The following is a 72089-nucleotide window of genomic DNA, read 5'->3' on the forward strand; positions in this document are numbered from 1 at the left end:
CTATGAAAATTTCTGAGTTCATCCAACCAGAAGGATTTGCAAATCCCACACATCCAGGAGGTCCTTCCTTAATTATGTAATCATGAAACTTTACCCTAGGAAAATAAATAATGAAGGAATGGAATTTCCAATAGCATTAGAGGCACAACATGCAGTTACCAATGTTCCTCGTTCTGCAGATGTGATTCTTCCTACTTGTTTGCTTCCTCTACCAGCTAAAACCTTTACCGGCTTTTGAACGGTTGTTAAACCAGTTTCATCAACATTATATATATTTCTTACCGTTTTAAGATTTTGAAAAAACTCTCTTACAGTGTGTTTGTTAAAAGCTGTTGATCGAGCGAAGCTCGTTACTTCAGGTGTTCGTAGAGACAACTCTGGTTGTCTTTTCATAAAACCTTGCAACCAATCAATGCCTGCAATTTTATTTTTGATCCATGATGATGGGCATATCTTATTGTTTTTTAAAGCAAATTCACATGCCAATAATTGCGTTGACCTAGTTGAAAGGCCATAGTTCATTTTTGATGCAATTAGTAAATAACTTGATAAACTTTTTTCATCTTCTGCTGTAAAAACTTGTCTATTGTTGTAGTTAGGCTTGAAAGCTTCATTTGGATTAAGCCTCTTTTTACGACAATATCTTTTTAAAGTCATTCTATCTATGTTAAACTGACGTGCTACAACATTCAGTTGTGTTCATTCTAAAACTTTATTAACAGCTACTTTCATTGTTTCACTTGGTATAGCAACTTTATTTGTTTTTTTAATTCTATTTCTAACCATTTTAAGATCTGTAAAAAAATATATCAATAAAAACATATGTTTTTAATAAATGCTAATATTTAACATAATAATATTATGTTAAATATTTTTTAATTATTATGTTAAATATTATTCTTTTGATATTATAAAATAATAGTATTACTATTACTAGCTTATAACATAAGTAGATTTAAAAAATGAAATGCTAAAAGCTATTGTTTGTTTATATATAGTTTTTTTTTAAATTATAAATACAATTCCATTCGTTTAACTGTATTGCTTATAAACAAAAACATGGGGCACTTCGTCTTCTATGGGGCACTTTGATCCTCCGATCAATGGGCCCCGCATAGTCAAAGATCAATGTACCCCAATAGGTATAGGTAACATATTGATAGCAATATCTACTGTATAAATTGCAGCCAAATAAAAATTATATATTATATTATACACCTAACACTTACAAATTTAAAATAAAATTGTTGTTAACCCATACAGACATCTAAATAAAAATATATTTGAATTATAGTACGATTTAAAAAAATCACTTTTCATGACGAAAAACAATATTTTCTTTATTTTTTTTGACGCTGATAACCTTAAGAAAAAATATTACGAATAATCAATTAGGGAAGCATAATGGTTAATTAAATTGCAACCTCACTTCTAGTAAGGCAAAAATGAATGAGTAAAAGCCAAAAGATCATACTGCCCCGGCGATCAATGCGCCCCCATCTCCCCTATTACTTGTATTGTATTATCTTTTGTTTTTGTGTATATTAAAAAATAAAAAAAATATTAAAAAAAGTTGTGCATAACTGCCTACAAAATAAAAAAATAACAATCCAGAAATGGAGGGCTATCCAAAGGCAACAAGACTAATACTTAACATAAACTGCCTATCAAGAAAAAGAACGATTTCAAAAATAGACGGGTAACCTATGGCAACAGTACTAATACTTTACATCAACTGCTTATCAAGAAAAGGAAAGAATCCAGAAATGGAGGGCTAAATTAAGGCAACATGATAGTTACAGATGAAGTGCTTAGTCCTATGGCTTACCTGCTCGTTGGTGCAATTCGTTAAGTGAGTTAGACAAGTATTAAATGTCCACTTTATGAACAGAAAAGCCATTTGCAATAAGTTTGCAATAACAAACATTTGCATTAAGTTTATTTTAAAAATTGAAAATAATAAGTACTCTTGCGTGATTAATACACAGGAGGAGACGTTTATTAATTAAAGAAAATTTTTATCACCCCTCTTCCCCTAAGTTTAATAAGACTTATAACAAGTAAAAATTTATAAACGGGGGTGTTTATTAATTTAAATTTATTATCAACAAAAAACCTCAATACTAAAAAAAAATTAGTGTTAACCAGCCTTAAAAATTATAAAAATTTTTATTTTTAGTTGCCGATACGAATAAAAAAAACCGAGTGTAATCAGGCTTTAAAAATTGTCGATCTATAAAAATTCTCGTAAATCTCGATTTGTTAAAAATTATATTTTAGTTTATTCCTAACCGTAGTATAAACTAGAAGCATATTGAATCTTATTAATATTGTGATAAAACAGCTGTTAAATAATGAGCATTTGATCAAAAGTCACACTAGAATCAAATTGTTTTGTTCGTGTTTTGTAAAAAATCACCAGGTGCCCCACCCCCCACCCTACGTTGGATAGGGTTACATTAAAAAATAGCCATTACCCATAAAAAGTCCTGCATCCGCCCCTTAAATAAATTACAAATAATCAAAAAATAAATAAATGTTGGCTAGGATTCTAATTAAAAAATTTTGCTTAGAATTAAATTTTCAAAATGTATAACTACAAAATATTATCATAAATATAGACATGGACGAATTTAACCATGAGCGAGACTAGGTTTTTTCAAACCGAGACGAGACCGAGATGAGAAGTTAGTACTTCTCGTGAGACTGAAAACGAGACGAGACGAGAAATTTAACAATTTTTGAAAACAAATATATTAAAATCCAAGTAAAAAAAATGTAAACATGGTTTTGACAAATAGACACAAATGACATTTGTCAAATGTAAACAACTTTTCCAAATATTAATTCAGAATTTTTTTGCCAAAATTTTCCAACAAGACAATGTTTTCTCTGATTAAGATGATTTGTTCTACTTTTTCTGGGTGTAAGTTGTGTTTGGATGATCGGACGACATTTCCACCTGAGCTAAAAACTCTCTCTGATTTAGTTGAACTTGCTGGAATAGCTAAAATTTGTCTAGCTAATGAAGAGAGTTCTGGCAATGTATTTGAATGCAATTTCCACCAATCAAGAATCGGAAAGTCTTTTATGAAATCAGGGAGATATTCATACTGGCACATTTTGCTCATAATAGGATTCAGCTCAGATGTTGGCTCTTGTGTTTCAAGTCTGACGTTTAACTTGCGCTTCAGTTTTGAATTAGGTGACAAATCTGCTAAAAGGACTCTGGCAACAGGTTGGCACTCAACATTATCCTTAACCTGTGAGGCTAACCATTCTTTTGTTGTTTGAAATTTTTTGAAGAGCTTCAAGTGAAGTCCCTTTAAAGCAGGATTTAAGTAGTTTGCTGCAGCACTCAATAAGTTTCCAGTGTGACAAAGAGGAAATCTTTTCTACTTCTTGCGAGAATTTTCTATTTCTCGTTTCTCACGAGAAGTCCCATTTCTCACGAGAAACGAGAACGAGATCTCGCTCATGGTTAGACTAATTTAAATATATAATCCTAAACTTTAAATAGAAATAATTTTTGTCAATTTACTTTCTCATCAGTCTGTAAAAACTCTAATAAACAAGAAATAATAATAAAAAATCTTTCTACTTTGTTACAGATGTTACAGTGTACTTTGTTACAGATGTTACAGTGAAATTAACTAAGATGACTTATCACTCCGATAAGCTTAACGGAGCGTAAGTCAAATATTACTTTTTAATTACATTATATTACACAAATATTACTTTTTAATTACATTAACAAAAAAATTATTTAAAAATATAATTTTTCAAACATAAATTTTTTACTATAGTATTTGTTTTATTCAAACGAATTTAAATAAAAGTTTTGTCATTTCTTTACTAAGAAATAATGTATTGAAATTTAAGAAAAAAGCTCTGTTAAGCTTAACGGAGAGAAGTAAACACGAATTGTAACATTCATAATGACTCAGCATTTTAACACTTCATAAGCTTATATTATATTTTTATTATCAGTTTATGTTTTAGATATTTCGATCATTTTTAGATCATTTTTACACTATATACATTAATACATATATTGTGAAATATATCTGTATATATAAAATATAAAATATTACTATTAGTTTGTACATTCTATTATTTGAGAATAGCTGAACAGTGATTTGTTCTCAACTTGAAGAAAAGCAAGATTAGACTTCGTATTTTGCAGGACGAAGAAATATTTCAAGACATTCTTCTGAGTACGAAACTTTATCCACTCAATTAAAATGCGATTTCCACTTCTTTTCCGAGCTCCGGGCAAACTGTTCTATTTCACTTTAATATTGGATCCTTTTTCTGAAAACTTGAAATCAATCAAAACGTTAACTTTATGTGTATGTTCTATAACTTCGCACAGTTTCATCAAATTGCTTATCAAGATGGTAAAGTTTCAGAATTACATCTTTAGTGCTTTTGTCTGTACCGAAAAAGTTTTTTTATATTTACTTTTTTTCATACGCTCATTAACTTTTTAATACGATTTACTATAATAGGTAATGTCATAGCCAAATCAAAATGCCACCAATTATGTGGGCCTGAGTCATAATTGGTAGGAAAAAAAGTTTTACTAGTCTATGAGCTGTCCTTGTAACTTTGTAGACATCCAAAAACATTTTAGTTTTCTTTCCCTATACCCCGTTTAACGGTTCTCTTAATGTCTATATATAGCTTGCCGCTGAAGATAGTCCGTGGATTACGCAACGCAATGCAACCAAGGCAAAAAAAATAAAAATAAATAAAATAAATAGAAATAGGAGATTTTTCTATTTTACGCGGTGATTAAACCCCATTTGCATCAAACCTGCACTTGAAGAAACTGCATCTTAGTTGTGTTTTATTAAAACATATATACAAGCGTTCCTTTCCGCTATTGTAACATCAACGTAAACGTTACTAGATCGACCCAGACTCGACAGATCTATAGAAATATATTTTTAAACCTGACTAAAAAAAAGAAAAAACAAAAAGTTTAAATGAAAATGGTTTTCGAAATAAATTATAGTGTTGCAAATATGGCGCTATAAAAATGGTTTACTAGACAATCTTCTTCTTTGCATTTTAAATTGATTAAATCGATTAAATCAATCAATTTAAAAAAACTTTTGTAAAAATATTTATAAATAAATAAATTTCAAACAAACAAAAATGAAAAAGGGACCAAACAGGTATAATGGAACCAACCCTGTCGTTTTCTTTTAAAAATTTTATTTTAAATTAAAGCAGTTTATACTAGTTTTAGAAAACATTTGTGATGAATTTTTTTTTACCGTTGCGCAAAAAGACTGAAACTATTTTTATATAGGTTACGTGTTTTCTTCTATTTTATAACTCACTCTAAATGGTATATATTTGATCAGTGTTAGCAACCGCAGATACTGAAAAAAGTAATTACTGATAAACAACGGTAAAACATAAGTATTTACTGAAAAAAGTAATTACTGATAAACAACGGTAAAACATAAGTAATTACTGAAAAAGTAGTTACTAATAAACAACGGTAAAACATAAGTAATTACTGAAAAAAGAAATTACTGATAAACAACGGTAAAACATAAGGTCTATAAAGTTGTTTCCGCATTAACTTTAATTTTTTTTGACTTTTTTTTTTCTTTAACTTTTTAGTAGTTAATCTAAAATTTTTTTTTTTAAATAATTTAAACAATATATTGTGACAAAACATGGATACTTTGTAATGCCACTTTGGTGTCTAAGCAAGAAGTTTACCATTTTTAATTTAAACACATAACTCAATTGTATTTGTCAGATTTGTACTTCTCTTTAAAAGTTATGAAATGGATAAAGGACACCACCGAGAAAAAGTTATTGTTGTTTAGCAGAACACATTGCAAGCTCTATTTATAGTTATCAATTGGCTTTATTTTGGTATGTTTTAATGGTTTCTATTTTTTAGATGAAATGAGCTTAGCTGATTTTTTGGCTCATATTGGTTATAGGTACTTTTTACTTGGAAGCACACAAACAAAGGTTTTGAACATTAGAACAGGTAGGTTATCACTTTGATAAGTAGAACTGCTGATAGGAGATTTAGGTAGTTCAAAACTTCTGTTTTTTAAATTCATTCCAGGTACATTTATTGAACCAAAGTAATAATTGTCAATGGGGTTTTTTAGTTTCCTTCAAACTATTGGTGTTAAAAATTTTATTGCATTTCTTTAAATGTGAAGTTTGATTTCAAAAAAAAGCCAAAAGGTTTTCTTTTTGTATGTGCAACATGTAAAAAAAGGAGACAAAGCAATTCTTGCAAAATCTTGCAGATGTCATTGTTTTTACTAAAAATAGAAACATGCGTATAACTTATTATTTAAATTTAATAAGTTTTTGAATAAACTTTTATGTACCACATTGTGTAAGACTAATTGTTTAATTGTATATCCAAATAAAAAATTAAAATGAAAAATAAAAGCAAACTTGAAGTTATTTAATATTCAACTTACTTATTATTTCTGTTATTAGACTTTATCTCCATCTCTTTTCACACTTTATCTCCAACACTTTTACATTAGTTTGCGCGTTCACATGGAGTGCATATCTAATAAAGATCATGTATAAAGTCCTTAAACATTTACTGCATGCAAACTTGTATTATACTTAAAGAGACTGATGGGCTTAACCAATAATTATGAAGAAAAAAAAACTTGCAAAACTAAGGTATACTAGCATAAAAGGTATACTAGCATAGCAAAGAAGTTAGTACTAACCAAAAAAAAAACTAAATGATTTTTTATTAATTTTGTCAAAATTACCCAGAGAGAGATCTAACAAATCCGAATCCAAAATATCAGTTGACAAGTGTAAAAATTGCACCTGAAATATACAATTAAGTATGAGGAAATAATTCATACATTTTTATATTTTAAAGTAGTCACCTCCTAAAAATAATGTTCTTTATAACTAGTCATATATTAGGACGTTTGTAACAAATTTACTTGTTTAGTTCAGTTTTAAGGATAAAATCTACAATATCAAAAAATTATTGACGTAAAAATTTGTCAGAGCAATGACGTACCATAAACAAAGCCCTTGAAATAACCAAGTTTAAGAAACCTGTCTGAATCTTAGCATCTTGTTCCATAAAATTAGTAAAGTTTTATAGCACGCTATGCGGTTTTAATGCAAACAGTTTATATATTAAAGTTGTTTTTTAGAGATTTATGCCTCCGCCAACTTTAGCCAGGTAATGGAATGCGCAAAAGCTCCAGAAAAAGGCAAAGACGTATTCGGGTCCTTCAATTTTTGCACGTATATAAACTAATATAGCGTTAATAACCTAACAATACTTTTATTCTAAACTGCTGTCATCATTGATTCAACAACTAAAATCTCCTCAGCGTCATCTACTTTAACGAGAGCTTTATCGTGATCATAATAATTATGAATAATCGAAGTTCTATTTTTTATATGGTCATTTCCATCATTGAAATCTGTGCTTATGCTATTTTTACTCGACGAGCACGAGATTTTTATTTGAGGAATGTTTTTTTTAAATGTTTGTTCTGAGAACATAGTTTTTTTATAATCTTTTTTTGAAGTAAGTTTATTAGAGTAGGTTGATATTGAAGTCTCATTTACTCTCTTTAACAAATGTCGCTTATAGTTTGTTTGATTTGTTATTATACTATTTTTGCTGCTATCACATAAATTTAAATAATATTTAACATCATCTAAATTATTGGTGTTATGCTCTTTTGTTTGATTTGTTGATAGTTCGCTGAAATTATTTGTGTTTAGATCTTTATAAAATACTGATCGCTTAGGTTCAAAATATTGCTGGTTTACAAAAGGCTCTGCACTACTCGACTCCGGGTGTTTGTATTGTTTCCTTTGCTTCTTTAGCCAACTCTTTGTGACTTTGTTAAGAATTTCTTCGTTACTTCTCTCTTCTCCAAAGTAATCAATCAAAAACATGATTAAAACTCCAACGACGTTCATACATCCAGCCACAAAAAACGCGTAAGAATAATCATCAAAATAGTCGTAGATCCAACCTTTAAAAATAAATCGAGTTAAATCAAAAATCTAGGTAACTAGTTAAACTAGTTACAGGGTTATTCCATAATTAAAAGCACTTTATTCCATAATCAGAACCACTTTATTTCATAATCTAAACCACTTTATTCCATAACCTAAACCACTTTATTCCATAATTAAAACCACTTTATTCCATAACTAAGACCACTTTATTCCATATTTTAAACCACTTTATTCCATAATTAAAACCACTTTATTCCATAATCTAACCACTTTATTCCATAATTAAAACCACTTTATTCCATAATTAAAACCACTTTATTCCATAACTAAGACCACTTTATTCCATATTCTAAACCACTTTATTCCATAATTAAAACCACTTTATTCCATAATCTAACCACTTTATTCCATAATTAAAACCACTTTATTCCATAATTAAAACCACTTTATTTCATAATCTAAACCACTTTATTCTATAATTAAAACCACTTTATTCCATAATTAAAACTATTTTGTTCCATACTTCATACTTTATTCCATACAATACATACTTTATTTCATAATAGATTGTGGAATAAAGTGATTTTAATTATGGAATAAAGTGGTTTAGATTGTGGAATAAAGTGGTTTTAATTATGGAATAAAGTGGTTTAGATTGTGGAATAAAGTGGTTTTAATTATGGAATAAAGTGGTTTTAATTATGGAATAAAGTGCTTTTATTTATGGAATAAAGATGTTGTACCCTGTAAACTAGTTATACTAGTTAAACCGGGAAAACTTGCTAATAAAAATAAAAATGATTAAAATTAAATAATAATGTTCAAAAATAGTACCAGCTATTGGAGCACCCACTGTTGTTGGAACTCCCATAATCATAAACACACAGCCTAGAGCTAGAGGTAGCTTTTTGACACCAACAATATCTTTAGTAATAAGAGGAATCATAACAATGAATACAGATTCACCAAATCCATATACAACGCAGTAAGCCATAAGACCATAAAATGAATGTGAAATTGGAATTAATGTTGTTCCAATTCCCATTGTAAGAAGACCGAATTGATAAATCTGCATTTTGCTCACACATTTTAAACCAGCCAACTTCCCAGTAATCAATTTGAAAATTGTAGATGAAATTGACAACGTGCTAATTAAAAATGCAGATTTTACTTCAGGAATTCCAATTAAAACTGCATATCTTACCTAAAAAAAAGTATACATACACACATACATTCAAGTAACTTTTGAGCAAAACTATAGCGGGCCGTTTAAAATGCCTATATAGGACCAATAAAAATCCGCTATAGAATGTTTGCTGGGTAATAACTTTGAAGTGCTAAAAGATAAAAGATAAAATTAAAAAAATTGAAACTTGTTGATGAACTTTTATTTGATTTAAGTTCAAATATCCTTTTAAAAACCCGTTTCTGCGCATTTGGATTTAAGGGTGGGAGAAAGTTTTATACCACATTTATTCACTTGGGGATCGTCCATAAGTTACGAAACGCTAAATTTGTTTAAAAAACAGAAGTAGGAGATCTTATGCTCTTTTACGCGGCAATTTTCATTAAACTTAATGAGCTATTTTGATTTTTTATTTAACTTAAGGCTCCGAGAGGGAAAACCTTTAATCTTTCTTGTTTTGTTTATAAGTGCAATTTAGCGTTACGTAATTTATGGACGATCCCTTGTCTAAAAGAACTCCAACACCAAACCCAGCTCCATCTCCTGTTTCTATTTGTAACTAACTAAAAGTTTAATCTGAAATCACTATCTAAAACATTTTTTATATATTAAAATACATTATTTATTAAAAATTTTTGTTGATAATATTAGTATATCGAATTTTTTTTTCAATAAAATCTTATTGCTTACTTTAAATTTACTTACCAAATGCACAAACGGAACAAAGTAGCCTAGTATAAATATTGATAAACCGAAGCACCATGCAAGATAAGATTTGTTTTTGAACAATGAGAAAACATCAGAGTTCAAGAATTTCCTCTTTATGCTTATTTTAACTTTATTTTTTATTGGTATCAAACATCTTTTTTTATCAGCTTGAAAACTATTGTCATGCAAAGTAGAAACTTTGTTATCGTCTTCAGTATCAATATAAATATTTTTATTCTTTTGTCGAAACTTATACTTTTTAGCCACTGGTTTATACACAAATCCTGCAAAAAAAACTAAGCCATGAAGTCCAGCTAACATTAAAAATGCATTTTTAACTCCGTATTGATGTGAAAACCATTGTATAAAAGGACTAAGAACTAACGTTCCAAACCCGCTACCTGAAGATACAATTCCAGTCACTAACGGTAGACGCTTATCAAAATAAGGTACCAACACTATCATTGCGGGAAAATAACAAAAACTTGTACCCAGCCCCCATACTACACCAAATGAAATATACATTAGCTCTAATGTGTTAGCATATGCCGAAGCTATCATTCCCAAAATACATAAAAAACCTCCTAAAACTGAAACTCTGCGGCAAGTAAGTTTCTCGCATAACGAAGTTGTAAATGGTCCCAGTAAAAACATCATTCCTACAGATATTGAGCTCACAAATCCTAGAATAAAAGAAAAAAAAGCACTTTATTTTTCATTGACAGTTTGATAAATCCATGCTAATAAGAGTTAATCCACTTAATCTTAAACTTATTAATATTCCATTTGTAACTTTGTAAGATTTATCCAAATCATAAGGCCGGGTGATTAAAAAAGTAACTGCTTTTTATCAGCGTTTTCGGAATAATTTTTCAGCTTTATATGAATAAAAATTCGAGCAGTTTTGCTAAAATTTTTATTTACGTAAACCTGAGCGATTTCTCCAACGCTGAGTAAAAGCTTTTTTTTACTCACCCGGCCTATACTATTACAATAATCTTATTATTAATAATGTAATCAAGTAACGCTATTTTGTATTACAAATAATTAGATTAAGTCTACTCTTAGTAAATATTATCTTATCAATATTATCCCGGTAATATTATCCCATTATAACTTTGAATAATATTATCCCGTTATATTATCCTAGTCTAATATTATCCCATTATATTATTAGTGTTATACACATTCAATTGGAATCATCTATTATTAAATATTTAAGTGTATCACAAATTTTTTTGTTAAATTTAATAATTCAATAAGGTTTTTAACTTGATAAATAAATCTTCATTTAAGATTGTAACCTCTTCAAACACTTTAAAAAAATAAATTTGTTTAATAAAAAAATATACTTTTAAATTAATATAATATAACATAATATAACCTTAAATTAATATAATTTTCTTCACCAATAAAATTTAAAGAAATTGATATCGATCTAAATCTTTTACCTGTCTCACCCCTAGGTTTATTAAACTTTTGTACCAGCTCGTTAAATATGACACCTGATGAATTTTGAAGACCAACAACTATAAATTGCGTAATAAAAGCTGCAACAACAACACACCAACCCCATCCGCCATCTGGATGGGTTTTAAATTTTTTTTTCTTTGCGGAACACATCTTTCATTGAGAAAATAAAAAAATAAAACATAATTATTGATAAGGATTATTAATTAATCAATTAATCTAACAAATAAAGTATAAATATATTTAAGATTATAACAAACAAGATGATTTATTCTAGTGATTGCCAACCAAATAATTACATTAAACCGAACATCAATATAAATATAACCAATCAATTTCTATTATGATAAAGCCTTATGGTTTTTACAAGCAACCTAAGAAATAACATTTAAATTATTAACTTATTAATAAAATAATACAAAATGTTACAAATTTTGGTTGTGATACAATAATCACTTTAAACTATTTCCACTGTATTTTTTAAAGACGAAGATATATTGTATTTATTTTTGATGCAGTAGATTAAACATACTTAAGAGGGCACGAAACAATGTCAAATCGCACGAGAAAATGTCAAATCGTTTATAAAATCGTAAAAAAAAAGATTAGCTAAGTTGAATTGATTTTCTAAATATATTTTTTAATTCATCTCAAGATAACAACAGTGTCTTAAAAACTGTTTTTATTTTCTTTACTTGTTTGGCAAGACTAATGTCGATGTTTTTAATGTCCGGCGTTGATGTTTTTTTTTTTTTTTCAAAATTGTTTCCTTTAAAGTGTGATTTTCACTTTATTTATTAAAATTATAATAATAAAAAAAGTATATGCGACAAACAATATTTAAAAATATGGCAAATATTTATTGAGTTGTAAGCACTTGGGTGATGCTTAATTGACTTTTCAGCTTAACGCTGCTAAAATCTATATAATGTTGCAGCATAGAAACAGCGAAGTTTAATGCTTTAAGTTTTAAATTTCTTATTGCAAATTAAATAAAGGCATATTAAAAACTATCAAACAAATAAAAATTTATTTTTGTTTTTAAATTTTTTTTTTAAATATACTGTAAATATGTAAATATATGTAAATATGTTAATATTTTCTGTTTTATTTGAAATATGGTGTAAAATAAAAAATATTGATAAATATTTCTAAGTTTAAACTTTCCTTGTGTTATTTTTTAATTTGTTTAAGTCACTGACGTTTTGTCAATTGGTTTCTATTTGAGTCTAAAACTATTTCTAAGTATATTACCGAAAGTGTATCTACCCTAAGCATTTTTTTTCTCGCGTCAAGATTACTTACCTAAGCAATGTTGCAATATAACTATGAATAAACTTTTATAAACTTTTTAAAGAAATATTATTAAAAAATATGTTATTAAAAAGATGTTACTTCTTGTAAATAAACCCCAGATGAGTTAACTCGATAATCAGCCACTCATGCGCCATCGCTGCACCAACCGTTAGCTTACGTTAAGCCAACATTACATCTACTGTTTAAGAGAAATAATAGTATTTCCAACTTAGCGAAACGCAACGCTGACTATAATACTTTGTTGACTCAACGAGTAACGAATTTACTCTCAACAAGGTTGCAAGCAAATGCGTTCCATAAAATTTCTCTGCAGAGGGTAGTTAGATAACGACAATTGAAGTTTTTTTAAAATTCACAACAAATGATAATGTCTAGTTTAGGTGTTTTTTTTTAGGGTGAAATTGTTGTAGTAAATGCAAAAAATGATATTTTCATGTGTTTTACCAAATAATATAAAATCTGTGAATTCATTAAATAGTTAATAGGTCATTCGTCATGCTTTTTTACTATAAATATATTTTATGCCGTCGTTGCAAAGATCTTGCAGGTTTATTAATTTTTTTATATAAATTAAATTGTTTCATAATTTAAGTTACACTATAAGATGATGAAGAAAAACTCTTAAGTTACACTATAAGATTGATGAAGAAAAACTCTGATGAAAAAAAAAATCTGATGAACTAAAACTTTAATGAAGAAAAAGAGTTTTGATGAAAAAAAACTCAGCTATAAACTAACTTCAGCACAAACATTTCATCTATATTTATCTATAAGATTATCTAAAAACTAATCGAATTTTAGCACGCATAAACTTTGATTAAAATATTTGCATCATATCATATTTGTTTTTAGTTATATCATCGTGAGGATAAAAATTTTCAGGGAGCTTTATAACAAAATACTGGTTGTTTTAACGACATAAATGATGTTTGAAAAACCATATAAAAACATCGAAATAAAGTTTTGCGCTGTTTAACTAGGCCAACTTCTCGTATAAACAAAGTAACAACGATAAAAAAATTCTTTGCATAACATAAAAGAAAACCAAGTAAAGAAATATGAATAAGAGCTGTTGTTTTTCTTGCTTTTGCTTTAGTGCTACGGTTAGGGATCGTCCATAATGTACGTACGCTTTTTTTTACGTCGACCCCCCCCCCCCCCTGTATTTTGCAATACGCTTTTTTGAATACCCTCCACCTCCCTAAAAGTACCTACGCTTTTGACCTATTTATCTAACATCTTATGATCTTTTTTTCAATTTAGAGTCTCCTTTCATATATAATCAACCCACTGCCCTCCCATCTCATTTACGCCATCTGCAGAGCCCCTCTTCCCCTCCGAGCATACATCCTTTATGGACGATCCCTTAAATGGAGTTTTTATATCAAGGGAATTGTATTGTTTTTTTAAAGCAAAGTATTGTTGTATTTTATTTTTAATTTTTTTTTTTTTACTTTTATTTTTAAATTACTTTTTTAAATGTAAATATTTGTTTAATATTACTTATAGAAGTATCATCGGTCAAATAAATAAAAATAAATCATATTTGTATTCCTATTTATTTGATCAACAAACATTTATGGTATTTGGAGTTATTATAAATTTATGTTTGTTGCTATGCAGCGGGCAAAACATTACCAGATTACTTTTGAATATTCTGAAAGGAAGAAGATTTATGTCTGTATTAAAAATTTCATTGAAGGTTTCATTGAACAATCGAACTTTCATCGGTAAAAATTTTATTTTTCAATGAAGTTTTGTTTTTATACTACATTAGACATCCGCAAGCTATTTTGTTTAACTGCGAGAGAAAAAAAAAAAAAGTACAAATATAAATTTTAGTTTCGCAAACGTAGACGTTATACTTGACGTTATCCGCAACTAGACGTTATCCTTGCCCCTAACTTATCCAAAAATGTTCCTTTTAATTGCAAAGAAAGTTTTTAATAAGTTAAGCTTAGAATTGGTTATTGCCATATTGTTACTACTTGTAGTGAGTTAAAGCGTTTTAAATTTAGTTATAAATTACTAAAAATTTCGGAAAGAAATTGAATCTTATATACCATCACCTCCTCAGATCAAGAGACCATTATTATGATGAAAATTACTACTTATCTTTATTAAATTTACAATCAACCTGTGACCACTATGTACAATCAGTATTGACCAGTATTTATAGAAAACTCACTACTAGCGTTGAGTGAAATGACTGGTTTTAACAGCTGCAATTGATGCAACTTCAGCCTAATGAGATCATACATTACTTATATAATAACATTACATAAATTAACTTAACATATTTAAAAAAACCATAGACCTTTAAAAATCTGAAATTAGAACTCTTTTGCAGCTTTTTATCTAGACAACATTTATGTCACAGTCCTTTAGTATTCTCTAAACGTTACTTCTATTGAATTTGTTTAAGTCTTTATTTTTTAACTTTTCTTTACTGCTATATGGAAAGCTGCGCCAATTTATTCCTTTTTTTTTTCTACTATTATTAGCAAATTTTAGTTCTTTAAATTTTTTTAATAACTCAATATAAATTAATAACTTTTTGATAATTAGTATGAATTGTGATAAAAAGTATGCATTTTTATTTCTGCTTATTTTTTAAAGATAATAACCAAGAGGTTTTACAACCATTTGATATGTTGAAAGCAGTTGATACGTTGAAAGCTCATTTGATACGATTTTTTGATAAGGTGCGGCTTTTAATATGTTCAGATGAATTGCTCTTAACATATCAAAAACTTTTGATATGTTCATAGTAGGGTGTATGTTTTGATATGTTCATAGTAGGGTGTATGTTTTGATATGTTCATAGTAGGGTGTATGTTTTGATATGTTCATAGTAGGGTGTATGCTTTGATATGTTCATAGTAGGGTGTATGCTTTGATATGTTCATAGTAGGGTGTATGTTTTGATATGTTCATAGTAGGGTGTATGTTTTGATATGTTCATAGTAGGGTGTATGTTTTGATATGTTCATAGTAGGGTGTATGTTTTGATATGTTCATAGTAGGGTGTATGTTTTGATATGTTCATAGTAGGGTGTATGTTTTGATATGTTCATAGTAGAGTGTATGTTTTGATATGTTCATAGTAGGGTGTATGTTTTGATATGTTCATAGTAGGGTGTATGTTTTGATATGTTCCTAGTAGGGTGTATGTTTTGATATGTTCATAGTAGGGTGTATGTTTTGATATGTTCATAGTAGGGTGTATGTTTTGATATGTTCATAGTAGGGTGTATATTTTGATATGTTCATAGTAGGGTGTTTCAAATAAATTTTTTTTTTGAAAAATAGCAATGTAAGCAATCTAGAAATTGGTTACTATTGGTTACTGGGTCTATTATGACCATATATAAAATAATTTTTTTATTTAAAAAGTTATTAATGCATGGTATAAAATCTAGTTTTTTCGAAAATTTTCATTTTTTTTTTAAATAAACTTAAAAAAAAACTTGTAAATAATAAAATAATTTTCTTCTGTTGAACATTTATTATAATAAAAATTATGTGCAGTGAAACATATGTTACATATGTTAAAGAATTGTGGACAGAAAGGTTGAAAATGTATAACGAGCTTTTTAAATCTGATTTAGCTGGGTTTTAGTCAAATTTCTATTAAATTTTGTTGTTGTTGTTTCAGGCAACCAATAAATAAGTCATAGTAAAACGTCCATTCTGCACAACTATTGGTGACTTTCATATTTTTTGTTGACCAAAAGAAAAAAGTCCTCATTTGCAACTAACTCCACCTGGGGATGGTTAACTTGTGCTAGACAAAACAAGATCCAGCTCCGATTACCAACTAAATCTGATAGTATTGAAAACGGTATCATTACAGGTATTTTAGGTTTGCCCTTCACGAACTCCTTAGGAATCGGAAGCTCTAAAAGTTTTTGAAGTATCTTTGTCTTCTTGCCTTTCTCAACATCATCATCAGCTAAAGACATTACAACCAGCTGTTGACTTAAATACCAGGTATGATTCTGCAATCTTTCCAGTCGTGGTTGAGTAAGCTCGAGATATTCTTTACTTAAATCAAACACGTTCTTGAAAGTATATAGTTCTTTTACTGGTGCTTTAAACTCAATAAGCTTTTAAAGAACCGAGGAAATTATGTCAAAGATATAAATAAAGAAGCTGTCTGAACCATCTTCTTCTCCGTTTCATTCATGCTGCTTGATATGTCCTTTGTCATTTCTAATGTAAGGTAATAAATAAAGTTAGTAAATATAAAGTTGACAAAGATGTTTGAAGCCTCCTCTCTTAAAAATTTTTTTATCTAGTGCTGTCTCCCCAAACTGTCAATCTTATCAATAATCTTTGACTAGGTCTTCTGTAAGCGCACATAAAACTTAGTCTCGGCGTCAATCAGTTCAGTCATCTAATATTTAGTATCTAACTCAATAATATGGTGACGATACATGCACAAGATAAGACTTGTATTAAGGATAGTTGATAGAATTGTAACTGCTCCAGCATATTTTCTACTATTTCATGCAGTTGCGTCACAGCATGCAACCACAATATTGTCGACAATATCATAGTATTTCAAAAAATTTCGGACTTTATGAGTCCGCTGTGACTCAGTTAAATTTTTTGCCTGTACAATGCCAAGCATGAAATCATCTCTACATGAAAAGCATGAAATCATCTCTACATTCCATATCTGGACTTGTTACACTTACTGCAATTCTTTCACAGGTAACTATAAGAACATTATTGTCTTTCAATTGTCTAACAAGTTTCCCATCAAAATGAAGTTTTTTCCTTTTGAAACATCAACGAGGTTCTGTCGTAGTATTTTCAAACATCATTTCATTTTTCAAACATCAGTTTAAACATCAAATCAGGTTCTGTCACAGTGTTTCACTTAAAGCAATTATATTATATATTCAAAATAATAAAGATATAAAACAAATATACTTATTCACTTTAGTGAATAATAATTACCAAGATTTTTGATAATTCTATATCTTTTTGTGTATAGATAAATCTTGATAAATTATTTTCATGCAAATCAATACCAGCATTATTGCGGATAGCAGAAGTCATAGCAGCCTGGGATCTAACACTGATTCTATACAGAACACTGACAATAAAAGTAGCTTTAAGTAATTCATCAATTCTAAAATTAATGTTAATTTTTTTTATTTGGACACATCATATTCAGAAAACTTTCTTCGCATGAATTGGAACTTTCAAACAATTTACATCATCTTCAACTCCATTTTTGCTTTTCTTGTCTGTTGACTTCTTTGATACGTCAAACGTTAGAACAGTCGTCTACTCGTTTTGAGGGACACTCTCAGCTGCCCCTGTTTTTCTAATCAATTAACTGCTTAAGTCTTTTATACCTTTCCTTTTTTTTGCAAATTTTTGAGTTTGTTTTCATCTTGCTGTGCAGTCATAGTCATGTTCCTTTCAGATCTTTGATCTTCATAAAACATCTTCAATCTTTTATCCCTTCCGATCTTTCGATTTGAAGTGAATTAATTAAGGAACAAATATGTCAAACAAGTTGTTCATCACAATCTGAAGCTCTGCTTGCTTATGAGTCCATTTTGCTTTGCTGGAATTCCAGTTTAATTTATTCAATCCTTCTATATTATATTTCTTCGTGAGTTTATGGATCATTTCACTGAAAAATATTACATAGGTTCCGAGTTCGATCCCCACCACGTCCCTGGTAGTACCGCGCTCAACTTGTTTCTCCGCGCAGCAGCCTTGTTTGTCAAGGTTCGTATTTTGGAGTTCTAGAGTTGAGAGAGAGAGAGTTATAACCACTATTAAGTAGCCTCCTCATTTGTAGTGGTCTTCTCGGCCTTGAGGAGGTAAATAACAAAAAAAAAAAAAAAAAAAAAAAAAAAAAAGTTAAAAAAAAATTCATTTTGCAAAGCGTAAAAATATATTTGTAAAATTTACAGATTCCATTTGACAATGTTGTACTTAAAACCAGCTTTTATCTAGATTTCAGTAACAGTTAAAGTTACACATCTATTGGCTAATCTCTCACATGCTCTATTCTCGCAAACTAGAGTTCTAGCTCCTGTTTTTATTGAAAAGTTGATAATTTCTTCGCTAGATTAAAACAAGGCTGAATTGTTTGTTAAGAACTTCTCATCAATATCATCTCTTGATTTCACCAAACGCGTTCTATCTGATATAGCCTACAAACAGTTCAGTCCATTGCCTGACCTTTGTATTACTCCAGCTTCTGTATCCAAAGTAATTTCCGGCTTAGACTCTTCTACAGCTTGTGGTCCGGACAACATTCGTGTTATAGTATTGCAGAAGTATTCTCCGGAGCTGTTGTCTATACTTTCAAAACTATTTAACAAGAGCTTATCTAAGTCTTGCTTTCCACCCTGCTGGAAAGTGGCACCTGTTATCCCTATTTTCAAAAAATATGGAGAGCAATCTGATTCGTCTAACTCCATCCCATTAGTCTTCTTCCTATCATAAGCAATATTTTTGAACCTTTAATTAACAAACACTTAATCTCTCAACTTGAATCTAATAATTACTTTCTGATCATCAATATGGATTTCAATCTTCTCAATCTACTGCTGTTTTGTTAACGATAATAACTGATAGGTTTTATCGTGCACTAGATAGACGTGGAGAGGCTAAGGTTATTTTTCTCGACATTTCTAAAACCTTTGATAAAATTTGGCATGCTGGTCTTCTCCATAAGCTTTCTTCTACGGAGTATCAGGTAACTTCTTTTAGATTATTGAATCCTTTCTTAATAGTTGTCCTCAATGGACAGCACTCTTCTTTATATCCTGTAACTTCAGGGGCTCCAAAGGTTTATTTAGAGACTGGCAAGACTTTTGAAAAAAATTAAAAGGACACGAAAGAAGTCAGAATCATATGCAATTATGTTGTACATATGATAAATGGAAGCAAAATGAAACAACTGATAAAAGCTTCGAAGGTAAAATTCAATATAAATTTAAATTTTGGGTAGAAATGTTATAGCGTTAATATAACATTAGTACTTTTCTAAAAATTGTTTAGCTTTCCGTGATCATCTATTTGAGGATGAATATAGTGGTAATTTTTTAACCAAAGTACATTTTTTATCAAAATATATAGATATGTAGAAATAATAAAAAACGAAAAATAGGAACCAAAATTAGAGAAGTTTTTTTGGGTTTTACGGAAGCACACAGCCAACCAGCACTTGGAATATATAAATAAACATTAAATCTGCTTAAAAAGAATAATATAACATTAAATAAATGTAGAGGACAAGTTTACGATGGAGCTACTATTATGCGTGGGGCTTATAATGGTGTTTAGTCTCTTCTTAAACAAGATGAACATAAAGCTATATACTACATTGTGCAGCTCATAACTTAAATCTAGCAATAAATGACGCTGTGAAAAGCTACCATGACGTTTAGAAAAGTTTTGCAACTCTAAAAAATATTTATGCATTTTTTGACAATAGTGTAAAAAGATGTGACCTGTTATCACAGTTTACTGGTGAGTTTCAGATCACACTTAAAAGTTTGAATTCAACTCGCTGGTCTGAAAGGTTTCAGTTTTGGTAGTTAAGACTCGCTTTGTGGATATGATGGTAGCGCTTGCTGAATTATTCTTAAGAAGTCTGAAAATAGAAGAAAACGAAAAAAAGAAGTGTCTGGGCTTCAGAAAACAATGAATTTGTTGAATATGTATTTCTATGCGTATTTTATTCAATTTTTGAATATATTAGTTTGATTTTAAATTTTCGAATATATTATTTAGATTTTGATTGAAGTAAATATTTACTAAAATGGTACATACCGACAAAATTGTTACAGACAAAAAATTTAGATATCATGACTGCGACTAAATTATTGCAAACTGCAAGCAAACATTCAGAAATATGAATTATTCAGCAAAAGACGAAGCAATTCAAATTGCGGCCAAATCGGATATTAATCCAACTTTTTCTTAGAAAAGACCAAAAGTTGTTAAAAAACATTTTGATGAACTATCGAGGATCATTATTTTGATAACGAAGATCACATCTTTTGCATCAATGTTTTTATTTTTAGTTTAGTAAAGTTTTAAACGTAGTTATAAGTCAAACAGAAAACAGATTTACAGTTTTAGATATATTATAATTTTTTAATATGATTTTAGTTGTGCAACAGTTTTTTCAATAAACATATTTGGATAAAAATTATTTTTTTCTTTTTGTGGTAGGAGCCTAAATATTTTGCGAGGGGCCTAAAATTTAAAGTTCCGCCACTGATCCTTTATTTTTATAGACACTTTGGTTGCTATGCAATGTTTTTTTAAAATTTTGGATATGGTGTTATAGTTTTAATCCTTTTATATATATTTAAGATTCTGATGCCGACGTACACTATTAGTACGCTTTTTTTTTACCCATTTTTGGAATGCAAATGTATTTTTTTTTTTTTAGGTGCCCAAGAAGTCCTTACGGTCTTGTCACAGAACACCGCGGAAGTGCATTTAACCAGGAAGTTCACGCCTCCTTCCTTACCGTGACGCGAAAATTTGTCCAGAGCTCGTTTCGAACCTGGATCTCCTGCTTATAAAGCAAGCGCTCTAACCACTGCGCCACGGCCGCATATTTGCTGTTATAGTTGTTCGGAAACAATTCTTACTACACAATGACATATACGCATCCTTGATTAGATTGATTTAACTATTTTTTCAATAACATTTTCGCTATCGAATTTTTCATTTCCTCAAGCTGTAGTTTAGTGGTCAAAACGAATAAGAATCTGTTAACGATAAGTTGGGGGAGTAGAGCAAATGAGGCAAAACTTCGTAGCATAGCTTCAGTAATATTTTCTACATTGATTTTACAATAAGAGAACGGACGTTGCAATGGAAGAAATAAACTTTGTCGTGACCAGGGTGTTTTTTTAAAAGGGTATCTTAAAGCTTGTCGAGTTAAGCACAATAGTTTGCTGTTATAGTTGTTCGGAAACAATTCTTACTACACAATGACATATACGCATTCAAGTTGGCATTCTAAACAGCATGTAATTAGTGGTTTGACTGAATATAATAAAAAAAACATTGTAGTACATTGTGTTTAACGTCGTTCAACCTGCTTATGTTAAAATGTTATGTTAAACCTGCTTTGTTTAATTTAATTAATATTACTCTGGATAAAGCAATAACTGAGATACTCTAGCTAGGTCTCAAGTTTGTGCAAATGAAGAAGAAAATCCTTTATATGGATATTATTACTAATATCAAAACGTACGCTTTACTACTCGAAAAATTGTGTAGACCAACACAGAACCTATAAGACACTGTTTTAAAGTTTTAACAAATTGTTAAAATTAAGATTAAAAGATGATTTAACTAAACAACTTAGTATTTCTATAAGAAAATTAAAGATGAATTTAGATATTAAAGTTTATCCCTTTGATAAAGGCACAGGTTTTACATTACTATACCAAAAGGAAGCAGGATCTTTTAAACTATAAAAACAAATTAAAAATAGCAGAATTATTGAACACCCACACTTAGTACCAAATTTTTAAAAACAGTTCTGTAAATTACGAAAAGAGGGCAAGTTAGACACAACTACGTACCTTAAAATGTATCCATCAGGTTGTGTCTTACGTAGAATATCCGAAATGATTAAAATACATAAACCTATTAAAGATTACCCGACGTGTTCTGTTATATTAACATTCAACATACCTTATATATATACATCCGAATAATTTGTTAATACTGTTCAAAAAACACTAAATAAAAACAAAAAAAGATTTATTAGTTACTAAATCAGTTAAATTACACGCAACAGGCGTAATAATAATAATATTCCGTAGGCCCATCAACAGCTAGCCGAGCTAGCTCGAGCATGATTGCACAGAATATGATTAGCTGTGGTAATTTTAGTGGCAGCTGATCAAAATTTGCTTTGAAGCAATTGACACTAATAGTACTGACAACTTAGTTTGGTAGTGAGTTTCATGAGTAAGTAGAGAAACATGCAAGATAACTACCTTGATGTTGTTCTCGATTTTGTATTTTTGGATGAGGTCGCCGCGTAAACGCTTATCAAAACGGTTAGTGAGTTGAGTTCGTGTTTGATAAATCTTGTCTCGTAGTTGAAGCGCCTTATTTCGTGCGGTACTTTGGTAGCTCAATGCTGGATGCATTCTATAGCATTTATGTATTTTGCAATGTACAGGCACCAGGCGGTAATTGCGAACTCCAGATGTGGGCGTATATAGCTAGTGTAAAGCTTTTTTTATAATTTGTTGTCTCGCTGATGAAGGTGTGTTTTAATATTTCAAAGGCATTATTGGACTTGGCAGTGGCAATTATGACTAGATTATCATTCTTTAAGTTGATGGTAATTTGAACGTCTTGGTCTTTTTCGGATGTTGTTTTGGATGTTGGCTCGAGTTTGTTCTACTGCCTTTGTTGTTAGAGTAAACGTGTGGCAAAAAGTTGCATTTGGTGATATGCATAACCTTGAATTTATTCTAATTGAGTCTAGGTTACAATGCTTTTCATATCAGCTTAGTTACATATCAGCTAGGTTTTAATGCTGTTCATATCAATGCTTTCACTACTAACGTGTTCTATTAATCCTTCACCTAGTTGTCGAAATAAAAAACTCTTTTACAAAAGGAAAAGTTACATTAGGTGTATTCATAGATCTCTCTAAGGCTTTTAATACAATCGACCACAAAATATTATTATCAAAGCTTAACATGTATGGCATAAGGGGTAGAACGAACAAATAGATAGAAAGCTACTTAGATAAACGTGTGCAATCTATATACTATGGATATAATAAACTCTCTAATCCTTCTATATTAAAGTGCGGTGTTCCTCAGGTTTCAATACTTGGGCCTTTGCTTTTTTTAATCTATGTTAACGATCTCTATCGGGCATCAAAAAGAATTTCAACTATAATGTTTGCTGATGATAGCAATTTTTTTATCTCCGGAAAAATTATAAACGAACTGTGCGTCGAAATGAATCAAGAATTAGAGAAAATTTCTGGATGGTTTAGGGCAAATAAACTTTCTATTAACTCAAGTAAAAGGAAGTTTTCTTTATTTCATCCTTCTTATAAAAAAATAGAAGTCAAATCTTCTCTTCCAAAATTGTTTATTGAAAATAGAGAAATATTATTATCCTTGAAAACTTAAATGGCTTTAAAAAAACTATTAAAAAGAGTATTTTAAAGTATAAAAATTTACTTACTGATTTTATCTAAACTTGTTCACTGCTAGCTTCTTATATAAAATCTTATTTTTTTAATATACTTTAATATATATTTAAAACATTGCGTTAGCAATAAACGTGGTAATATTAAGAAAAAGTAACAATATATGTTTGTATAATTGTTATCTTACATTTTAATACAATTATAATGTAACAATTTAACTTAAAAATTTTGTAAATATTTTTATTTTTCTATACGTATATATATATATATATATATATATATATATATATATATATATATATATATATATATATATATATATATATATATATATATATATATATATATATATATATATATATATATAAACCTAGATCCATTAAAAACTCCGTAAATATAACTTTCTTTTTTAAACCTTCATTAGTGGATATTTTCATTTTTGTCTCTTGTAGGATCAAAAATTATTTCTTCAAAATGATTCACCAGCGCCTCATAACTTTCCCATACCGCAAAAACTGAACGGAAACTAGATGACACCCAACGTGTATTTAAAATTCGACCAATTTTTAGCAGGTGAATATTAAGTAATTCTGCGCTTGAATGTAACTCTCTGCTATTTTTGGGGAAGCATGATACACGATGTAAAGCTTATTAGGAAATAATTTGAATCTGTTAATACTTGAGATCTCCCCAATTGAACTGGCTACTGATAATTCCAGTCTATGATTAGCACAATGCCAAACTATAACAGAAGATAAATTTTCAGTGATTAATTTGATTATTTTTAATTATATACGCAGATGTAGGGGACGGAAAATTTGCCTTAAAACGTAAGAATGCGTACGAGTGAGAGGAGGTATTGAAGGCAACAAGTACGTATGCGTTTGACTATCTCTCGTTCTTTATCTCTCTCCGAAAACTTTATTTCCTTTTTTATTAACAAAAACATTGAATTTAAAGAGTTTAAAAATCAATACTATGTAACAGAGTAATGCCGAATTAACTATTAAAAAAAAAAATCAACCCCCTTTCCCAACGTAAAGATTTTCGTTTTGGAAAAGGCTGATTTTTTTATAAACTTTGCGTACACACGCAGTAGGGGAGGGAGACTCATCGAAGGCCTACACATGCGTACAAGGGGGGAGGGGGCCTAAATCTTTAATTAGGCCCTTTCCATGAGATATCAGTTGCAAATGATAATTTTAGAAGATGTTCAGTAGAGGATTCGTTGAATGAGATTTATTTATTGACCAAAGTTTTAGGAGGATCTTTGGTCAACTTCGTAACCGAAGTATAAAGAATGTTCGGTATTCGTTTAATTTTGATTGGCAAAGTTAAACGAACTTTGCCGGGGTTTAGTAAGAAAAGGATATAAGCTATAGTTTTCTATAATTAGAGTAGTGATTTATCAAAAAAATAATTATACAAAAACGATCTTATATAACGTCTTGATCCAATCTCAAAATCTCCAATCGTCAATTGATAGACAATTAAAAAAAAAAAAATAATAAATCTCTTAAAACTGTGGTAGCTTTTTTAACAAAAGTGAAGTAAAAGCTTTTTTTAAAAAATCAAACCTATTTAAAAATATCACTAAAAATCGCATTACAATTAAATTTTTATATTTATACATTTTTGATAATTTAGAATAACAAAATTCAAAGTAACTGGCCTATAAAATTATTACATTTTAATAACAGAATATCACATCAAAATAAAAATTAGTTAATGTAACTCAGAAAAATGTGATTTCGTTTTTCGTTTTAATTTTGATAAAAATTAGAGCACGAAAACGTGGATTAGACCGCGTGATTTAAAACTTGTTCTAACTTATGTTTAAAGATTAGCAAAATTTATGCTACAAATTTTCCATTTTTTAAGGTTCATAAACAAAAAAGCGCTTCTCTGAGAAACTTAAAAACAATAACAAACTTCTAAATTTCGCTAAATTTTGAATTTAAAAATATTAAAAAACTTCAGCTCGGCAATCTTCTGCAGACTTATGAGATTGAATTATAGGAGGAAGCACAGGACTCGTTTGTTTTGTGAAATCAGCAGAATGCGGACGAGAAGAGACAAAAAGATGAGATTTTTCGTCAGTTTTCGAATCCACGCTATGCTATAAAAAAAGTTTATCTTTTATTTTTTTAAAATCTTTTAAAACAGCAAGAAAAAAAAAAAAAAAAATCAAACTATCGCACATCTATGTTTATACTACAAGATATTGATATAGTCATGTGGAACTCTGCAGTCCTTTTTGTTAAAACCTTTTTTTAATGAGCAGTAGAGACCCTTAATTTAAGTTTCGGATGATGCTAACTTAATTAAAAATAGTTCTATAATAGACACTAGTCTGTATAATAGACACTAGTCTATTTTGTAAGTTTCTCAAACACTTAGGCAGTTCCAAATTGATTTTCATTTAATTAAAGAATAACACTGTTTACACTCTACAACTTAACTCTCTACAAGGACTTGTTTACGACTTTTTATCCAGATGATACTATTCAGGGACTCATTATAACTTCGTGTTCGCCTATGAATGTATTTGTGCAAAGCTATTTATTTAACAGTTCTTTGTAAATATAGAAATCTTGTAAATATAGAAAACATTCACACTGGTAAATTAATCCTCTCTTTGCGATAAGTTTACTTTTCCTATTACACCACAACCCTGGTGGACAGAACACCACTCATCTGAACTTTTTCCTATTATTTTATTATTAAAAACAATTTAGTGTCCCTCCTTCGATCATATTTTTATTTAAGTGACATCAATCACTTGCATATAATTATTTTAATTATTTTTTTCGCTTTTTATTTTTACTGTTACTTTTTATTATTTTTTATTTGCATTTATTCATTTTTTAGCATCACTTTTTAGTATTTTGTTATTCATAATTATACATAATATAATATTTATATATTCAAAGCAGAATTGTAAAATTGTGTCAAACAATTTCTATTTTTCTAAGCTAATAGTATTCGTTAAGCGAATACGCTTAACGAATACTATTCGCTTAACGAATACTTTTCGCTTAACGAATAATACTATTAGCCTAACAAATGTCTCATGTTTCATTCAAAAGAATAGGTTTACATTTTACTTTTCTTACCTGCTCTCAGCTTTTTCTTTATCTATATTTAAATTAGACTCCTGGGGTTTTTAAAGTACAAGCTTGTATGTATTTAGTTCTGAAAATCAACTGTTAAGCTAAAACAATTTTTATGAACACTTTCCAATCCAGTTCAAATATTTAGTAGTAGTTAAGTTAGTCAAAGTTAGTAGAACTACAAGTTTAATCATAGTTGGTAACCTCTTGACATCAATTAGCTACAAGTATTCTCGTAGTCAGAAAATATAAAGCAAGCTCATACTATGAGTAACTCAAGGTTGGCAAATAAATAAGGCCTGCTTTGGTTCTTGCAAAAAATTAGCAGTGAAAAGGTTAAGTTAATCTAATGTAACATACCTTTGGGTGAGAGGAAATAACTGAAGGCGACACATGTTGAGGGGGGCTTCCTTGTTTACGACTGTTGTGTATAGCTGATTTTTTTGGATACTAAGATGGAAATGTAATCTATATATATATATATATATATATATATATATATATATATATATATATATATATATATATATATATATATATATATATATATATATATATATATATATATATATATATATATATATATATATATATATATATATATATATATATATATATATATATATATATATATATATATATATATATATATATATATATATATATATTAGTAGTAGAAAATCACTTAACAAAAATTTTTTCTATTTAACACTGTGTTTCATCAACAAAGATTCATCAGAAAAATTTTCTGATGAATCTTTGTTGATGAAACACAGTGTTAAATGGAAAAATTTTTGTTAAGTGATTTTCTACTACTAATAATATAATTGCTCTGTTCTTTTAAGAACATTGAGCACTCTATTGAGTAGAATACTTTTTAAAGTTGTTTAAATATATATATATATATATATATATATATATATATATATATATATATATATATATATATATATATATATATATATATATATATATATATATATACATACATAAAATATAAACATATATTACCATAAAAAAATCAAATCCAAACAGGTTGTTTAATAAATTAACTGTAAACAGGGTTACCAGTCAATAACTAATTCAAAATTCCGAGATAATTCCAGGACTTTTTAAGGAAAATTTTAAGTTTTTTAGGGATATATTCATTTTTTCTTGACAAGAAAAAAACAAAATATGTTGATTTATGAAAAAATATAAAAATGAAAAATAACTAAATTAGTTGATGTTAATAATACAGACAGGAACATTGAACAAATTTTTTTGCATTTCATTAAATACATAATTATTAAACTCAGTATAAATCTACATAAAATTAATAATAACTTAATAATATAATAAATAAATAAAAAAATTGAACTATTTCAGAAAAAAGTTCCAGGATTTTCAGGAATTATTGCTAGAAGGGGTGTTTTTTCCGGGACTTTTCCAGGCCCTAACAAATTCCAGGACTTTTCCAGGTTTTCAAACACCCTGGTAAAAATTACAGTATAAAAGCTAAATAACCTGCTGATATTTTCCTCTATATATATGGCCATCTGTACCAACAACACAATCTCCAAATGAGAACTCCTTAGCTTCAAATGCTAAATCTTTTTGTAGTACATCTATAATAGAGGTGTTCAAAAAAATATTTTCAAAACGCGAATACACATAAAGCCAAATTTGGGACAAATATACAAAAATGCGATCACTATAAAAAAATCCTAAAATTATTGACGTTTACCTTGTGCTCAAGCAGCAAAATACCCCGAAAAATGCGCAAATTGTTCCTAAATTAAGGTAAGTCTCAATACTTTGTGAAATTTTTTTTTCTAATGTGGTCATAGAGGTCCAAATTTTTTATTTAGATTGTTGATTAAAATTATATAAAAACTTCAATTGGGGGCATTTATTTAATTTGGGGCAATCAATTTGGGACATTTATTTAATTTGGGGCAATCTATAAGAAACAAAAATAATTATTTATCAACATAGGAATAGTTGATATGTTATAACAATTTATCACTTTCTATCTGAGACCAAAAATGATCCGGAATAAAGATGTCAGAAACTCTTAAATAAAAATCTTATGTTGAACATAATAAATACAATGACCAAAGTTGAAAATTTTGTAATTTAGCCTATGAATTACTACTATTAATTCGAATAAATAAAATTGCAAACTTGAATAATTTTGCTTTCATAAAATATTGTCGAAAATTTATATTATAATATATAATTTATACAAATTTAAACAAATAAATTTAGTAACCATCTACAGGCAACCCCTTTTGAGAACGGTACAATAAATTATTAACAGTTGTGTGTTGACCACCACATGAGCGATCAGACAATGTTGGATTTGTACCAAATTTTTGATGTCGAAGCTAAAAGAATTAAAATTACTATGCAATAACTCTTCAAAAAATTTTTTCTTAGTAAATAAAAAAGAAAAATAATAACTTGATCAAGTTCATATGAAGTATATGGACCCATGGTTTTTTTAGAAGGAAATTTCTGTGGTACAGTGGGCATAAAACCTGACGTTAAAACATCAATTGTTCGATCACAAGAAATGCAAGAATAAGATCCAAGAGGTTTGCGCAATCCAGCTGCATTTGTTTTATCCAGTCTTGCATCTTCCAACAAAGAATAACACTTTTTTTGAATATCTTTTAGACGTTCCTCTAACAAAAAAAAATTTATTTGAAATTAGCTAATCAAAATTTTGCTGATAACAAGTTAGCAACCATTGTAACTTTAGTAGTAAAGAAATTAAAAAACACAAAAAAAAGGACATATTAATGACCCTTTTATAAATGCTTTTGCTAATAAAGTATTTGTTATAATGAGTATTTATGTAACTAAATACATATGCATGCACATGCACATAGATCTATATACAATTAAATTATATAAAAATATAACTTGCATGGCTTTCATCATAATAAACATGAATCTTACAAAGAAGTAATCTAATCTATAAAGAAGATTTTTACTGACAAAGCAATTCCCGAAGATTTTTTTTCCCATAATAAATTGAAAACTGGATTTCACCATTTTGAGACTCTCATATGTGTGCATGTCTGACATACACACAAACTTTATAGACTAACCAAAAATATATATATATATATAAATATAAATAAATAAATAAAAAAACCTAAGAACTTTTTAAGTTTTCCTTCTGTATTTGAATCTATTTTGGAGTTAATGTCTTCAGTCAACTTATTTAGTGCATCTTCCAAAGATATTCCATGTTTGACATAAGTATCAATTCTTTGTAAAGCATCTTGTAAACAATTGTCAATCAACTGATAACGTTCTTCAAATATATGAAGGTCTGTCTATAAAAGCATATAAATATATAATAAATATAAATATATACATATATATATATATACATATATATATATATATATATATATATATATATATATATATATATACACATACATACATATATATATATATATATATATATATATATATATGTATATATATATATATATATATATATATATATATAGATATATATATATATATATATATGTATATATAGGAAATTTGTTATCAATTTTATGGCTTATATATATATATATATATATATATATATATATATATATATATATATTATATATATATATATATATATATATATATGTATATATATATATATATATATATATATATATATATAGATATATATATATATATATATATGTATATATAGGAAATTTGTTATCAATTTTATGGCTTATATATATATATATATATATATATATATATATATGTATATATATATATATATATATATATATATATATATATATATATACAGTTTTTAAAACATCTTCGCTTCCAAAAAGGTTGCAAGCAACCACTAATTAGAGTTGGAAGTTACTGGAAAAGAAAAGATAAAGATTGTAGAGCAAGATAACAATCAACAGACAACTTAAAGGATTGCAAATTATATGAATCAGGAAAGCAAGATGAAGGAAGCGAATTCCAAAGAACTGATGTTCGAGGAAAAAAACTAGAGGAATAAGAGTTTTTGGAGCACTTAGGAACAGTCACAGTAAAATGATGAGACTTAATTGAATGGCGAGTAACACCAGAATGAATTTTAGTAGATGGCACAAGAGATGCTAGCTCTTTATAGTATTTGCCCACAGAGATTAATAAATATTAAAGAAAACATCTTGAGCAACTTGTACAATGGAGACTTGATCTGAATTTATAACCATCATTTTCTGAAAAATGATTACAAATGAAGTTACAAAATACAAATTTTGTAAATATATTTTATAAATTGAGATAAAATTGGCAAAGCAATTTTCATAAACAACTTACAAAACTTTTACAAGAATTAAATATAAATATGAATTTTAAATCAGTTATTTATAATATACAGTAAAATGTTATAATAAAATAATAATTGAATGAATTTTTATAATAGAAGTAAAAATTGATAACCTCATTTAGTTTTGACAAAGTACTAATAAATGACAAGTTTGTTGTAAATTTTCTTAGAAACAGAAAAAAGTTCTTACCTTCATTTCCTTCATGTTCTGAAAGCTCTGAAAAAGCAAAAATCAAAGTCATTCTCTATCAAATCAACTTTCTTTTTTTTTTGGCTTTTGGTGTTAAATGATTGGAACTAGTAGCAATATTAATAACTTCTGGCGAAAGTTTATTTTCATTTCTTTGATTTTTCACTACAACCTCTAATAGCATTGATCTTGTTTGCTCTTTTTTATCAATAGGAAGAAATTTGAGCTTGTAGCGAGGATCAATTTTGGTAGATAAAACATATCTCTCACCATTTGTAATATCTAGATTATCTTGAGAAAAGAATCTGTTACTTAAAGATGCTAGAAGATGTTTTGCTATTTGAAGTGTATCATCTTTTTGATCAACTTTTGATAAAAATCTTTGTAAAGTACATATATTTGGAACTACTGTTGACATACTACAAACATCAGAACTCATAAACTTAGTAAGTTCATAAAAAGGTTTTAAAATATGCAATAGACTTTCAATGAGTTTCCAATCATTTGATGTGAATTTTGGCAGCTCATTATGATCAGCTAAATATATTTGAACTGCTCTTTTAAGCTTCTGAAGTCGTTCTAATATTAAATATCCACTTTTCCAACGAGTGGGGACATCTTGCACTAAAAGTAGAGGTGTTTCATTTTGTTGTTGTAATAACTTAAATTCTGTACATGCCTTTGATGAATGATTAAAATGGCCTGCTATCCTACGTGCTTTAGCTAATAAATCTATTACTAATCTTTGGGATAAAACTGCATCCTTAATCACAAGCTGCAATAAATGAATTGTGCAATGAACTGATGTTATTTGAGCAAGTTTACTTCCTAGAGACATACTAGCAGCACCATCTTTAACTATAATATGTCTTCTTTTTTTTGGATTGTGATTTTTTAATTTCATTAAAAACTTTCTTCTTTATATCATCATACAATTAAGGAAGAGCATTCTCTGAAAAAAATGTCTAATAAATCCATCATCTTCAGTAATACTGAATGGTTGGTTATCTAAAGCGATCATCATAGCTATTTTTTTATGTATTTGCTTTGACTTTTCATCATTAATATCCCATATCTTTTTTGATGAAATACTATCTTCGATAGACATTTGTTTTTTCATTTCACACATTTTCTTTAAAATTTAATAAGTGGAGTTGAAGATGCTGAAAGTTCAATATTATTTTTTCTTTCCTCTTGGTGTTGTAGAAAACGATTTTTGACTAGAATTATTAGATCCCCTGCTTATCTGTTTTCCACATGGAATGCAAATTGCTATCGATTCAGAAAGATCATTCATTTGAAAAAGCTTTCAAACAAAACTTGTCAGTGTAGAATCTTAACCGTGGTGATTTTTTGTAATATTTGGCCTAATAAAATAACTGTTGAAGGTTTTGTATATAAAAATTATCTAGCCAGATATCTGGCTGGATAATTTTAAGATATCCAAATTATCTGGTATCTGGCCAGATATTTAAAACAAGCTATCTGGGACACCCCTAATTACGATGATGTGATAATGGTTGAAGGTTGGCTTCAAGAGCAGGTCCAACTAGGTTTACAATGCATTTTTGCACCTTGTCTAAAAGAGAAAGGGCATCATTAGAAGATCTGCCTCATATATGGCAACAGTATTCCATATAGGGCTGGATTTGAGATTTATAGAGATAAAAAATAGAATCTGGAGTAAGAAAGTGTCGAGCTTGATAAAAAGATGTAACCTTAGCAGATGCTAATTTTGCAATGGATTTGATATATGGTTTTCAAGAAAGATCGGAAGTAAGAGTTAATCCTAGAAGATGAAGAGTAGATGACTCATCGAGTACATATCTGAATTAAAGTTCACCAGCCACTGTGAGCTCCATGCAGAAGCAGAAGTGAGATCCTTTTCGAGCTCCAATGCCCCCTCCAAGCAATCAGAGAGTGTTGGTTTCTTATCACGATAAGAATATATGGTAGTATCATCAGTAAACAACGCCACCTTAGATGTGAGAATATCTAGAAGATTGTTAATGTAAATTAAAAAGAGTATAGGGCCAAGGATGGAACCTTGAGGAACCCCTGAAGTTACAGAATAAGAAGAAGAGTGCTGTTCATCGAGGACAACTTTTATACTACGATTGGAAAGGAAGGATTCAATAATCTTAAAGATGTTACCAGATACACTGTGAGAAGAAAGCTTATGGAGAAGACCAGCATGCCAAACTTTATCAAAAGCTTTAGAAATGTCAAGAGCGATGACCTTAAACTCTCCACCTTTATCTGATGCACAATAAAACCTATCAGTTATTACTGTTAGCAAATCAGCTGTAGAACAAGAAGATTGAAATCCATATTGAAATCCATATCACTTTAGATACAGAAGCTTGTGTGATACGAATGTCAAGCAATGGATCAACCTGTTTGACGACTATATCAGGTAGAACGCAACTAGTGGAACCAAGAGATGATATTGATCAAAAGTTCTTAGCAAACAACTCAGCCTTGTCTTTAGGTGAAATATATCATATTGGGTCTAAAAAGAAGCAAAATTATATAAAAACTTCAAAAATAATCATCATTTTATAAAAAGGATTAAGAAAAAAAAATGATAATAAATTTTTTTGTAAAAATGTATTTTTTTAGTTTTTAGTTTAAAAATATCATTTTCTAGCCAGTGAAATCTAAAATAATAATTTTTTTATAAAATGATGATTAATTTTGAAGTTTTTATATAATTTTGTTTTATTTGAGACCCAACATGATATACTTTTGAAGAACTAATTTTTTATAATGATAGGGACGTGTCTGATGTTTAAGGGTCTTGAGCTACAATGGCAAAAAGGCTCAAGCTTAGTAGATCTAAGTTTACAATGCATTTTTGGTTATGTGATCTTGTCAAGATGAGAAAGAGTATCATTAGAAGAACCAGCTCAAATATGACAACAGTATTCCATATAGGGACAAATATAAGATTTGTAGAGGTAGAGAATGGAATCAGGAGAGAGAAAATGGTGAGCAAAATAAAGGAACGCAACCTTAGCAGATGCTATATGGTTTCCATAAAAGGTTAGTAGTAAATGATGATTCAAGAAGACGCAAAGAAGAGGACTCAGTAAGAGGGTTGCCATTCATCAATATTGGAATGTCGACAGTACTGCAACAGTTGTTTGCAGTAAATAACTGAGTTTTGTTGGAGTTAAAATTTACAAACCACTGTAGACCCCAATCAGTTACAGAAGTGAGATCAGATTCAAGATCGGATGTCTGCAAAGGAAAAGAGAAGACTTTTTGGCAAGACATAAGTATTAAGTCATCATTAAAAAAAGCTACTTTAGATATAAGGTAGTCAGGAAGATCATTAATGTAGATAAGAAACAAAATAGGACCAAGGATAGAACCTTGAGGTATCCAAGAATTTACTGGAAATAAAGAAGAGTGTTGACCTTCAAGGATGACTTTAATAAAGCGGTTAGAAAGAAACGATTTGATTATCTCAAAAACTTTCCCAGATAGACCATATGAAACAAGCTCATGGAGAAGACCAACATGCCAAACTTTGTCGAAAACCTTATATATGTCAAGAGCAATAGCCCTAGCCTCTCCATCTAATACACAATAAAATCTTTCAGTCACAGCGGTTTGCAAGTCAGCTGTAGAGCGAGAGGATCAAAAACCGTATTGATTGTCTGACAGCATGTTATTTGACTCAAGATTTTGTTTTTATTTTTTTGAAAGTTTTCTTTTTATAGTAAAAAAAAAAATGTATATATATATATATTTTTAATGTCTTTTAAAATCATTGTTTGGCTCTGATTTGGGTCCAAGTATTTGTTTACCATTACTGATTCCATAAAAAAATTTACCCGATTTAAAGTTGTATGGTTTTATATTTCCAAAATTTTAATAATTAGTTAATTCATCAGTATCAGCATCAGTATCAGCCCTTTCCCATCCATTGGCATTGGTATTGGCATTGGCCAAAAAAGTGATATCGGTACATCACTAATATATATATATATATATATGTATATATATATATTAGTGATGTACCGAATTTAATATTGTGCGTTTAATATTATGTCAATCCTCCTTATTTGGTCCCAGTAAACCACCATAAAAATATCTGGGCTCAAAGTCATTGTTAAGCTGAAGAAGGTGTTTTAGAAAAAAGTTTCATATACATTTTAATAAGTTTGCAGAGTTTTTTTTGCATTTTATAATTAAAACTCTGCAAATATATTTAGTAATACAAGAAATAAATTTTTATTAAAATATCAGTTATTAGGATGTTGAAAAACAATAGCAGTATATATTGTATACTGCTACTTAATTCTAATTTGAGTAATATAAATTTAATTGTGACAATTTTTACATATATGTAAAATATACAAAAACATTGTATATTATGTGATCAATTCTGTTGTATTTTATAATATAGAAAATAGTATTTAATATGGCTAGTGCAGGGCATGTTGGAAAAGCTAGAGTCACGCAACTGCAATCAAAACATTGTCATCAAAAATTGGATATTCTCTGGAGAGTACAGGCAAACATAAATGCAGTGGTGGTATGTGTTATGCTAATTGCAGAAACGAAATATCAAATGCGTGCATCATAAGGGAGCTGATTAATATTTGGAACAAAGCAGGCTTTGATGAAAATTTTATTATTAGTGAACCGACCATTCACTAATAATAAAATTAAGTAGGTTACTAAATATACTAGAGCAATTTTCTCAAATATTTCTCATAAAATTAAGTATTCTATGAAACATATTTATCTGTGATATATAATTAGAAAAAAGTTTTTATGCTATATTTTAAAATGTTGACATTTTTTAAATGTTGTAACTTTTTAATTTAGGAATAGAATCATTGTTCTGTATACCCAGCATATTAAAGTTTTAAAGATGAGAACCCTAGAGATGAGCAAAGAAACCATGAGCCAACATACTCAAGAGTTCTTAGACAAAGCCAATGTTTTGTTTCCTATACACAAGGAAGACATTTTCAAGTTAATTAGCCAGAATCCTAAAAGGAGTAAAGAGGCTGTAAAGGAGGATTCAATTTTTTTGAAAAGATGTTTAAAAGGGGACATGGCCAAAATGTCCTACAAAAATGACAAAACATTTGCTGAAAAAGTTGCTGAAGGTGAGGAAAAAATGAAAAACCTGCTCAGAAAGATGGTAGAAGAAGAGCAACAGGAGGAGAGACTGAAAGCAATTGTTGAGCAAAAAAAAGAAAGTCAATTACTGGAAAAAGCAGCAGAAGAAGCTTTGAGAGATATTGAGCAGGAACTCTCTAGTGGGTGCAGTGGAACAGATTATGATTCAAACTTTGAAAATCCTACAGTAAAGAAAAAAAAGTTTTATGATTCAACCAAGATTTGCCTTCAACTCAGTCTGAATGATGTTTTGGATAAGTGGATTCCATTTATGACAAGGTAAATAAGTTTATGTATAAAAAAGTTAAATATATTACGAGTATTTATAAAACTTCAAGTTAAAACAACTTAAATGTTACAAAATTTAAAAAAATGACAATGTTCTGTTTTTTTTTAGATATCAAGTTAGTGTGAGAGCTGAAACAGCAATATTATCTTCCCTATTCCAAGCTGGGGGAGTAGATATTGACATGTTGAACATTTTTAAGTCATAGATGGCAAGAAAAAACCATGAAATTATAGAGAATGAAGCACTTATAGTAAGAGAGCAGAACCTGGATAAGATAAGGAGTTTAAAACTTGCTCTTCACTTTGACACAAAGTTGAGCAAGCAGTACAGGACGGAGGTAAAAATTTCGGAAACAGTAGAAAGGTTGGCAATTAGTGTTTCCTCTCCAGAGACCCGCTCACTTAACTTTCTTCTGCGAATACTTGAAGCACCCTCCTCCAAAGGGAAAGATCAAACACTGGCTATCCAAAGTCTTGTGGAATATTATGACTTAACAGACCAAATTATAACTTGTTGTGCTGACACAACTGGCTCAAACACTGGAAAACATAATGGTGCAATTAGAAATATTGCAGTTTATTCTCTACTTTGTCCAATTCTTTTTCTAATGAGCAGGTATGATGCTTTACTATATAAATTAAAGGGATTTTTTTCTTTTCATTTTTTCTGAGAGTAATGACAGAAAATGATAATAATAATAAATTTAGACACCATTTAATGGAACAACATGTTCATAATGTTATGATGGAATTACAGGAAGAAACAAAGGGACTTAGTCAATCATTATACAAAAACATCAAGATCTTTGGTCTAAGATTGAAAAAGGTGTGAATACATTTGCCAGCATTGAGAAATTTGATTGGAACAGACCTGAGTTTGCTCTTGGATTTCTCTTTTACAATCTTGCAAATGAAACAATGGAGTTCTGCACGGCAGCTCTTAAAACAAATATTTTGGACAGAACTGATTACAAGTACTTATGTTAACTGGTAGCTTTTTACCTTGGAGCAGATTTATTAAACTTCAGGTTTCTACAACCAGGTGCACATCACGAAGCAAGATTTATGGTTGATTCATTGTATCTGTTAGCAATTCAAATGACCAAGAATTACAACAAGCAACTCAGTATCAATGAGATTAGGATGATACAGGATACAACATATTATATAGTCATATTTTATTGTTTATTCTTTCTGAAGAGCCCAATGGCAGCACAGGCTCCATCCAATGATCTTAGAGCATTCAAGATTTCATCGCAGATCATGGTAGATTCACTTTATTCCAATAAGTATGGAAAGATTGGCAAAGCTCTTAATCTTAGTATTCTCAGACACACTTAGTATTTTACACCACAGTGTGTAATTTATGCTTTAGCTGACCAACACTTAGAGGAGAAAGAGAGGATGGATATTCTAGTGGAATTATTAAAATAGATGTTCCAGAGATGAAGAGCTTTGACAAAGAACAACCAAAACCTTTTACACAGGTCTGTCTCCTCTCAAATCTATCAGACTTTGTTTCTCAGGAGTCTTATCTTTTTTTCTTCATCTTGGTATTACCAAAAATGACATTCTCTCATGGAAAGAAGAAGGAATGTCTTTTTTTCATGAGAGAATATCATCTTTTGGTTAAATGAAGAAGACATTTGTGTCCAGTGTACATCAAGTAACAGTTGTTAATGACAGGGCTGAAAGACACATCAAATTGGTGCGGGATTTCATGGGAAGGACAACCGGCAGAAGGTGTCTATACATGCCACTAAACAAGACTTGAAGAATATTTAGATAAAAAAAGCACATTATGCCTATATTTTTATTTTTGAAATATATTTTTTCCAACAAAAGTTTAATAATTCTTGCACCACCTAATTTTTCTTGTATTCCCTAGTATTTCATTTTGAAAAACATTTTAAAACAATGCAATTATAATAAAAATAAAATAATTATAAATTTTAGAGAATTAATGAATTGGATGATTAACTTTAAGCTAATTTGAATTTTTTTAAGTTAATTTGAATTTTTTATAAGATTACTAGCAGAATTTCAATAAATAAGTGGAAAAAAACTCATTAAAATTTATATGCAATTTTTTTCTAAAACACCTTCTTCAGCTAAACAGTGACTTTGAGCCCGGATATTTTTATGGTGGTCTCTCGGACCAAATAAGGAGGATTGACAAAGTGCACCATATTAAATTCAAAAACTTTTTTTTCTGGGACACCCTAATATGCATATATATTATATATATGCATATATATATTATACACACGCATACACACACGCATACACACACACACACACACACACACACACACACACACACACACAATAGCCACATAAGACCTGAGAAAAAAAAAGTCTGGCTCCATCTACATGATTATTTTTTTCAAACACCAAAAGTAAACATTTAGTAATTAATCAAAAAAACCTTTTCATTGAGAACAGTTTTGTCAGGTATTTCAGATCTAATGTCTTCATTGTCATTCTTATCTCTACCATAGCTGTTGATATCTTCATCATCTAAACTTTTCTTTGAGAAAATCTTTGTGTTTAACTTTTCTATTTGTTTGTGTAAAACATCAATTTCTTTCTAAATAAAGTTTAACATTTTATATTTTTTATTTGTATACATACAAATACATTTACAAAAACATTTGTTATACATTTACACAAAACTTTAAACTAGATCTTCAGTTTTTAATCTAATATCACAGGTGCTGTTTTATAACATTTAGTGAAGAAACTCCTATTGTCTAACTGCCAATATTGTTTTAAAACACTTTAATTATTTTGTATACCTAGCAACAGTTGGATACCTAGCAACAGTTTGGGTACCTAGCAACAGTTTGGATGTTGAAAGAACTTTAGTAGCTGCTTTATAGATTTATAAAAATTTGAGTTTTTATTACAAATACTGATTATATCTTTGCCCATATACAACTACACATCTCATACTTTTAGTGTAAATTTAGCAATTTGAGCTTCAGTTAAATTGAAATTCAGTTGAGCAATCAGCTTAAAATTTAATTTAGAATAGGTAATAATAAGATTCTTTGAAGCTCTTGCACCAGTTGAAACTGTCATTACTGAATAAAATAAAAATGATGCAAATCTCATGACAGCTGAAAGAGTTTACAAAACTTTGTTTGAAAAAATGCAACCAATCCAAACTGGTATAGCCAAAAAACTAATATATGTTATCAAAAAAAGGGTGAACATGAGAAGAGATCCAGTTTTAATGAATCTAATAATTTATCTACAGGGTGGAAATAAGTAATTCAGCTGTTGAAAAGACATTTTTCCACATTAAACTAAAAAAAATAATTTTGTTAATTGGATTCTTTCAAAAAGACCAACAACCCTGAGTCCTGAAAGTGTTCTTGTTCCCTGTTGAGAACACTCTTTCTCGTGGTGCAACCCTCTCTCAACTCTTTAACTCCGAAACACAAACCTTGCCGACCAAGGCCGCTGCGCGGAGAAACTAAGTTGAGCGCGGTACTTCCAGGGATGTGGTGGGAGTCGAACTCCGAACCTCTTGCTTACAAAGCGAGCGCTCTTACCACTACACCACTACCGCATACTTAAAAAAGTTTAATATTTGCAAATATATAACACTAACGTAAGTAAGTATACACTAATACATATTACACTTCAAGTAAGAACTTGCATCATTCAAGTAATTAGATTCATTTACCTTAATACAATTTATAAAGAATAGGAAAAAGTATGTAGTGTATGAAGATAAGTACCATAGATAAGTATAAATTAGTACCATTTACATCATTCGAGTTGCATCAACCATGAAAATCAAACATAAGCAACAAATATTTTTTACATACACAAAAAAACTGAAGCTGTTAACAAACAAAAAAAAATAAAGTAAAAAAAAACTAAACAAAATTCAATAATAAATAATAAATAAAATAATAAATACAATAATAAAAAGAATAAAAATCTAAAACAAATAAAAAAATCTAAAACAGTTCTGCACCTCGTTGATGAGATTAGTAAATACTGTTGATACAACTGTGTGTTTCAAAGATACAAGGGAAGAAAAGTCTTGTACCCTGTATTTCATAATCCTTAGGGTATTTCTCAAAGAAATATAAAGAACTTTTTTTTTTGAGGGGTAAATTTAATATGATAAATTATGGTTTAAGTAGTTTTATTGAAAAAAAAATCTTTAAATAAAAAATACTTGTTCACGTGACAATTCTTCTCTAACTTCTTTTGAAAAATTTTCAGTATTTCTTAATAACTTATTTTGCTCTTCTTGCAATAAAAGTAAATGATTTGATAAATCTTTATAGATTTGACTTGGATTTTCCATAGCATTTTTTGAAGTAATGCTTTCACGTTTCTCTGAGGAATCTGAAGTATTACATACAATTTTCTTTGAAACATCTGAAAGATTTTCCGAAATGTCTTCACTTAGCTCATTTGCACTATTAGACAATAACACATTTTGTAAAACTGTAAGACTATTTTGTAGAAACAAAATATCAGAAGCATTTTTTTGTGTTTGGTTTTGGATAGAGACCAACTTTTCATGATCTAAACAAATAAAACCAATATAAACCAATCAAAAAATTATAAAACAAACTAATTAAATCATTGTAAATCTAACCAATAAAATCATTATACATTTAAAAAGGAATAAATCAAATTAAAAATGATTTGCAGAAATTTATTATAAAAAATAAAAAAAAGCTAAATAAGTTTAAATAACATAATGAGTTGTACTGTTATTCTTTAAAAACATTTCTTCATCTTTTACTTCAAAACCATTTTTGAACAAATCACTGTATTTCTAAACAATTTTATCACCAAATTTTATTATCATTTTTCAACTAAAAATAATTTAAACAGGAAAAACATTTTTTTAACAAACATAAATTTTTAATTTAAGTTTTAATATTTTTAGAGTAAAATGTTGCAATATAATATGCTATAGTTGTGTGGTCTCCATATCTTGTAACTAAAATTAAAAAATTAGAAAATGTGCAAAGGCAAGTAATAATATTATTAAGTTTTAATATTATTCATACCCTCCACCACCCCAAGGCCAAGAAGGCCACTACATTTGAGGAGGCTACTTTATTGAAGTTACAACCTTCTCTCAACTGTTTAACTTTGAAAGACAAAACCTGATGAACAAGGCTGCTATGCAAAGAAACAAGTTGAGCATCATACCACCAGGGACCTGGTAGGGATCTAACTCACAAGTTCTTACTTAAGAAGCGAGCACTCTACCACTACACTACTACTGCATTGCCATTAATTTTATTATGTAACTCCGTTACTACAATGATTACATAAGTTACAGTATCAAAATAGAATTGATATGCTTGGAATTATAAAATTAGAAATGTATAAGAGCTGATGCAATTCAAAAGTATAAAATATTTAAAAAACTAAATACATTGAAATTTTGCAACTTTGATCAACAATTAGCATTAACTAATAAAAGAACATGGTCTATAATGTGAAATCTGAGCTGGTAAAAGACTGCACACCAAATAAAATTTCTCTATAAATTTCATTCTAAATATTTGGAACAAATTAAATTATTACAGTCAATAGATTAAATGTTACAATCAACATATCGAACTTAAATTGATGTTTAAAAGATTAAGAAAAAATTTAACTTTTAAAAAAAAGTTATTTAAATATTTAAATATTTAAGCTACATTCATAATCTGACAAGTCAGATTCTACAGGAGGATCTGCTCCTGTTACAACACTTTTTATTTATTATTAAATCGCTAATTTATTGTAATGCTAACCAGATCAAATCAATAAACGAATAATATTAGCTACATTATCTAGATCAAAACAATGCACTATTCCTGGCAACATTATCCAGTTAAAAAAAATGAGTGAATTATTCTGACAATAATATTCAAATAAAAACGATGAATGAATTATTCTGGCTACATTATTTAGATCAAAGCAATCAATGAATTTTCATAGCTACATTGACCAAATCAAAACAACAACTGATGGCCAGTGATATAAAACATGATTACTGTGAACTTAATCCTAGCCTGAGTTACCATGATTAGTTTCTTACATCTGCTATAAATAATGTTTAAAATGAAATGTTTTTTACTTTCTAATTGTGGTCAGATCAAAGTTAGATCTTATTGAAAAACCTTAGTTCAAATTCAAATAAAATGTCTAGTCAACCTTGTCTTTGAATATAAAAAAAGCAAGGCAGACCATAGCAACAACCAACAAACCAAGACAAAAACCTTTTAATATTTTAACTTATATTATTTACAGTTTAAATGATTATTAAAATGTTTCAAGTAATTAAAAAAAGTCATATGACCTAATATATATATATATATATATATATATATATATATATATATATATATATATATATATATATATATATATTTATATATATATATATATATATATATATATATATATATATATATATATATATATATATATATTATATATATTATATATATATATAAATATATATATATATATATATTATATATATATATATAAATATATATATATATATAAATATATATATACATATATATACAACTTGTTTCTTCGCGCAGCGGCCTTGTTTGTCAAGGTTCGTGTTTTGGAGTTATAGAGTTGAGAGAGGGTTATAACCACTATTAAGTAGCCTCCTCATCTGTAGTGGCCTTCTCAGCCTTGAGGAGATGTATAACAAAAAAACATAAAATATAAAATATATATATATATATGTATAAATTAATCAATCAATCAATCAAATTTATTGACAGGCTCAAGGCTCAATATAATAAATATACAATGGGTAAAACAAAGACTAACGCACTTGAATATAAACAAAACCCCAAAAAAAATAAAGATAAGAAATTAAAGTGTTATAAATATAACTCAGCTCTCCATTTAAACATCAGGGGAGACTGCAAGAAACTGTCTGAGTTAACAAAAGCTTTTATGATGAGGTTCTCACTATTCTGCAGCAGTAGCAATGAGGAATATTGTTTCTTGCGAATGACAACATTAAGTGAATGGGCACAATGTTTCACAAATAATTCACTAGCACTGTTCTTTGGTGACTTGTTTAATATCAAGCAAAGTGCATTATTATATACAACACATAGGCGATGGAATGAGTCTTTTCTCCGTATTTATCTGTAGAATTCAATAAATACAGCTTTTATAAAAACTTTTTTGAAAAGTATTTGTTTTTATTTTAATATATATTGCTTGATATTTTACTGATCAGTGATTGTGATCAGCATCATCAGGTATAATAAGTAAAAATCATTACAAAGAAAATAGTTATAATAAAATACCGATAAAAAGATAACATTAAAAAGAGCTTAACAAGTTAAAAAAATAGGTCTTTGTGTTGATGTCAAATAAACTAATAAAAAATGGCCCCCAAGTTTTTCACATTTGTCACCATCATTCCTGTTAAACCATGTCACCATCCCTATTAAACTATGTCGCCATCATCCCTATTATTTTGGCACTTCCCAATTCTTAGCTCTGCTTATTCCAGGTGATTCTTGAATTTATCTATGGAATTTATATGTTTTTGGGATGTAACCAGTCAAACGTAAATTGGAATGATTTGGAATGTCTAGTAGCATCTGAACTAGCCTATTTTCCTTTTATTTTTCTGGTGCTTGATACATCTTGACATTTTTTTTATACATTATTTTCACTAATGTATATACATTGCATGTCATTGCGTTTTCACTTATGTATATACATTGAATAAATATTTTAGTAGGTAGATGCCTGAGTTTGTATTTGGAGGAATTTGTCTTCTTGTTGCAGAATATAATATTTAAATTTGGAGCTGATGTAAATATAGCTTTTATGTTTTGTTTTTTAAGTTCTTTTCCAAGTTTGAGACCAACTATTGGTACCCATGGTTGTTTTATAAATGGTTTGTTGTCAATTGGTTGATAATTGGTATTTTTTTAGATTGTTCTTGTCATGCTCATTTTGAACAAACATTTCTATTAGAAAATCAATTTCTTGTTGAAAGTATTTTTAAGAGCATATACTTTTTGCATGTCATAAAAAACTCTTTAACTACGTCAGAGATAATATTAGGATTGATGCTTGAGTTAGGTTTAAGTTGAATATTGTGATTGCTTCTTTTCAATGTATTTGAAACTCCTAAGCTCTATGCATTGTGTTTGTAATATTATAATCTCCTGAGCAATTTGTGAAAATGGAGTTGCATCGTTTTTGCACCCATGTATTCAATTGCTTCATTATTTTTTAATTTATTTTTAGAGATTTGTTTACTAATGTTCTCTCTTATGAATTTTTGCTTTTAATAATTTGTTCGCGCACATTTTCTGAAAGAGTAGATTGATCTTCATTAAATAACTTTTTAATATGTTGCACTAATTGATTTATAGAAATATGAATTTTTAAATTTGTTTGCATTTTTTTAATTCTTCCCAGAATTCTTTGCAATTTAATTGACATAGTATTGTTACCTTTTGTAGTTTATAATGTCTGTAAAATTTGAATTTAGTACATTATTTGTTGCAAAAAATTTTTTTTTGCATTTTTGTATTTATTTTGAAATATTGAATCAAAATTATTGTCTTTATATTGTAAAAACTGTTTTTTTCATAAATACCATTCACATTTTGATTCCAGTAGTTGTTTTTTAGTGTTCGTTTTTATAATGTACATCAATAAGAGAACATTCTCCAGTTATCTTCTTGTTTTCTTCAGTTGCTTCTTGTTTTCTCCAGTTGCTTCTTGTTTTCTCCAGTTGCTTCTTGTTTTCTCCAGTTTTCTCCAGTTGCTTCTTGTTTTTTTCAGTTGCTTCTTGTTTTCTCCAGTTGCTTCTTGTTTTCTCCAGTTGCTTCTTGTTTTCTCCAGTTGCTTCTTGTTTTCTCCAGTTGCTTCTTGTTTTCTCCAGTTGCTTCTTGTTTTCTCCAGTTGCTTCTTGTTTTCTTCAGTTGCTTCTTGTTTTCTCCAGTTGCTTCTTGTTTTCTCCAGTTGCTTCTTGTTTTCTCCAGTTGCTTCTTAAAGTAAAATAGCTAGCTCATCAATATTATTGGTTGATAATTTTTTTATAAACTGATATAAATCATTATTCCAGTTTATTTATCTTTTCTTTGTTTGAAATAATTTGATGATTGCCACCAGTTCCTATAGTTTAGCATCTAAATTTACCATTTGTGGTAAAAAACAGCTCTTAACAACTCATAAAAAAAATCATAAAAATGTAACTAGTAGACAGCAACGATTTTTAATTTTTTAATTAAAAAATAAACATTCTGAATGTTTTTATTATTTTTTTTATTGTTTACATACATTGACTGAAAAATAGATAGATTTTGCGAGGAGTGTTGATACTGAGGGTTTTGGTTCAGGAAGGCAATCTATCAATAAAAATTTTTTTTTAAGTTTTCAAACATTTATATCCTAAATTAGTTTAAAAAGCTAGAGTATATATAAAAATTTTAAATTGATATATTACCTGCCCAAACCAAAACACTCAGTCGATGAAGCAGTGCACAAAGCATGTTCTATTTGTCAGTAGATGTTTTAACACCAGGTCCTATTGATTATGAGGAACTCTGGGACTTCAGACTCCAGAGTCAAAAAATAGGGACTCCTTAGATTCCGGACAAAAAAGTTTAAAAAAATTTTTTTTTTTTTTTCTTCAAACTTTTTTGAGTCAATTACCCAGAGTTTTAAAGGATGTAATATTCATCCCAAAAAATCCGGAGAACTCAAATTTGAAAGTGTTTCTGTTAATATACTTTATTTAACGAACTTGTTAAATTAACTAGTGGTAGAGCACTCGTTTGGTAAGCAAAAAATTCTGAGTTGGATTACCACACTTGACTTTCTCTGCACTTCGCACACTTAAACCAAAATGTCATAATGCTTTTTTATTTAATTTAAATGATAAATTATAGCAACTCCGAAAATATTACAAATTTTATTTTGCTCAGAAATATTTAATAGACTTCAATTGCTACATTGTAAAATAAATTTTTTCTTTTTAAATGTATTTAAATAATAAAATAGCTTTAAAACTTTTATCAGTAAAATTATGTTAGTTTAAACTTCTGTTTTTTTACTTTGGCATCAATGCAGGTGTTGAATCTTGGATTCATCAATGCAGGTGTTGACGCTTGAATTCTGAATTCTTGTCTCTGAGCCAGAACTCTAACCACTGCAGCAAAGCTGCAGTAGGTTTAAGTGTGTAAACATTAGTGTTTAAAACAAAGTTGGGTTTTAAAGTAGGAAAGTGAAATGCTAAATTAAATTTAAAATTCTCATTGCGTTCTCCTACGGAAAAACTGGGATATTGACAACTCTAGTTTAAGCATAACTTGTCATCTAGCTATCAGTGTACAAAAAGTTTTGTGTAATGCATATGATATGATTCGCCTTCTGAAAAGGTTTTGATTCAATCTTACAACAACTGATATAATTATGGGCAAACCAATTTTGAAAAATTGTGAACTGTATAATGCTTTTAATAATCTAAAAAAAAAAGTGCAGATATTGATCAAATTAATGTTACTGTAAATATATCTGTTTTTAATATTATCGAACCCTCATGTTTTTAATTTCTCACTTAAATCAGATCATATTCCATATAAATAAAAAATTTGCAAAAATAAAACTAATTTAGAAATCTAGTGATGAGTCTAATATTTCAAACTAAAGACATATTTGAGTCTTGCCCAACTTTTCTAAACCAAATGAACGCATTATGTATAACAGATTTTATAAATATTCAACTAAAAATAAGATTTAATACCGTAATCAATACAGTTAAAAAAAAAATTGAATTCAAATATATTGAAAAAATTTAATTCAAATATATTGACTTTTTATAATTGTAAAATCAAAAACAATGTTTTTATGCAACACCAGAATATAAATCATCACACCCTCACTTAAGTGGTTTAAATACATTCTAAAAAAGTGTACTGGAGTTTCAGCTATAATTATATGTTCTTTATAGTTGAATCAAATTGTTCTATAAGTTTATGCAGTCCTTTAAAATATGAGATTCAATTTTGCAGAAAAAATTTTCATAAATCTGGTATATAACTTAATATATTACATTTCCATATTCCAGTTTAATACAATTGGTTTTTAATACAATTGGTTAACAATAATAATAATGATAATTTCAAACAAAGCAAAACATACACACACACACACACATACATATATATATATATATATATATATATATATATATATATATATATATATATATATATATATATATATATATATATATATATATATATATATATATATATATATATATATATATATATATATATATATATATGATGGTTATGCTAATTAGGAACTTCTTAAAACATAAATATGAAAATAAATGTATTATCTTGTTTTTAAAAAATTATAGATAAATGTTATATACATTAAATAGTTCTTGAAAAATAGTATTATTTAAACCAATTTGAATAATACTTTTTCTAGATATTCAATTTTTGCTATAATAGATTAAAACAAATAAATAGAACAATGAAAAATTACTAGTTCTTTGCTCTTAGCAAGTAAATCTTGATCTTTGGACAATAGTTGCTGCTGACTTACAATTACACCATTTTGTTTTAAAGCACTTTTTATTTCATTGATTTCATTTTTTATAACTTCCAAATCACCATTGCTATCATGTATTGGATTTTTGAAATCATTACAGGTAGTAAAGACGTCGTTAAAGTTACCAGATGACTTGTGAAGGCTGTGTATTTTTTCAATAATATCTTTTATTTCTGTGTTATTTAAATTACCAAAACGTGACTTATGATCAGATTTGATTTCTTCTTGTATTTTTAATAACTCTATAGTAAACTTGTCATCAATTGAATTAAGCTTTTTTGTCAACTTATCATCGTCTTGTAATTCTGCAACAATAGTTTCTAATTGTGTTATCTTTAATTCTCTATCATCATTTATTTTGTTTAGTTCTTTTGTCCAATTATCATTTTCATGTATTTCTGCAATTTGTGTTTCTAGCTGCTTTATTTTAAATTCTGTATTTTCATTTATTTGGTTAATTTGAGTATGAAGATCATTTAAAGAACCTTCTTTTCGAGTTTGCTCCAAAACTTCCTTCATCAAAGAAAACAACTTATCAACACCTTCTTCAACCACCTGTAACCTTCTACTTGTTTTTACTGTGTTCCAAGTAAGACATAATGCTCCATCATTATTGTTTAAATTCTGATTTACATTTTGACTTACATTTGAATTTTGAGAATTTAAAAAATTATTGTCGTTTGTTAAGTTTTTTTTGTTTAACATAATACTTTCTTCAATGTTGAAAATTTCATTATTTGAAGGAAAAAAATCAAACATACTTGAGTCTTTCTCCAGTTTATTAATTCTATTCTCCAGTGATTTCTGGTTTTCCAATACTCTAAAAAAAAAAAAAAGATAAAAAAAAAATCAAAATCAAAATATTTCATTAAAAGTATAAAAATAAGAAAGGAAGAAAATAATAAATGTAAAAAAATAATAAAAAATAAGAAATATCTTATGAAATAATGTAAAATGCACTGAAATGTAAATCATATAGAGAAATATAGTTGCTAGATCAAAAGGTAATTGAAAAAAAGATTTAAAAATTTAAGACTAAAAGTCAGTGATATTAACATAGAAATATAAATTATGGAGAAAAAACTATTAAACAATGTTTAGTGTTTTTTCACCTATTACTATTATGTAGTACTTTTTGGTTATTAATCAAATTGTACTACAATTTGTACAATTTGATTAATAACCTGACCCTAAACAAAAGAACCTAACCCTAACCAAATTCTTCCAAACGTGTGCACGCTGTTGCATCAATCATTACCCAAATTAGTTGGTTTATGCGATAAGTTTAAAATTTTTCTAATTACTTAGAGAAAAAAAAAATGTTTTCTTTGCTTACATTATATTGTAAACAAAAAGCCATTTCAGTCAAATTACACAATCTTTATACCACAAATATAAAAAAATGTAATCAGGGACTGGGAAGTGTTGATGCTTTGCATTATAACTATTTTTTATTATAATTACAATGGTTCCCACAAAGCATTTCAATATATATTATTTCAATTTAAAAGCACTTTTCTAGCTTCGCAAAGATACCATTTCTTTTGTTTATAACAAAAATTTAATAAAATTTAGACCAAAGATTATAGAAAAAGAAAAAAAAGACAAACAGGCTCTGCCATTTTGATTTACTTTTACAATGTTAAACAATGCCGAAGTGGTAAAAACCTTTTTGAAATTAATAAAGCGTGTTTCTCCTTTAAAATAATAAATTATATTTTTTTAATTCATTGTACATATTGTTATTGATGCAAAACAAAAAATCTCTAAAGATCATCATGAATCATGATCAACCAGCACTGTATTGTTGCATGTTTAAAAAAATAAAAGTACTTTTTTTGAACTTTGAGTTTATTTTTTTCCAAAAAAAAGCATTTTTTTAAAACTCTTTAACAGAAAAAAAATTGTGATTAATAAATACAATAAACAAATTTATTTGAAACTTAAAAGAAGGACAAAGAGGAACATTATATTCATATAATGCTATAAATCATTGCAAATTAAAAGTGTATAGAACATATACCTTTTTATGTCATCAACAAAATATTCTTTAAAACCATTAAAATTTGTCTAAAATAAAATGAGATTTAAAGTAAACAAATATAACAAAATTTTTGCATTAAATAGCAAGGTCTAAATTAGAAAAAAAACTATATTTGTGTGTATTGAATTGACACTATCTTTAAGATGGCTAATCTTAAGTGAGATTCTCAAGTGATAATCTCAAGTGAGTCCAAATAAACACCTGTAGTTGAGTATAATAGCATTTTGGAAAAATTAGTCTTTATTCAATTAGGTGTGCCAACCAAATTAAGAGCAAAATTCTAAAACTGGTCCTAAATAAATAGTAAAAGCACTCATATAATTCCCATCCCATCATCATAGGATTTCCAGTTTTAAAACAAATTCAGATTAAGTATGGTCTAGCATTTTCTTGATGGGTGACTGTAGCAATATGTTTTTTGTTGGAAGTAATCATTATGACTTAAAGATCTTATGAGTAAAAAGACCAAGCTAAATTGTTATTACACATCAGTTGTCACCACAGAAGTCACAGATGTCACCACAGTTGTCACAGATGTATTGGGCAGCATGTGAATCTTATTTAAATATGTCTTCCAACTTGTGGAAGCAAAAAAGTTAAATGACTGAAAATGCTAATAAGATCCCTTGATTTAAACTCTAATTCAGCTTGCCAGTATAGATAATTATAAAAAAACAAATATATTCTATGAGTGATAATGGAATTGCCTTAATTGATCCAAAAAAATCTAATCACAGTCTACCAACAAACCCCCATTATGTGCACTCTTAAACAATTTTATTAAGGTATCCTATGCACAAAATTTTATAAAAAAGCACATTTAAAGAAAGACCACAAAAATCACTACAATGATGTTATCAAACTATTTTATTATTTTTCATAATATAAGATTATAGTTGGTAATACAGAAATAAAATCAACAATATAAAAGTTCTTCAAACCTTTGTAATTTGTTTATATCAATAAACTGCTCCTAAGTTGGCATTACAGATCACAGTTTAAATTACCCCGTGTTCTGACTAACCCTGGACTCTCCTACCCTGTGAAACATTGTCAACAATACAAATTGGATCAGATATTGAACTTCTAGTTTTAAATTATTGAAATCTATCTGTAAGAAATGCTATCATTGACTTGCTGAACTCTATCAGTAAGAGATCCAATAATAAAGATTATGCCATTTATTAAACATTGAAAGTTTAATTATTAGTTTTTAATGTACTACTAAATCAAACTCTTTATGGAAGTCTATACAACATTTGTTACAAGAATATCATTGAGTAAGAACGTTTAAGAGATACTCTAATCGCTAATAGATTCTAAATAATTTGTGCAGGTAGAATGTATCCTAATAAATATGACACAACTTTTTAAAAAGATTTGTTGCTTTTAAAAAAGATTTGTTTTGTTTTTATTATTACGGACAACAACAAAAAATGGTTCTTTATTTGTTTTTGTATTGATCAATCACTAAACTATTTAAATTAGCTTACTTGAATTCTATTAATTTTTAATTATTGGAATACTTTAACACTTTTGATGTATTATCAGAAATCATAAAACTATTTTCTTGCTTCCCACTTTTTTATGTTTTTAAAGCACAGCAATATGCAAAACTGATTTTTTTTAATTCTTGCCCAAGTTAGATGAGCTTGCATGGTATTTGTGTGCACTATATATATATATATATAGTGCACACACACACACAAAGTAGTAGGGCAGCATTACACAATATATATATACATATATATATATATATATATATATATATATATATATATATATACATATATATATATATATATATATATATATATATATATATATATATATATATATATATATACATATATATATATATATATATATATATATATATATATATATATATATATATATATATATATATATATATATATATATATATATATATATATATATATATATATATATATATATATATATATATATATATATATATATATATATATATATATATTGTGTAATGCTGCCCTACTACTTTGTAGTTTAAGCACTTTAGCATGACACAACAAATCCTTTAAACGACTTTAAATCAGTTTTGTTGTTTTATTGGTAAGATTTTGTTCCATAAAATCAGAATATTATTGATAAATCCAGAAGGACAATTTCACTTTTATCGCTTCCATTTACTACTGTTACTACTACTATAAGTCCTGAAGGACGAAACAATATTGTTCATATCTAATGTTGGTTATAGCTCCTTTTCCTTTTTTTTTGTTGAGCACTCTCCTTATGGGATGTATCATTGCTGTTTGCAAAATGCTGGTTCACTACTTTGTAGTTTGAGCACTTTGGGATCACACAACAAATCTTTTATATTGCTTTAAACCAGTTTTCTTGTTTTAATGTTACAATTTTTATCCTATAAAGTCAGAACATTACTGATAAGTCCTGAAGAACAAAACAATTTCATTTTTTTTTTGCTTCCATTTACTACTATTATTACTACTATAAACAGATAACAAAGCAAGAAGCTTATACTACTTATATATTTCTAACACATAGTAGTATTAAACAACAATATGAAAGAGTAAAATACATTAATTAATTAGATAAAATCTACCTTATCACTGCTATTCTCACTTTCGACTTTACAGTTCTGGTCATCTGTGATCCCTGAAATTTCTATTATATCAAGAGAACTTTTGCTATTAACATGAACTATTTTCAAAATTTCAACCAGTAAAATTCGTAGATACTTGAAGTTAACAACTTCAACATTGGGACCATGTAAAGCTAAATCTACAAGTTTACTGAGTGGACCTTCAGTAGTCAGTGCCATATTTAACTTTTTATCTGTTTGAAAAATATATAATTTATACAAAACTTTATATTTCATCATACTGTTAAATAGAAAAAGTGAAGAGTTAAAGACTTTTAATAGATTTAATAATTATTTACTTAAAATTACTCACTTCACTTACTTAAATACTAACTTAAGTCTTTTAAAATGTTCAAAATAATTAACACTTTATATTAAGTTATTATTTATACCTGCCTATTGACATTGATTACATATAAAAAAAGTCAAAACATTTAAAGTTTGATTTTAAATCTTTTGTTTATTATTTATACTATTTAAACAAATTTGTTACAGTAGTCTAAGATTTTTTTTTAATTTTTTATCTTCAAATAAGGTTTGAACAACTTCAATTATACTGTATGTTTTACCCATTTTTTATGTATTAAACACATAGATAATTTTAAAAGTGAAACAAAGGTATTTAAAAGGCTTATAAACCAAACCTCAACTTGTTTACAACATTTACTAAATTAGCTATTTTCATTGCATTATTAGTTTGATTTTTTAATTTCATTTTTGTTAAAACACTGCTTTTTTGTGATTCTAACATGGGCTGTTTAAATAACAAAAAACAGTTCAAATTAGAAATGCCTAAATAATGAACCCAGCATTTAATATAATTATACTTAATAAATGTTTTAAGAACTATTTAATTAGTAATTTTTATTTGATAAATTATTCCTGAAACTTATAATAATAATATATGTAACATACATATTATTATCATAAACATCGTTAACATGTTTCAATTCATTATTTCATTCTTTTATAAAATTATGCATTTAATACAAATATATATAAATTAAACAAATAGCAATTGCAAACTACTTAGGAACACTTTTAATCCAAATTTATATTAGTGGTTTGAAAAATAAATTAAATATACGATATTTCACTTTAAATAAGCTCAAATTATACATAGTAGGGTAAAATGTATAACTAGGGCTCGTTATAAGTTTCGTTGTATCAAGTTTTTAGCATCTGATTGTTAATGATAGAAATTAAGATCTGTAAAAAAGGATTATCTTTAAGAATAATTGATGTAGTAAATAAACATCAAATGCACATTATTAATGTCATTAACATAAGACCATTATATGTACTGGATGAAATCATATGTTGACTATATTATTTTATCCAATGATATTTCATGTGCTTATTTATTATTTTATTCTATATCTTTGAAAGTAAAACTAGTTAGCAGAATAAAGTCTTTTAAGTACAATAATAGTTTTCTTGCAAAACTGTTTTTTGAAAAAATGTTCCAAATTTCGCCGTGAGTAAATATTATGCGATTACCCATTTTTAGCCGTAATTCGAATTTTGCGTTTCTTTGTAAAGTTTCTGGACGAGAACAAAAGAAAAACATTTCGTCGCGATTTTTACGATTACGTCATTTATAACCTTAATTGCTCTTTAGATTTATAACCGTCACTGCTCATATAAAAGTTTAGATTCAGTCTTCCACGAGGTGATAAGACTTTGTTTAAAATCACCAGAGCAGTTACCTTTAAATAGCAACATTGTTTTTGTGGCAGCTTTAAAAAAAATTGCTGAAAGTTTTTTTTTGTATGTGTGTGCGTCAAACCATGAGGAAAACCTTTGCCAATCATGAAAAAGCATTTTGAACGTTGTTTCTCAATTTCTAATTTTACTTTTAAGTGAACTTTCTGGGTGCTAACTGGTCGAGGTCAAATTAGTTTTGTCTTTCTAATGTAAGATTTTTTTGTTGTTGTAATTAGAACAATATTTTCTGGTATAATTTCGTTGGACATAAAATATACAAACACGGAAACTTGATGAGGATTATAAAGACAACATTCAACAGAAAAGAACTAACCTACAATTTAACATATCAAAGCGTTTCCCATTTCTAAAACAATAATTTATTTTTATAAAAACAGCAAAAAGGTTTGTGCCCTCCCCCTCCCCAGCTAACTGGTGAAAGTGTAAAAATTAGATAAAGAAGGTAAAATATGCTATAGAATTAAACATAAAATGCTATTTATAAATTCATGAAACATATTTACTGGCACAATAAAATACAGTACAATATTATAATAAAGATTATTTCTCAAATATTGTTAAGCCAATAAAGTTTTGTTTGGATAAATTACGCGACATTATTTTTCTGAGATAACTCTTGTCCTTTAATCCAACTATCTCTCCTATTTTCTGTGAAAACATTTTCACATGTCTGGGTGACTTTTTTTACATATCTTTTGACAGCTTGAGTGTGACAACACCAGTTTGGTACAATTATTGGTTTAAAAAAGTACTCTTTGACACTTGTTATTGTCATGTAACAAGTTAATGGTGGTTCAAAAGCTTCATTCCTATCAATAAGATCTTAAAGAAAAATTGCTTTAGTGTTGATATCTGGTGTCCTTCTTGGTCCAACAGATATGTCTCCTAGTTGTACATTTTCATCACTTTCTCCTCTTATTTTAAGAATTTTATTTACAGTGAAACTTCTCTCTTCTTTGTTCTCAGAACAAAGCATTGTTTAAAGAATAGACTCGAAATTGGGTTATTTGAAGAATAAACTCGGAGAAGGCTTACCAAGCAGATTGCGAATTAGTCGGAATGACTATACTCTTAATATCAAGTGACTGGTTTTGAAACAACTTAAGCTGGTAAAGAGCATGATTGGTCCTTCTATCCAACTCTGCTTAACTTTGATGATAAACTAGGCAGGAAAATACACTCCTACAATATACTCCACAAGTTTCAGAAGATTTTGGACAGCATTGCCTTAAGGACCATGATGAGATACCCATATTCTACAAATTCTATTGGCTGTTGTTAGCCATCTGGCTATATTAACAGGGCTAATTTCAAGAAGTTCTAGCTGATAAGAAACATGACCACTTTGTATAGCTTTATCTACTTGATAGCCATAATACTGATTAGTAGAAAGGTCTTTTCCTACATCATTACTCAAGTGAATAAGAGGCTCACCTATTTCAATCTTAATAAAAAAGGTTTAATTTCAAGACTTGTTGCTTCATCAAGTAAGCTTCCAATAGGTTCACTCAATTTTTTACCGCTTTTAGATTCTCCATCTATCAATTTAATCAGATGTTTTAATGGTAACTTATTGGTATGTAGAGCACAGACAATCCAACTTAACTTTCGCCTTAACTTAAACTCCATTAAGTGCATTACTTCTTCTTCCCAACGAGTGTTTACATTGGTAGAGTCTCCACAAATTGCTGTTAAGGGTGAGCTAATTTTTCTCATTTCACTTTACTCAAAGATTTATCTGCTATAATTTTAGCATGTGCTTCTTTAGCTGGTCTGAAATGAAGTAAATACTTCCCATCATCAGAACAAACAACGTAATGTTCGTCTTTAACTTTAGCTGGGTACTGTCTGTCTTACCCATCTACAGTTAAAACTATTTTAATCAGATCTTTTTGTTCATCAAAAAATATACAGTCTATAATCTGTTTATTGCAGTAATTATCAAACTGATTAACAGCTTCATTCATAACTTTATCTCCAGCTCTTCTAACTTTACTGAAATCAATTATAAATCTATTGTCATTTTTGGATAACGGGTAATGCGTAAGTTATCGGACGAAATAAAAACGTCAATGACTTATTTATAAATGAAAAAAAAAACTTTTTTTTTATATTTTTTTAAAATAAAGTAAAATGACCAGAACCGATTTTGTGTTATAGAGTTGATTAACTTGTTTCCAGCTTCTTTTCTTTGCATTTGTTGTTCTATAGTATATTTTAAAGTCTTTTCACGTTTTCTATATTTAAAATTCATTATTTTTTAACTGACGACTAATTGTCGATTGGTTTTCACCGAATTTAAAACCTATTTTTTTCTGACCGACCCCTTTTCGGTTGTTGACAAGTCTCGTTAATTCGGCTTTTTATATAAACCTTTTTTTGCTTTGCAAAAAAAAGTTCATATAAAGATATAGTAAGAAAAAGTGTATGAATAATATTTATGAATAAAGAATAAAAAATAGTTCACACTTTATTGTCCACCACAACCCTGAGTTCCTTCTTACACATAAACAGTCTGATATTAGAATATGGTTAACTCAGGTTTTCAGAGGTATTTTCTACTAATTGAAAAATTCTTGGATCAAAGACAGCTATTGTTTTTTGGGTTCGGACTGTTGTAATTGTAATTGTAAAAATTGAATACAATAACACATTACAATACAATAATATTGTATTGTAATACAAGAGATGTTATTAAAACATTATTTATTGTTATTTTATTGCTGCGATGAAAACAGTTAAAATGGCCATTGTATTGATTTTGTTCTGTGATGCAAAACAGTTACAATAACTTTGTTGTCGTAATTGTTTTGCATCACTGCACAACAAATAAATATTGTTCTTGATTTATGTAACAAAATTCTTGTATAGAATTTTGTTACATAAATCATAGACCTAAAAGCTACATTATGGAACACATCCAGCTACATTATGGAACACATGCAGCCATAAAAGCCTCAGTGAAACAAAAAACAAAGTTGTATTTGAGTTATGTTTGAGTAATTATCAAAACAATTGGATAGATGTATTTAAAGATATTTCAAATATCCGTATTTCAAAGTCACATGACTCGGAGACTGGACTGTTAATAAAATTTATTTTGACATTACAATAAATTTTTGTATTACAATAACAATTAATTGTTATTGTATTATAAAGATGAATTATAACACATTATCTATTGTTATTGTTGTGGATCATTACAATACTTTTTTTTCAGATATTGTTATTGTATTATGAAGGTAGATAGCAATACAGCATTTATTGCTATTGTATTACAGTATTACAATACACAGGTATTGCTATTGTTTCTTAAAAAGCTAATACAATAAAAATACACAGTCAGCAATAGCAAACGGGCCCCATACGATTTTTATCTGGGCTTATGGAAACGGTGTTTAGATGAGCACGAGTTCTAGTTTCTAGATAGGTCCTGTATGTTTTGAAAATTAAGCAAAATTTTGCATTTGGTGCTAGAAAATCTGGGAGTTTGATGGGTTTCGGTTTGGGGCCCATTTGGGTTTAAACAAAACTTGAAAAAAATGCGTTAAGTGATCGCCATTTAAAATTCAAACTTTACGTAGAAAACTTGCATAAATATAAACAATATAAATTGTATAAATTATAGTTATAATGAAAGAAAATTTAGTTTTTTCACTTTAAAAAGTTTTTCTTTAATTAGTTTTTATTTTATATATAAGAATTATGATTTTTTCATAGAATTTTATCAATAGCATTCACGTTTATTAAGTTTTATGAAACGAGGAAACCCATACAATAAAAAGTTGATACTTTGATTTATATTATTGTTTCTTTGTGGCATAAATTCTTGGCAATGTGAATAACTTTCAATATTATAAAGGTGATTCATTAACATTTTGCCCTTATAAAGAAAATAATTTTTATATAAACTTACAGTTCATATAAAATTCAATTTATATAAATATATATAAATTGTATTTTATATGAACTGTAAGTTCATATAATTAAAAATATATGTTTATGAACTGTAAGTTATAACTGTAACTGTTATAAGTCATAAATGCAAGTAATAGCAGTTGGGCATTTCCAAAAAACCAAGCACGGAAAGAAAAATTCTTAGTTAAAAAAAACTAGGAAGACACTATCATCTATTCAGTTTTCAACTGTTGAAGAAATAATTCAGTATTATCTTTACCAATAAGAGTCTAAACTATCCGTTTCACTCAAAAACTTAGTTTGTTGTCCAAACAAAGAATTGTCCAGAAGGAAAGAGAACTGCTGCATTATATTTGAAGGCTTCCTGGGAACTTGGAGGATACATAATTTGGATAGAGAGATCTTTTTATTAGAATCTAAACAGGTATTTTGGTTGGGACATGACATAAAAATTATGATTGATGAAATAACAATGAATAGAAAAAGAACAAAAAAAACTAAATGTATGGACATTATGTTTTTAAAATTGCAGAATGAAAAAAGGCAAGGTTATCTAGGTGATTATGATATTAGCTTTAATAAGGCTGTCTAGAGATCTGCAAAAAAAAAAAAAACACTAAAATATCCTTATAAAAAGAAGATTTACATATATTTTATAGCTCAGAAAGTGATGTCACTGATTAATTAAGCTCAGAATGCAATGACTCTGTTAAAAGTGAGCTAAATGATAATACTCAAGAATAAGAACTAAGTATAATACTGATTAAAGATATTCTAAAGCGTACAGAGCTAACTGCTGTTGGAGAATGGCTTTCTGTCAATTAGCACTCGTGTTATAGGTATCTCAGGAGGAGAAATAAATTATTTTATTTTATCTAAATCATCATCTCTTCAAGCTATAGATAAAGAGATAAGTTCAGAAGCTCAAAAAGTTAGACAGCTTATTAAAGACTTGATAAAATCCACATGTAAGCTGACTTCTGTTCATTTTGACAGAAAGTTATTTAAAGAGTAATACGTTAATATAGTGGAGAAATGCAATTCATAATTTATGCAATGCAGTTTATAATTTAATAGAATTTTTTGACATCAGTTATCATATACAGCGTAAGCTTTGATACTACTGCTTCCGACACTGGAAAGCACCACGGAGTTGTAACAAGAATGACGCATAAGCTTGGGCGGCCGCTACTTCTTACCTGTACCCACTTCAACAAGATTTATTTCGTTAATATGTAAAAATAAATCTTTTAATTTTAGGATGGTCAATCAAGAAAAGATTATCAGGAGTTAACTGATAACAGTTTCTCATTCAAGAACAGGTTATCAGGAGTTGATTAATGACAGTTTCTCAAAAAGAGAGGTTCAAATTTCATATTCTGGTCCGTTACATCATGCAAGATTTATGGCGAAAGCATTGTATTACCCTAAAGTATATCTACTGTTGGAAACCATTCCAAACCTATCAGAAGAAAATATTAATAAGATTTTTGATATGGCTATGTTTGTTGACATTTTTTACACTCAGTGGTTCCTTAGAGCAGTATCTGCAACTGCTGCTCCATTCCAGGTTAAAAATAATAATAATAAATATGGAAACAGATTAAAAACAATTTATTAATTGCTTAATTGATGAATTAATCTAATTTTATTAAAACATTGGGTTGGACATGAGAATGCTGTGGCAGATGAAGAGGCTCATAGATATAAATCTTCATAAAGCTACTTCAGCACTAAAATCATTTGACAGGCACAACTTGTATCTTGATCCTACTTTGGTAGTGCTGGCTTTAGCAAATGAAAATTGCCTAAACAGAGAAGATATTGCCAAAGCGTTATACAGTGCACTTCTTGCAAAACTAATAGTTTATGCACTTAAACGTGTTATAGTCAATAAAGAGCTTCTTCACTCTTTAGATTTTGCACGAGATCAGCCTCCATGTCTTTGCACTCTAGTAACTGAGCAATCTGCAATCTTGGCTCATCTTTGATAAGATAGGACAATGAAAGAGTGAGTTGCACTGGCTTAAGATTTGTCTTTAATAGCTTATTTATATTTTGATTTAAGTGGATTTTGTAATAAAAAAGACCGTACAATTAGAAAAATAATTTTTTTGTCTACTTTATTACTTTTTCTATAACACTTTGAGTGTTGCGAAAAAATATACAGAAAGAGTGCCAAATTTTTTTTCCATATTAGTGTACCGTGTACCACCCTTAAACTTTTTTTAAATTAAAAAAAAAATCTTACATAAAAAACAAGGGTCTATGCACTTTATAAGCTTCCACTCTAGTTTGAAAAAATTTTCACTTTATTCCGAACCACCTTAGTATATATATATATATATATATATATATATATATATATATATATATATATATATATATATATATATATATATATATTCATATATATATATATATATATATATATATATGTATATATATACATATATATATATATTATATATATTCATATATATATATATATAAATATATATTCATATATATGTATATATATATACATGTATACATATATATATATATACACATACACACACACACATATATATGTGTGTGTGTGTGTGTGTGTGTGTGTGTGTGTGTGTGTGTGTGTGTGTGTGTGTGTGTATATATAATCAATATCTGAATCTGGAGAGTATTAAAAATACTAAGAAGATAAGTGATCAAACTATATATAGATACGCTTGACATCCATTTCTGTTTGGGTACTGTGCAGATGAGATTTATATCTATTGGAAGGTTTTCTCAAAAGCCTAATTAAAAGCAATTACTTTAAGTCGCCATGAAAAGGAAACATCTCTTGTGGGTGATCCAACGCTAAATGTAAACTAATTAATAAATGGAGAAAGGTAATACAAAATCAAAGTTGTGAATTACACACCTATTTTGTTATATTTATATTACATTTCATATTTTACTTTAAAATTTACACCATTAAGTTAAACACCCTTGAAAATGCTATACCTGATGTCTTTAAAATTATCTTTAGCAACTAAAAACACTTTCTTTTATTATCAAAATTTGATTTCCGATTGGCCTTTGGAGGGACAGGTTATTAATTACTCTTTTCACTGTATCACCTACTCCATCACATGCATTTTTTCCATGTGCAATGCCAAAAAAATGCCAATCTGCTTTCAGCCCGTAGTCTTTTTCATAAAAACAAAGGTTTTTCAAATTGAACCTATAATACATTAAGAAAAATTGTATTCATAAAAATACAAATTTGATAAAAAAACTAATATCCTAATTATTCTATCGCATATTTGAAAAAGATTATTCCAATAGCCGAATATGGATTGTCTAAAATTGGTTAATCAGATTTTTTTTAATGATGTGTATTAAAAAAATAACTCTTTTTATTCTGGCTGCCTGCACCATCAGTGTAATAATGATTCTTCTGATTTGTGGACATTCTTCTTTCAGAGTAGATACGATTTTTGAAACATAACTGAAGACTGCCTCAGAATTGTGAATCAGATTCTCTGATATAACGCAATAACATTTGCTTTCAAAGGTCAGTTTCCATTTAAAGATTTCATATATACAACAAATGGATGAGTTGCCTGATTTTTAGAAAAATATTATGCCTGAACTTCATCCTGTATGATATATGAAAAACTTTCAGCATAACCATTTCTGTAACACATTCATTTGCTTTTAGGTTTTCATTTAACTGCTTTAAAAATTATAATACGAGTCGCTTCTGAATGTGCTTTCTACCTTCAACTGTTATTATGCTAATATAATCCTGAGCAGGAACTAAGGGGATTAATTTTATTTTCTGTAAATATTATATATTATAAATATTATATTCTCATTATGAAACTTTTGTTCTATTTGTTTCTACTAGATAATTAAAATAGGAGCTAATATAGAGGTCTCTTCTAAGAGGTGACTATATATCTGTTAGCTGTTTACATAAAGCTGGCAATAATTTCAAATAACCCAAAATACCAGATATCCATTGGTATCCAGTTAGTGACATTATTTTCATATTAGATGAGCCTGAACTCCAAAACACAAGAGGGTTGTACTCCTATCTACTAAAAAAAAAAGAAGAAGAAATTATTCTGTGTTAATTGTTTTGAAATAGCAACTAATTATCAATGAAAAAGTGAAAACCAAACCTAATAATTTAAGCGGTTTTTAACAAGTTTTGACTTTTTCCTTTATTAATCATTATTTATTTTAGATATGACTTTGAGATATAACACTTCTTAATTGAGTAAATTATGTTTAAAGTATTACTATTTATCAATAATACTGGGTTTAAATAAGTTATTGCCCCTTTATTTGTGCTCCCACCCGGGTTAGAAACCGGATTAACATGGGGGCAATCAACCATATCTTTAATTTTTTTTAAAAACAACTTATAATCAGCTGCACCCATTGATTTTGCTATTAGACGGGTTGAGGGGGGGGAGCACTGCTTTCCAATATTGCATTCCCTACGTTCTCCATTTTAAATAACCCTACTTTTCAATAATCAAAGATTGATCATTGAAAAGTAAGGTTATTTTAAAATGCTGCCATTTTTGTTGTAAATGCAGAAAGTAAAAAATGTTTGCATTTTCAAATAGTTGGATCATATGGTCTTAACTGCTGTTAAGCTTAGATTAGTACAAAGTGTTAGAAAAAATTACGAGCATCTCGAAATGGCTAAAAGTAGGACTTTTTTTGCAAACGGACAATACATTTTTAGATATATTTCAGTTCTAAACTGCAACAAGCGGCTTAAATTTTTGCCTTTTTGTTTGCAGATAGTAGTAGCTAATCAGAAAACTAAACTGTAAGGACTTGTTGATGAATAGAAAAATACTACAGTTAACTTCATTTTGGCCTTTTTTAGCATTTTTCAATTTTTTTTCAAAGTTGAGGAGGCTATAATTTTTTTCTAATATGATAAAAGTTAACAAAAGATTTTTAATACAGAACTACCCAGAAAACACTTCTAGAAAAAATGAGACACTCGTTGAAAGATAGAAAAAGTTATGAGGCTTTAAGTTAGTCTGTTTTTATAATTCTTAAATCGAAGGGGGCCACTGCGTAGTGTTTATTAAGCTATATTTTCTAACTTGTTGCACTTGGAAGTCTGAAATTTCAAACTTAACCTATCTACATGATGTAGATAATGATATGTAAAAATAAGGAAAATTAGAGATGGTGCCCCACAAAGTTTTCTCAAAATTGGTTGAAATATAATATTAATAAGATATATATATATATATATATATATTTAAATATATATATATATATATATATATATATATATATATATATATATATATATATATATATATATATATATATATATATATATATATATATATATATATATATATATATATATATATATAGGTTTAAATATATCCAGTAATATTATATGTATGATACTTTTTTGTTTTTTTCATTTTTTTGCAGCATAAGGGTTGACAATATTTCTGATGATTTGCAATAGATAAACAATGACTGATGAATAAAATTGACTATAAACAACCAGAATGTTTCTGCAATTTCAATAAATAATATTTGTGAAAGGTTAGTAAATATATTTATAATAATAATAATAATAATAATAATAATGATATACAGTCTTGTTTATCGGAATGACTAAGTGACTCGTGTAAGGAATCTTTTGAGATGGCCGACCTAATGGTTGATTATGGTATTTCCTCCAATTATTACGATTAAAATATTGTGAGAAAATAGATTTTTTATCTAAAGAGTGTTAGGCAAAAATCATTAAAAAATTTATTAAAGTATAAATATAATAATATAAAATTAAAAAACATAACTTTTTTTTTTTACAACGTTTATGGAAACAAGATATTGTATCAAGAAAGATTTTATTAAAGAAGTAAAGAAGTAGTTTAAACAATGATTTAAAAGCTTTTAATTCGAAGACAACCGTGAAGACAGACGGTACATGAATACAGAATTGTTTAGAAAGTTGCTCAATAAAAATGAAATCGTAATGTGTTTTTTATTCAAAATAAATACGCATATAAAATTATAGAATTTCCCTTTTAGATTTTCAACAATTTTAAAATAGTTTTGCAAGATTTGCAATGGTTCCCAGGCGGGCAAACACATCTGGGGCCCAGAAAACCGTAGACAAATAATGCTGGGATCCCGGAGGGTTTCTTATATGGGGCCCTTACGAGTTGATAGCGTGGATTTGTTTGAGACTCATACATGTAACCCGGCGGGCAAACCCATATGGACCCCGGACGGAAACCGCGGCCAAAAACCCGCGGGATCCCGGAGGACTATCCACATGGGGCCCAGTTAACAACCAGTATAGGTTCCATACAGTACCCGTATCACAATGCTGGCTGGGTAGTTATTGTTTCTGTTATTGTTTTCATTACAATTACAACAGTTTGAACTCTAATTGCTTTATAAAGTTCAAAATGTTTTAAAATTCTTGTTACAATACTTTGCACTAGTTGATCCATAATAGCATTGAAAACTTCACATTTTTTAAGAGGTTCTTTTGTAGCTTTATCATTTGATAATTCATCATTAAAATGTTTTCTTTTTTTTATGTTTTTTTGCTAGTAATGAATCTTAGTAATTAGGTCTTAGTCTGTATCTTCAAGAAACTTATTTTGACGGTTTATAATCTGTTTTGCAGCCGTACAATTAGGATCAAAATCGCGTGATACTTCTTTTATGGATTTAAAAGTTTATTTATACCATGTGATAAGTTTTTATGTCATCTAAATCACTTGTTTATAGATATTCACGCAGTGGCGTTGTTTCCAGAAATAGCTTTAAATATATATTTGCACACAATATTGTTCCATTTTTCAGGAGACACTTGACCTATGTTTTTGAACCAAATCTGATTTTCGAGTTGTTGGAATTTTCTAATAAGATTTTGAACTGTTGGAACTATCCAACAGTTCGAAACTAAGTCTAAATCAAAACAAAAAGCCTTTTTTTAAAAACATTTTTTCAACATGTCTTTGTACCACCACCTAGCACAACAAATACTTTTTTATTTTTGTTTTATTAAACCACCTTTTAATTTTATTGTTTGCACCTGACTCACAAGGGTAGCGGGAAATTTCCCAGTATCCTGGTGGGCTAGTCCGCGTCTGAAAAGTGCCATTAAATAGCCAAACTTCATTGATTGATTGATATTATAACTAAAGAAATAAAATAAGAAAGTTTATTAAGTTTAAAGTAGACATTGTTTAAGTTTGTGAAGATATATAAAAAAAATAATGTATAATATAATAAATATATAATTGATTCAATTAAAAAGTAAATTAAGGTGGTTCCCCTAGAAAAAAAACGAAAAAAAATCAAAAGTGAGTATATATACTTTTTAAATGGCATTCTATACTCTTTCCAATGATATATTATTTGAGGGGTCTTTTGAAGTATAAAGATGAAAAATTTCGATTTTAGAATAAAAGTTTGGTTTGTTTTACTTTGTATTTAAGTTTTTAAATAGCATTTTGTGTGAAATATGATTTTCATGCAATTTTAAATTTTTCAAATATCATATTTTCATAATTATTAAACTTTATGACTTAAAATTTATTGGAAACAATATTTAAACATATACCTAGAAACTAAGCGGGTTGAAATTAATGACTCATTATTTGATTTCTCTTATTTTAATTTTGTATTTAAATAGAGGGTTTCAAAAATGTATTTTTTTATATTGGCCGCCTTTATCAGTTTTTAAGCCCGCCGATAGATTTTTTTTTTTGCTCATTCCCTTTATATATATGTAATATATCATTGTACTAAATTTCCTATTATATGCATAAGTTGTTTTAAAATTATTGTGTCCCAAGGTTTTCCTAATTTTGTTCATAAAACTGTAAGAAAATGCTGACTCAGCCTTTAAAAATGCCCAATTTGTTATAAATTATACTTTTTAAATTCGTACTTATTTCTTGTATTAAAAAATTGATATTAGAACGATTTGCTATGGCTATAAAAGAAAACAGCTTTTTTCTAGGGTACCACCTTAAGTTAAAAATGGTAACTTTAAACTTCTAATTACGGTAAAAAAAAAGTCGTGCGCCATTCGACGTAACGAATTGCAAATTTAAAAAATGCTGTCTAATTTGTCTAATCAATGAAAAAACTTCTTTATGTAAATAAATAATACTATTAATATTAAGATTCCCTTTCCTGGATGAGATAAAATTTAGTCCTCGTGAAAGTCTTCTTCCTACAATTTCAAAAAGATGTGTTTCACATAATTAATTCAAGCAACTAAAATACAAAAAATAAAAATGATTACAAATGCGTAAACAAAACAAAAATTTTTCTGAAATCGTGAAGAAAATAAAGAACTTTGCAAGAACATAATAAAATAACACAACAAAACTTTAAGAAAGTGTGACTCAATTAAACTTTAATAAAATTTCAAATTCAATGCAAAAATAATAAAACTTTTTTTTTTAAACTTTAAGTCAAATATCTAGTCATTTAATCAGTAGAAGCTCATAAAATGAACTAAAATGCCTAATTAAAAAAAAGAACAGCACAATTTTTTCAGACAACTTATCAAAAATAACTCATTTAGTTAACAAGTAAGAGAAAAGAAGAATTAAAATTAAAAAAATGAAATAATTTAAAACTGTATTAAAAGTTATTTATTAAGTAATACATAAAGTAGACATTTTAATGCACCTGTTTTGTTTAAAATGCTTCTAGCACTTATTCATAAGAAATTTGAAAATAATTTTTGCATCTATTTAACGGAATAATTGTTTTAAATCCAATATTAGGCAATCTACAGGAACATTAACGAACATTAAAAAATGCAGAACTACTTCAACAGCTATTTTTACAGCCTCTTCTAAATATGATCTTGGATATAATGATGTAAAATGCTTAGCTTTAAAGCAACTACACAAATGCTGGAGCATTGCAGATATATATATATATATATATATATATATATATATATATATATATATATATATATATATATATATATTTAAACAACTTTAAAAAGTATTCTACACAATAGAGTGCTCAATGTTCTTAAAAGAACAGAGCAATTATATTAGTAGTAGAAGAAGTTAAGTGATTTTCTACTACTAATATATATATATATATATATATATATATATATATATATATATATATATATATATATATATATATATATATATATATATATATATATATATATATATATATATATTATACGTTATATGAATGAATTCTACAAATAGAGTGCTCAATGTTCTTAAAGAACAGAGCACTTAAATTAGTAAAAAACACTTTTTTAATTTTTTTCTTCGAAAGGGAGTTACTCTTTCTGTAAATTTATCAGAAAGAACCTGATTTTTATTCATTTTTACTCTGTTTTTACTAATCTATATATATATAATTATTTTTTTAACATTTAAATTAAATTTGATGATCGCAAGCAAGACAAAAGCGTTGTCAATAAAACGAGTTTTCGCCATGCTCATAATAATTGATATGCATACTCACAGAGGCTTGATGCTTCCTATCAGCTTTGCTGTGCAATTCAAAGAGTTTTTAAAGTAGACGTAGATTCTGCTCCTGGTTTTATACAGAATACAACTGTCTTAATTCCTAATTTACGCTGTTATGCAAACACTCACCTTCCTTTTCACTTAACAATCAAATCAGTTTTATGCAATTTAATAAACAATAGCACAATAAAAATGAGTTCATGCATTTTTTGTGTAATACTTTCTTTTGAAAAGCAAGCATGAAACTCATGAACAAATAAACTCGTATATTAAAGAAGCTCACTAATTTCTGCATGAGAAAGAAATTTTTGTCTAAAAAGTAAAGGTTGCAACTTATTAAAAACACAAAATACACATAAAAATTTGTTTCTAATTTCTCTATCATCAACAACGCTACAAAGTTTATAATGGTTTCTAAAGACTATTTTGCAATTATTACCTACAAATACATTACCATAGTAAGCTTGTGGCTCATTCTTAATATCTTTAGGCGTCTGATGAAGAGACCTCTTACGAGCACCCATGTTACTTTCGGATGTTTTTTTTAACTCTTCACACGCTATTTGCAATCGAAAATAACACAGATCAACAAAAAAAAATTTTTTTTCTGGTGCCGAGCAAACAATTTGTTTTTTGTATAGCATTTCTCATTTTGATTTCAAATATGCAACTCTTTTTTTACCATCAGGTCAAGTTGTAAAGATATTTAGGTTCAAATCTTAAGTATTTAGGGTAAAGTCCCTAATATTGTCGAAAAAAAAGTTATTCAAAAGTATGTCAACCTGGGTCTCAAAAGAAGCGTATTTTCATAGAGATTTTAAAAATGTTATTCATTTGTAATAAAAAATAAGTATTTTGTGTATTTTTGGTGGATAACATTCTGTTGACTTTTTTTAAGAGTCTTTAGCATTTTTTCACATAATTTTTTTGTCAATAAATTTTAAGGAAAAATATTTATGTTTTCTAAAACCTTTATAAAAATACGCTTCTTTTAAGACCCAGGTTGACATACTTTTGAATAACTTTTTTTTCGACAATATTAGGGACTTTACCCTAAATACTTAAGATTTGAACCTAAATATCTTTACAACTTGACCTGATGGTAAAAAAAGAGTTACATATTTGAAATCAAAATGAGAAATGCTATACAAAAACAAATTGTTTGCTCGGCACCAGAAAAATTTTTTTTTTTTGTTGACCTGTGTAATCAACGTCAAAAATTTCTCGTTGCGCGATTGTAAATGAGAGTTTTTTAGAAATATAAAGATCAAAACCTTCTATATCTTCACCCTGACATGTTAAACGCTAGTATGTCCCACACAACGCTGTGGCTTGGCTAACTCACACACCCTAATTGAGTGGGGGGTGGAGCTAATTTAGGGGTCTATTTTTAAATTTAGGGGTCTATTTGGAAGTTCAAGGAGCTTTTTTTTAAAGTAAGCTTTTCAAGAAAATGGAGCCCTAATGACAGGTTTTGCGAGGGCCTCCGACCCACTAGCCACGGCACTGGTCACACAACACCAATAGTTTCACAATATTTATGAAACCAACTTTGGCACGGACCACACTGCAACCAATCAATGTTAGAATCATAACTTTATAATTAAACACCTAATACTAGCATACACTTCTTGCTGTGCGAAGTTTTTATTTTTATTGGAGGAGTTTTGAAATGTGCATTTTAATTCAAAAAAAAAATTATTACAAGCTAACCATCGCGTCTGTAGATTTGCAACGTCTACAAGTTGATTATCTAATAAACGCAAATCTTCTGCTTTTATTAGGTAACCAATTTGTGTATTTGAGATTTTTACGCCTTTAGCAGCCAACAACTCACTTGTTCTCACATTCTCGTTTTGAGATAAAGATGAATCAGTCAGAAAATCTAAAATCTTACACTCCTTTAAAAATATCTTATACATTTATAACACTATCCCTAACACAATATGCAAAATAGTACTACATTATTACTACATTATTTATTGTTATTATAGGGAAAATTACTAGAGCAATTATTGAATTATAAAACTTATCTAAAGCTCTTAAGTTTCCACCATGTTTTTCTTCACACAATTTCTCATTGTAAGCATTTTCTAGATTGCTTTGTAAGCATTTTCTGTATTGCTTTCTTTGAGATGTTACAATTAGCAGGTGTGTGAAGCATAGAGTAATGGTTTCTTAGAGAATTCAATTCAACTAGGTCTGCAGAACTAGAGAACCTAGCAGTTGAACCCTGGGGTGAGAGAACGTCATTCATAAAATAAAAATTTCCACCCAAGAACAACCTAATGTTATTGTCTTTTAGTTAAAAATCTGACTGCTGAATTCTTATATCGTTGGCATAATACCAGAAAATTAAGGCAATATTCTCACGACAGTCTCAACCCTGATACATACAAAATAAATGAACATCATATGCAGACCCTGACGATTTAAAATTGAATACTTTAAAATGGAATTCCATATACTTCTCACCCTTATCTCTCGCTAAAAAAAAGCCATACCTTTCCCCCAAGACAAATATCATAGTTGAGATTGTCACAAACGTTAAGACTGTTAAAATTCTCTTCAATATAAGTTGTCAAAGTCTTAAGCATCAATACAGATACTAAACAAGATGCTTTATTCACTGATGGATAAAGAAACATGGACATTATCAAACCATCATCAGGCCCAATGATAATTTAATATAAATGCGTGAAAAATCTGGTCTACAACTCAATAAATTTAGAAAAGATATTTCAAAAATCTTTAAAAATATTGGCTTTCAAATGAGCATAAATCTAAAAATTGTGAATTTTCTTGATGTCACACTCAACTTTTCTGAAAATTTATATAAACCTTTTAAAAAACCAAATGATAAATTATTGGATAATAATATTAACTCAAACCATTCACCCCAAATTATAAAACAAATCCCAATTTCAAATAATAACAGGCTAAACCGATACTCCTCTGATGAAAATATTTTTAATTCCTCTAATCGTATTTACAAAGATACCTTCACAAAAAGTGGATTTCAAAATTTGACCCTGAAAAAAAAAAATGCAAAAAAGCAAAATAGAAACATAATTTGGTTGAACCCCCAATATATAAAAACTGTTTCCACTAACAGGAAAAATACTTTAAAAATTGGTGAATAAAAACTAAAATTGTTGATTGAAATTCAACTAAAGTTAGGTATAGTTTCACATAAAAATATGGAAAGAATTATAAAAGATCACAATAATGCTTTGTTAAGCAAAAATTAAATCTTAAAAGAAAAAATAACTGAAAATTGTAATAAAAAAAAAAAAAAGTCCAATGAGTGGAAAGTGCTTATCAAAACACGTGATATACAAATGTGTTGTTTTTTTCAAGAATGGACTATATAAACAATAATTGCCTTATTTGAAGATAAATGGAAAAAAGGGTTTTTGCCAATTAGAGTAATCTTTTAAAAATAAAAGGTATAGAAGACAACATGTTGGTAAAACACATATGGGAATAAAAAAAATAAAAAAATATGATTTTATATTGTAATGGTACATCCTTAAAACAACACCTGCATATAATAATATTTAGATAAAATGCTGTCTACAGAAAAATATAAAATAATTACAAATTTGAACAAAGAATATTTATTGAATAAAAAATTGGAATTGATTTTTTAATGCAGGCATAAAAATAAGTTTCTCTTAAA

General features: G+C 28.1%; 3 protein-coding genes across 3 annotated transcripts in view; all 3 read right to left on the minus strand.

Annotated features, from left to right (window-relative positions):
* The window catches only part of LOC136074429 (uncharacterized), a 1340-nt gene extending 683 nt beyond the window's left edge, over positions 1-657 (minus strand). The window contains exons 1-2 of the mRNA XM_065786747.1: positions 160-657; positions 1-67 (exon numbers count right to left, since the gene is read on the minus strand). The exon at positions 1-67 is cut by the window's left edge and continues 683 nt beyond it. Coding sequence (XP_065642819.1) covers positions 1-67; positions 160-657 — 565 coding nt within the window. The remainder of the gene's footprint in view (positions 68-159) is intronic.
* Positions 658-6817: 6160 nt separating this feature from the next.
* Positions 6818-12896, minus strand: LOC100197039 (monocarboxylate transporter 14). The gene is made up of 5 exons (XM_065788265.1): positions 12770-12896; positions 11356-11527; positions 9902-10587; positions 8845-9214; positions 6818-8024 (listed from the first exon to the last, which is right to left on the minus strand). Exons 2-5 carry the CDS (start codon positions 11525-11527, stop codon positions 7324-7326), a joined length of 1929 nt encoding a protein of 642 aa, XP_065644337.1. The 5' UTR covers positions 12770-12896; the 3' UTR covers positions 6818-7323.
* Positions 12897-25264: 12368 nt separating this feature from the next.
* Positions 25265-53460, minus strand: LOC100200567 (golgin subfamily B member 1). The gene is made up of 12 exons (XM_065788267.1): positions 53214-53460; positions 50588-50634; positions 48499-49384; positions 41704-41770; positions 41159-41514; positions 39389-39550; positions 30141-30324; positions 29441-29664; positions 29250-29364; positions 28502-28602; positions 27356-27445; positions 25265-26001 (listed from the first exon to the last, which is right to left on the minus strand). Exons 1-12 carry the CDS (start codon positions 53430-53432, stop codon positions 25849-25851), a joined length of 2604 nt encoding a protein of 867 aa, XP_065644339.1. The 5' UTR covers positions 53433-53460; the 3' UTR covers positions 25265-25848.
* Positions 53461-72089: the final 18629 nt, after the last annotated feature.

Source organism: Hydra vulgaris, chromosome 01, assembly GCF_038396675.1.
Source record: "Hydra vulgaris chromosome 01, alternate assembly HydraT2T_AEP".
Classification (NCBI taxonomy): Eukaryota; Metazoa; Cnidaria; class Hydrozoa; order Anthoathecata; family Hydridae; genus Hydra; species Hydra vulgaris.

What these genes read in the sequence shown, in the direction of transcription:
- LOC100197039 (XM_065788265.1), bottom strand. Translation starts at nt 11,527, where the DNA reads ATGTGTTCCGCAAAGAAAAAAAAATTTAAAACCCATCCAGATGGCGGA. An exon ending in TAAACCTAGGGGTGAGACAG is followed by an intron (nt 10,588 to 11,355) that starts GTAAAAGATTTA and finishes CTTTTATTCTAG; the next exon opens with GATTTGTGAGCTCAATATCT. An exon ending in TTGTTCCGTTTGTGCATTTG is followed by an intron (nt 9,215 to 9,901) that starts GTAAGTAAATTT and finishes ACTTTTTTTTAG; the next exon opens with GTAAGATATGCAGTTTTAAT.
- LOC100200567 (XM_065788267.1), bottom strand. Translation starts at nt 53,432, where the DNA reads ATGGCACTGACTACTGAAGGTCCACTCAGTAAACTTGTAGATTTAGCT. An exon ending in TTGCTAAGAGCAAAGAACTA is followed by an intron (nt 41,771 to 48,498) that starts GTAATTTTTCAT and finishes AAAATTGTTTAG; the next exon opens with AAATACAGTGATTTGTTCAA. An exon ending in CTTCATATGAACTTGATCAA is followed by an intron (nt 29,365 to 29,440) that starts GTTATTATTTTT and finishes TAATTCTTTTAG; the next exon opens with CTTCGACATCAAAAATTTGG.